The sequence below is a fragment of the Calonectris borealis genome, chromosome 7, assembly GCF_964195595.1.
Source record: "Calonectris borealis chromosome 7, bCalBor7.hap1.2, whole genome shotgun sequence".
NCBI lineage: Eukaryota > Metazoa > Chordata > Aves > Procellariiformes > Procellariidae > Calonectris > Calonectris borealis.
In genome coordinates, this window is record NC_134318.1 from 24531024 (window position 1) to 24602806 (window position 71783).

At 45.7% G+C, this 71783-nt stretch overlaps 2 protein-coding genes across 2 annotated transcripts in view; both read left to right on the forward strand.

Annotated features, from left to right (window-relative positions):
- Window positions 1-38646: 38646 nt before the first annotated feature.
- Window positions 38647-44786, forward strand: TMEM72 (transmembrane protein 72). Its single transcript, XM_075155448.1, has 5 exons — window positions 38647-38716; window positions 42703-42769; window positions 43197-43268; window positions 43996-44135; window positions 44326-44786. Exons 1-5 carry the CDS (start codon window positions 38647-38649, stop codon window positions 44784-44786), a joined length of 810 nt encoding a protein of 269 aa, XP_075011549.1.
- An 18617-nt stretch (window positions 44787-63403) lies between these two features.
- Window positions 63404-71783, forward strand: part of LOC142084602 (lipase member M-like) — a 10272-nt gene continuing 1892 nt past the window's right edge. Inside the window, exons 1-8 of the mRNA XM_075155449.1 lie at window positions 63404-63420; window positions 64847-64958; window positions 66076-66193; window positions 66881-67079; window positions 67807-67916; window positions 68631-68767; window positions 69327-69473; window positions 70544-70615. Of these exons, the coding sequence (XP_075011550.1) occupies window positions 63404-63420; window positions 64847-64958; window positions 66076-66193; window positions 66881-67079; window positions 67807-67916; window positions 68631-68767; window positions 69327-69473; window positions 70544-70615 (912 nt within the window). The remainder of the gene's footprint in view (window positions 63421-64846; window positions 64959-66075; window positions 66194-66880; window positions 67080-67806; window positions 67917-68630; window positions 68768-69326; window positions 69474-70543; window positions 70616-71783) is intronic.

A 71783-nucleotide genomic window follows, 5' to 3' on the forward strand; every position in this document is an offset into this window, starting at 1 on the left:
GTCCAGTGGGACAGATCCTGGACCCCAATGCAGGAAAAGGTGTGGTGGAAAACCTCTGAAGTTACTAAACACAGATTTAGGCTCCTGGTTTTTGGTCATGAAAGTACTTAACCTGGTAGCAGTATTGGTGTATGACCGTAAGATAGTGTTTGCCAGGAATGCAAGAGTTTAAGGTATGAAGAACTCAAGATGATCTTTCAAGAGAAGCTGGGGAAAATACACCACTTACTGCCACAGCCCAGCTGCTATACTTCCTTGTCAGCAAGCAATGCTGCTTTTTCGGGATTGAAAGAGGAACACTCACTTGTACTCCTGGAATATCTGACGGTTTGTGCAGGACAGATTTGTTGGCAAGAAGGGAACCACTCCCCCCCACCCCTTTTTTAAATATTTACATCTCTCACTTTTTTCTTCTCCTTTTCTAAACTTACTATTGAAATTGCAGGGATTACGTGGAATTTTGGACATGAAAACAACGTTGTTCAAAGCCAAGTCCAAAACATTCACATCACTGTTCCTTTCACATATGCCTGTCTTTTAGAGTCCAAAGCAAGCAGCAGACTCCAAAGGGAGTTCATCCCACAAGTGGTGGGATCAATTCACAAAACGTTGCCTCCAGATCCAGCATCCTTCAATGTAAAGCCAAGTCTGATATTTCTAGGAGCACAGTCAGACCACAGCGACATTTCCAGCCAAGCAGAGATGAAGTAACAGACTTGTTCTGGTCCTGTTTGGCTTCAGTAACTACCAATAAAAAACAGGAACGCAGAATGGTCACAGGCCTGCTGATAATTTGGGATGTTTCAATTTGTGAAACAAGCTCCACATTTCTCTCATGACTAGCCGTGGAATAACAAACAGACTGATCTAGTTTCAGTGCTGCTTGGATTGTCAGTTTGATTTGTTCTCAGATGTTATAGGTTACATACTGCTTTACAGAGCCATTCAGCAAAGCAGAAACCCAGAGAGCTCCAAACGACACAGTTTCCTAAGGATTTCAGTCTCATGGTAGTTGCAAGCTTTTCCTGAAGTTGCAGCATGGTGTGTTTCCCCTGGGCCCTCTCTCTCCTCTTTTTTTTGGTGGGGGGTAAGTTTGTGATGCCTAATGAGTTCAGCTCCCTGAAGTTTTGCCCCTTGCTCAAAATGTTAAGAAGGTCTTGTCCCTCTCTTCAGGCACTTATTTCTACAAAACATATTGGAACGCAATTACTTTTAAGAACTGTGCCTTTCTGGTAAATTTGGATGAAATTAGTTGCTACAGTAAAAACCCTGGATGGGAGAGATCAAAAGAAACTCATACATGTACAAATGGATTAATTTCATAACCTTTCTTTCCTTAGGAAGCTGAAGTAAAAAAAAAAAAAAAAAAATCACAGAAAAGAGTAAAAGTTACTGAAAATAAGGACGAGACTAGAAACAAATCACAGCCAACAGGAGCTGGCCAACACATCATCCAGTGAATAAAGGTAATGAATGCATTTTCTATGGCTCAGCTGAATCTGGTGCGATGTTCTACTCTTTGCAGATTTAGCTTTAATTCATTGCTTGACATTATTTTTACTGTTTACCTGGATGGCCCTGGAAATAAAAGGGTTTAAATTACAAAAAAATGGTTCACAGACTCAGCTAGCTTTGTGAACCCATAAAGCAGTTTGCAAGGTTCATAAAACCTCAAAAGCCAGAAAATCCTCCACCCCCGATTTCCTCCTTACTTCAGCTCCAGTCTCACTTCACTCATTGTAGGATGTTATGAGCTCCCTCCTCTAACAGACTGTAACTTTTACACTCAGAGCCTTCACTCTTTCTTTACATCTCCGTGCTGGATTGGAGCCTGAGCAGAATCTCCATGTAATGAACCTGACCCTCCTGCTTGCCGATTGTGAATGAGCACTGGTGGGGTTACTTGGCTTTGCTCTGATGCCAAGCAATTGTTTGCACAACAGAGTATAAGTCCCTAATGCATCATTCTCTATTTTTCTTTTCCATTCTGCTGAATGAAGAGAAATCCTGTTCAGCTCCTGGGCAAGGGGAGTGCATCCTTTCTGCAGCATGCCCAGCTGGGTACCAAGTGATTTGGGGGGGAATAGGAAAGCTTTGTATTTTAAACCAAGTGGCAAGCCTGAAGCAGCCTCCACCTCCTAAGGGCCATATTTTCCGGCCTAGTAAAGCCCTGAAAAAAGAATATTTTCAGAGGCAAATAATTTACACTGAAATACAGCCTGTGAGAGTACTCCCAGAGCCCTGAATTCCTGGTAGATCCTGTGACCCAGGTCCATATGTCTCATAGCCTGTGTAGCCAGTAGTTGTCAGTTCAGGCTGCTGCCAAACGCCAAGCAGGGTCTTTCAAGCCTCTTATAGGAAACATGGTGGAGCTACTGCAGTGAAAATGCCCTGGTCACTTTTACTGCCTGCCATCACTGCAAAGGCAGGTGAGATCTGGAGGCTGTACAGAGCAGAGGGTCTGGACACACAGTAAATACATGAAGCCTCCATCACATTTTCAGGGGCCCATACTCACAACCCACTCAATCCACTTCTAAAAGGTCTTTACTGAAGGCTGTCTAACGTTTGCTTTACCCTTCATATAAACCTGCATGGTGCTAGTGTAGAAAGATACCAGATGGAGTCCATGGAGAGGACCCACCTGCAACATGGTGCTTTGCATCAGCTTAGCAGCAAGCAAAGGCATCAGCAGTTAATCTGGTGCCTCTTGGGTCATCCTGACAAGGACTACTGACTCAGCAGGTCCAGAGCAGCTCTCCCATGGTGTTTTGTAGTGGAAAAAAAGGCAGGATTTATTTCCATCCTTATTTCTTGCAAGAGCATTGCTAGGCATAGACTGCCAAATTTGTCTATGGGAAAGGCTGAAAACACTCTCAAGGGCCTTGTCCACACCATCAGTGCTTGTTGCAGCTGAGGACTGGGGCGCTGGTCACCTTCGAGCAATGTTCATGCACGGGGCATGGGAGTTGCAGATACATTAAACAGAGCCCCTGAGTCCAGCTCTCCTCGTGAGGGCAATTGGGACTGACAGGGGAATTCAAGCACTCCTGCCTCAGCCCTCCAACACTGTTTGACAGCCCTGCCAGACTCCAGGAGCTGCAAAGGAAGCTTGTAAGGTAATGCTATGGGGAGACAGAGAGAAAAGAGGCTGACTTACGAATGAGAAAGTTCAGCCCAGACTCAGAAATCAAAGGAAAAACAATGAAAAAGGAGAATAAAACACCTCCCAGCTAATGCCAGTAAAAATGAACCAGTGACCTGCCGCCCTTGAACACAGGCAGAACTGCAAACTTCCTCTAATTATCTAAAAAAATAAAATCAAATCCATATTATTTTTATTAAATTAAGAAAAATGTACACATTGGTCTGAAGCAGGCATCAGCAAAAAAGCCCTCAGCTCAAACAGCAAAAGGTTGGCAAAGATACCAGCAACTGAAAAACGGCTCTTACAGCAGAAGCTGTGCAGTCTACAGGCAGTGCAGCTGGGTCTGCAACCCGTCGCATGGCGCAGCATCTCGCCAGCCTGCCCGGCGGCAACCACTGCTTGCCTGGGGCAGCAACTGGGGGAGCCCACCCTGTGACTACCATGCACAGAATGGGTGCTCTCTGGGGGCAGCAGAAGGCAAGGGCATAGCGCCTTAGCTTTTCTACACAGCAAAAGGCCACTGAGACTCTTGAAACAAATCTTTACGTACGTGCTACACAGCTATTGTTTAGAACATGACGGAAGTACTAAATCAAATACTTTGCAGTAAATACTTGCTAGTCAGTCTTGATGAACAGAAGCACAGTTTTAATTGGAATTTAATTGCTGTATTAGTCATTTACTGAACATAAGGCTTGCATTAATGGTGGCGTTTCCTTTTCCCACAAAGCACATTTGGTATTTCTCAAAAGACAAACAAACGGTTCTGAAGTCTCCTGAAGAAGATCCAGAATCTTTCATGCACAGCAGCTCCCATCGTGCCTGCAAGAAACCCTGAGCTGTTTGAAACATGGTACTAATCACAATCACTGCCAGCAGTCAAACCTTTGTCCAAATAGGGAGTTTTAACTCACCAAAACAAATGAGTTACTTATGGAAAAGGAACCCCCCATTTTGCAACCACCACATCCAAATAGGCAGACAGACTTTTTCTGTAAACCAATATGGATAAGTGGCTGCAATTTTCCTAAGTTGCCTTTAAAACACGGGCTTTGTTTTCAATTCAGCCAGAAATGACCTTGTGTGACTTCGGTTCTAGTCTCTCCTCTTCAGTCTGCAAATTATTATTCTGCAATAGCAGAAGGTCCTCACTCATATTACGAGTGTGCTGTAGCTGATGTGCTATTTCTTGGAAAGGACAAGACTGCCACAGTCCAGGGCTAGAGTCTGAGAGTGAGTTACATTCATTACATAGCAAGAACAACTGAGAAAAAATAAACACTTCTCAAGTCTATGACTAACTGAAGCTGTAAATTTCAAACCCTTATTACAGAGTCATAGCTTAGTAAAACAACACGGGATGTGTTACATATCAGAGGGTAACCTTTAAAGAAGGACTTATGCTCTGGGGAAAATTTTAAAACAGAACAGGATGAAGTTTATGTGCCGTTTTTCATGTGGTTCTTATAATTAACCAGACTGTCACAGAAAATCATCCTAGAGGTCTGGATTCGATCCAGCCTTCTCTAACACACATGTCCAATCATCCTCTCCACTACTGAAGTATCCATACCATGTTAGTTAAATAACTAGAACTGGCGAACAATTTTTCAATGTTTTTCCATCCTCTGTTTACAAATTTCCTCTAGGCAGATTGTGGGGATTTATCCCTCTTTTCATTTAATAGAGCCCAACATAACTTTTCCCAGGGGACCAGAGCACCAAGTGATTCCCAAACTGCTCTTAACACAGTGTAAGTAATTTACTGCTTAGGCTTTCTGCCTGGTCATTTGGGGCACATGGCATGAGTTTTGATCATTGACTGCATGACCTTACTTGACTTTAATACATTACCTTTGTTTCAAAGTTAAACAGCAAAACAAAATCTATTTCTTGGCTAAATGTGTTGGCCACAGGCTCAAAAATCGCTCTCCATCAACAATGTAAATCTTCCCATGTGCAAGAACTTGAAAACAGCAAAAAGGGAAAGCTGCACAAAGGGACCAGATGGTAACTTAGCTTCCGAGTCAAGAAACTGTTTGCGAACAGGTTTCAGCTTTACAACCACCTCTATGATCATAAAAGGCAGCCACGAGGGGCCCTGGCATTATATTTTTGTCCAAAATATTTGGGTGTTCAGACCTGGATCTTGGCTTGTTCCACTATGGAGATCCAAATAAAGGGAACTTGCACATTGGAGGGAGGCTGAGGACAATCCTTAGTCGAGAAAGTTTAGCTCGGCATGTTGGGGATGGGCCATTGTTCACTGAAGGTCATAGTTCATTGTGTCCAAAATGCTCTCAGACATCATCTCTATTACAAGAGCAGCTGGGATGAAAACATACATCAAGAGAAATATGTTGCGCACGTTTTCTTCTCCATTTTCTTCCTATCTCTCTATTGGTTTTCTCAGACTCAATCAGTAAGAAAATCTATCTGGCTGAGGAAATATGTAAACAAATGTGTTTAGCCATGCAAATATCTGGAAGATGCCTGCTCTGTATAAGAAGAAAGAGTTAATGATGGAAAGACACAGCCAGTGACTGCATCCTTACAGCAAGAGAACAATCTAAATTGATGGTTCTTCACTGTCTTGTTATACATCACCTTAAAAGAAAAGAGATCTACTGGAACAGCAAGAGATTTATATCAACCTGAGTTGTATGAATAATTTCTTAAAAAAACAGACTGAGGTTGGGTTAGAAAATAGCCACTGCTCAGCATGCTCAGTTTGGTGCGAAAGACAACTGTGCCTCCAGCTCTAGTTGTAGTGTGTAGTTGTGGAACCACAAGGCTGGGAAGGTTCACCTTGTTCATGACTCAGGTTGTTGCCTTTCTATACACTGACAGGGCTATTTATTTTGATTATACAGAGCAGTTTGAAAGAGCAGCTAACATCCATGCTTTCATTCTTAGTTTTGTTTTTTTTTTTATTCATGTTGGCAGTTGTAGATGCACAGTCTGTTCTCCAGGTATTCACATGGAAGTGACTAAGACATGCCAAATTTACCAGCAGCTTCTCATTAATGGCCCTTCCTTGATTATGACATCTGGTGAGGTTGATGACAATAACAGAAGAAAAATGTGAAGTTCAGTCATTTGGAAATTACTTAAGTGGAGGCCATTTTGCACAGTATGATGTTGAAATGTTAGGAATGATTGAGGCCAGATTTATAGCTCAAGCAGTCTTGCATCTGTATTTCATTTGTGAGCAACAAATACAAAAAACACCTTTAAAAAAATCTTAATCATTTCCCAACTGACCAAGAGCTCTGAATATTCTGTCAGCAGTATAATCTAGACCACAAAATGTTGTTCTTGTTGAAAGGAATTTTCAGAGTATTGTTATATGGCTAGTCCAATAAACCTGTACCAGTCAAGGCTGTCAGTATCCCACTTTTGGTTCTTACAGAACTATCTTCAACTGCTGGTCAGTAGGAGAGATTCCTGTAATACTCCTGGAGTGGACAAGGAGACCATTCACTAACTTTTAGCTATGAGAAAGGACACAACATTTGGAAGCAGCTCATGTCTGCCCTTCTTCAATAACTAATGGTCATTCTGCAGACTGGCCTGCTGAAGTAGTTTCTCCCCCAATACTATCCACAGCTCAGCATGACAGAGAAGCATGCAGACATAGCAGAAGAGCTGAGAAATTAGTGGCTAGGCTGTTACCAAATTAACCACCTTTCAGAGTCATGCAAAACTCCTTTCATTTGCAGTGATGTTTTCTGAGTGTTGGATAGTTGATGAACGTGTCCGATCAGTTTATAGCACACAGTGACCACTTACTGCTACCCAAATGTTCTCCTTACATAGCACAGAGCAGAAAGCTCAGTCAAAACTTAATTCAAAACTTAATTGCGTTCTATATAGTACACTTTATTAACACTGCCACGTACAATCAACAATGGTCCAAGGACCTCAGGTTGATAAAATAAGTGAAACCATCTTATCACGACAGCCAGCGTACAACACACATGCACATATTGGTTTTCAATGAAAGTTAAGTTCCTAATTAAGTGCCTAATCACTTTCTTGAGTGCTCAGCCACAAGACAAAGATGCACTTAAATTTCTCCCATGTCCTTAGAAGGGCAAAAATAATAGTTGTTTCCTGAGGATGCAGCTCTCCTGCTTGCACACCATGTAAGGTGATAAGACAAAAATCTTACCCAAGATACAGTAGATAAGTACATGGAGTAGAGACATTTCTAAGGCAGTTGAGGAATCACTGCCAGCAACAAAGGGAGGTTTTTATGATTTTGCATGCATGTGAAGTCCATCGGGTCATAAACCAAGATGCTCTGATTAACTTCAAAATTCCTATTTGCTAGTATTATGACCTTTCAGCTAGGAATCATCTTTGTTACCTGTCTGCCAGACCCTCCTACAGGCTGGTGGGGAAACTTGATGAGTTTTGGTGGAAAACTTCTGACAGGATTTTCTGATGGGTTGCTGTACTCCCAGAACTATCCTCCTCCCCACTGACGAGGTCCAACACTGCATTTGCAAGAAGCAATTGGAAAAGAGGAGAGATTCCAGCAATCTCCCCTTCTCACTGTCTTTTTCCTTTCCTATAGGCAGGAAGGTGGAGTACATTGACTGCAGTGATGGAAATTCCACAGACCAGGGAAGGGGAGGTCTTTGAACAGATGCCTATTGCTTTTAAAGTAAATGGGTTGCTCTCTAGCAAAGTATGAAGTGCATATAGTAATGGAGGAAGGTCTTTCTGTAGTTACTTCTAAACCGCAGTTCCCCTCTGCTCCAAAGGATTTACCACCTCCTTTTGGCACCATGGTCACACAGGATTCACTTTCCCTGTGCATTGGCTGATGGGAGCTCTGGCTGGGGACAGCACAGTTTGCTCTGGAAACCCCTGAGCACAAGCGAGCCTGTCCTGGCTTACCAGCCACCTCTTCCACCATACAGAGCACTGGCCCTGCAGCTGTTTTCTGCAGGGAAAGTGGCAGGGAGAGAGACATGCCTTACATCAGTGCTCCGAGTGCCCTGTCATCCACAGGCCATTAATGAGGTCCTAAGCTGATAATGTGTCCGTAAGCAACCCAGAAGCTCATCGCCAGTTCCTGCTCACTGACCAAAAGCCATTCCTGTTGGGAGGTTGTCTCTATTTGTTGCTTGAGCACATCATGGTTTGTCTGCACCCTCCTTTGCTGAGGTTACCACTATATGCCAGGGCACCTCTGGGCACCAGAAGGGGAGAATGAGAGCTACACAGCACACCCAAAACAAGATTTAAAGATGTAACACTCCATACTTTGATGTGAAAAGGAATATTACCTCACACAATATGAGGGATGTTAAATTCATATCTTAAAATGCACTTTAAAATGTGGACCCATGACTTAGCAGCGACGAGACCTCTGAATTTTCCACATTGTCTTGGTAAGTTTTATCCAAATAAAGGAAGTAGAAAACAATAATCAATTACAAATAACACAAAATGGCATCCTCTTCATTGCAACAATGTAAAAGGGATCTCCCCTGTCCTGAAGCATGCAAAGAGAAACAAATTCACGGTCTGTAAAAATAAGCTTCCTATACCTCAAAGATCTTGTGAGCTAGTGATGTTTGTAAGGCACTTTGAAGGTAAGTGGCACTCTTATAACACACAAATGCTTGTTTGAATCACAAGTTGTGGCTGCACATGTTGAATGCCACAGGGCTGAACAGTGAACAGAATAGCTAACCAGGAGCCTGATCTGGCATTACCAGACTGACTCTGTTCACTGAGATTAATGCCTCCCTGTTGTCCTCATGAATCTTTCTGGGACTGGCTCCAAGTCTCAAGAGAAGTTCTCACATCCATGCCTGTGACAGACTGCCCGACCAGCAGACGCTCGTACACAGAGCTGATCCTGCAGGGAGCTGAACGCCTGGTCTCAGACCGCTACAGACACCAGTAGTGCTGAGCTGCAGCCCCAAAGACCTAACTGGACTGATTCACGCTTTTTTTGATCTCCAAATGATACATTAATTATTCAGGACTGCTAGTGTTGGAGATCACTTCCCAATTAGGCCATAATCCAGTAAACCATGCAGACCTACTCAAAATTAAACGCTAAAACAGACCTCTGGAGTCAATAGCTGGTCTCGTATGCTCAAAACTAGAATATAAGTGCTTTGCTTGAATCAATGATGATTAGAGAGAAAGCAACAGCCTGCAGTAAAGGTAAAGGCCCCAGAAAGACACTAATAGTTGGCAAACAACAGCAACTATTAGCAAACATGAAAAACAATAATGTCAAGATACACAAAGTAATTATCTATACACAAAACTGCAATATGAACCCTGCATAGCTATGAATAAGGCTTTGTTTGTAAAACTGGCCATTTCTCAACGCTTAGATGCATGTGAACAAGTTGAAACATAAATCAAAGATATAAGCCAGGAGTCCTCAACACTGGTGCTAATAGTCTTTGAGAGTCTGGACTGGACAACACCTTTCAAATAAAAGATATTTCCATAGCAGATGCTGTTTATTTTGTTCTACTTCCCCATTGGCAAAGACACCAACTCACCAATTTATTTTTCACCGGTTTCAAATTTTCTGGCTGCCCCTTCTGATTGTAAACATCAGTGGAAAAACATTTATTTGTTTAGAAGTACTCTCTTGGGAAGACTGATGAAAGCTATTCTTCAAAAACCTGAAGCATAGGCCAAATTTGGGAAGAAGTTACCTTGGTGTTGCCAAGTCTTGTGATTTTCATCCTACCTCTTCAACATGCAGGACTGTTCGTCCAGAGTAACCGTTAAGAGAAGGAAATGGGAATCTTGGATTTTGTTTTTAGCCTCACTATTTACCAAAAGAAAACATATGAGAGCACCTAAGCAGCTCCTACCCCACCTCCTTGCCTGCTGCCTCCCCCCCAGGCAGCAGCATGGGGGCAGCCGAGCAGAAAGGACACTCCAGACAGGAAAGATGAGATGGGTTTGCATCAGTGCAAACTGGGACCATGGTGCTGCTGTGGACATGGCCGCAGGCACTAACACCAGCCTGGGTGCTGGTCACATTACAGAGAACCACTTTTTGTTCCATGTTTCCAGCCATTTTGATGAATAAGAAAAGCTAGAAAATTTGTCCCAGACAAATTTGCTCAAAATTCAGAAGGGGAATAAAGAGAAGGCAACAACTGTGGTGTTTTTGTTTTGTTTTTTGAAAATAATGATTTTGAAGAGAAAACTGAGCTCCAGATAGCTGACTCATTAGCAAAGATGCAGGGCTAACAATGTTCATTTCTCTTTGAAAATGCACATATTAGGAGCAAACGGGATTTATTCCTCATCTTCCTGATGAATTTATAGTCTGCAATAGACACTAGCTTTGCAACTAAGTAGGTTTCTTTTCATTGAACAAGAGCTGGATTGAGTCAGTCTGTCAGTGAAACACTTGCAATGCTTCTGACAAAGGAAAAAATGCCTGGCCCCATACCCAAACTAGTGATTAAGTTATTTTAACATGGGATGTTTTCCTGTTCCTATGGTCTTCAACACCACCTGAGTGTCCTTGAAGGAAACCAGTCTGTGGGTGATGTCAATTTAGAGGAGAGGGATTTCTGTGTGGCTGTTGCCCTAAACCTTGGTCAGCCTTTGGCACCTCTGCCCAGTGCAGTGAACAAGGCAGAGGGGATTATTCCTTCCTGTCAGCTATGTTACAGAGTGGTTGCACTGGAAGAGCAGTTGCTATCCTGTTACAATTTTAACTCTTTTTCCCACCCGAAGTCCTGTTTTGAGACCCCTCCCTCCAAGTGGATGATTTCTGCCTGAAGTTTATCCTGTGTGGTCTCCTGCTAAATTCTTTTATAGCGGAAGTTTGTGGCTAATCAGACAAGGCATTCAAATCACTCACATTTGGAAAAGTCATCCTTGCTTTCCTTGGGAAATCACAACTTCCAAGTATCTTTCTTAGAAAGTTCACATTTTTTATTTGCTTGCCCTCACAGGGAACTCCTGGGCAAAGTGGTGTGTAAGTTTGCGAGTGATTCTGCAGTTGTTTGCTACAGGTTTTTCCTAACTACTGAAAACTCTGAACTCCCTTCTCTTCTCTGTAGAGACAAGAAAATTCAAGAAAAGTTAGTCCTCTAGATTGGAATCCTGGACCTTTCAAACTGCATGCAGGTGAGTTCAGTACCAGCCTGCTGTGGGAGAAGAGTGCTGCATTCCCCAAGCTCCTTGGACAATCCCAAGCATAAATAGTCCCCAGCTGGGAAGGGGGGGAAGAACCAACCCCTGCTCGCTTCACTCGATGGGTGTACACAGACCGCTCTTCATAGACAGGAGGGTGGATAGGATGCTGCTGGGATCTGGAGTGCCCCACACAGTAATCTTGCCCTCAGCTGTAAGCATGCTGTATTTCACACTACAAGCCCAGACAGCAGCAGCACTGGCTGCCTGATACTCCGATTAGCAAATCAGGAGCCCTAAGCCTTCCTGCTGAGCTGAGGAGCCAGTTGTTAATAGCCAGGCTTTGGCCATTTCCAGATGGCATAACATGAGCTGGAGGAAGCTGATTACCAAGTAAATGCAAGTAGTTTATCAGGGAAACTATTTCCATCAACAGACAAAATAGCAGTTTGCCACCAGGCTCCACAAGTTCACTGGACAGAGATAACATCCATCATTCTGGGTTTGCCATTTCTTAGGAAGTGATTTACTCTTGATCACTTTGTTCTATGTTCACCCAGCTAGCTTGAGTCATTGCAGCCCAGGTGAAGAGGAAAGATGCCTGGAAGAGTCAGCATGCAGAGAGCATCAGCTGTGTCTCCCATCTCCCCAGCATCCTCCTCATATGCTTCATCACACAGAATTTATACATCCATCCCCATCTGAGCTATAATGAACAAGAAAAGCCAAAACCACCATTATAACAGCAGAAAAAAACTTCCAGTGTAGCCAGTGTTAAAATACAGGTTTATGGACCATTGCTCCACAGACATCAGCACGCAGGAAGGGCAGGACTTCTTTAACAGCTTCTCACTATTTTCTTCCACCTCCATTACTCAGCCTGGCTCCTAAGCCCTGCTGCCTGCACAATGCTATTCTTTTCACTTCCCTTAAATTACCCTGCCCAGTGCTGCTCAATCTCAGTGCCCCACAAATACTAAATTTAACAAGCTTCTGCGAGGGTAGGCAGCATTACCCCCAATTTACAGATAAAACAGCAAGGCACACAGCTAAAGGCCAAAAGTAGCCATCCTGAGAAATCAAGTCCCTGGTTCTTCTGCCTGGTTTTAGACACCCACTTGAAGTGGAGTCATCATAGCTCCTTCACAGTCCCCCCAAATTACACCAATGGCAGACATCTACCTGTGTCTTCCAGTCCTATACCATCTTGAATGCATGCACATATTTTGGGACATGATTTGCACAAAGTCTTTACACCATATTCCTAGGGTTTAACCATTAGCCATTTAGCCATGCTGATCTTGTAACAGCATCTTCCCAACTGCTCTGCAACACTGAACATCCCCAAGCCTCCACACAAGACACAAGTCGATGACAGTGATTAACCAGCCTCATATGCAACCAATTACCCAACTTTTCAGGCAAGTCCCCAAGACTCCACACTTCACTTTGTCTCCATAAGGCATTTTTATCATGATGGATAAGCCATCTTCAGCACTGGGAAATTCCTCCTGGGACAGGTAACTTCCCTAGGGTACAGACTTTGTGCAGCTCTCAGACATGTATAAAGCAAAGAGGAGGAATCTGTGAGAGAAAAAAGGGCCAGAGCAGGTACCATTGCATGAATCTGACCAAAAGAAAGTGAACAGAGTCTGATAGGAAGAAACGGTGCCTAGACCAAGGAGGAGTCCAGGAAAGTGACAGATTTCCCATTACTTAAGACCATTAAAAGTAGTTTGGACAGAGTTCAGGAAGGGATAATTTGCCCTTAGTTTTCACATGCATCACATGCCAAATAATTATTTCAGCAGAACTGGTTTGCTGCTATAGCATTTGTTTTCTGTATCATTGTTTTGCAGATATCACTTCAACTGCACAGAAAAGCTATTTTTCACTCATCTTAGTCCTGTTAGGTGGTAGAAAGCAGTATCCTCCTCACACCTGACCTTCAAAATCAGCCAGGCCCCTTCCACTGCCTGCTGACAGGGTCTGCAGCCAGTGTTACAAAACTCTTCTGCATCCCTCTTCCTAGGAGGAGGATTAAGGTACAGAGTGCAAATGCAAGTAAGCCTCCATATAAATATCACTATATTCCTTGGCACAAAGTTCACTGAGCCTTTTGGTGTAAATTGCATTTTCTTTCAATCAGGAAAGCATCAGAACTACAAGAAAAAGTAAACATGTTAAACCAAGCAGCACATTTATGTTCTCCTGCTCCTGGTATTCTAATCGCCCAGATCAGGAACTTAGCCAAACATGTAACAGCCTCCTTCTGTCCTTCAGAATGACTTTGCAAAGGAGAGGGCGGTGGAGCTGATGGGATCTGGTGCTTTTCCTAACACAAGGTTGAAACACAGCCAGGACACAGATTCCAGCCCTGAAGCCAGTGTGAGGGTGTACTGGCACAACCCATGCACACTGCTCTACAGACCTGTGCTAATGTCACAGCAGTCTTGAAGGAGCACGCGATTTCCATAGATGTAACTTCCTCTTGCTGTGAGATCTCAAGGAAGTTTTTTTCCAATGACCTTAGGGTTTTGCTTCTACTTCATGGGAATGTTTTGGATGGTCAGCTAAAAAGAGGAGCCAACTCCCTTGAAACCAGCCACGACTCTCTAAAACCCAGGTGGACATTTCCTCTGATAGCAGCTCTAGCCATGCAGTCCTGGAGGAGCCGCCACCACCAGAGATGAGAGGCAGTTGTTCTTCAGAGCCTGCTCTGTATCACTTGAGAACGGATTGTTCCAATATGTCGTGTTGGTTTTATGAGACAGACGAGTGTCCATTGGGACATAAGGTGTAATTATAGTGCAATTTCAATTAAGAGTCAAACTGTGGTCCAATAAGGTAAAAAGGTCAGTGCTATATCTAGCAATGCAGCTGGATGGTGGTTTTGCACTTGGCTACAAAACGAAGGGAAATCCTAACTGAGGCCAAAAATATCCTTGTCTTCAGCCATGATTTGCTGCCAAGCATCAATCCCAGAGCAAATTCTGAGAGGATGTTTGCCTGGATTTACAGTTTAAACAGTGCATTATACACTCCTTTGTTTTCGCAGGTTCAGGCTGCAACTTCCACTCTTTCCAGAAAGCTTTCTTTTTTTCTCCTTCCCCAGTTTTGATTACAAAATAACTAGCTGAAGAGATTCTCCTTCATAGTGAGAGTCTCTCAGCTGTCGAGTTTTAGATTATAGCAAAAAAGAAAACTAGCACACCATCCTGATGTAGTTTAAACAAAGATTTAAGGAGCAAACACAGAAAACAGTTTATCTTGATAAACTTGCCAGTTTATCATCAACAGTGGGAAATTATCTCAGAGCACCTCCTAGGGGACAAAGTCTGAGAAAACATCTGGAAGGGAATTTGATGAAGCACTAACTAGGACAACAAATAGTTAGCATAGCATTCAAAGGGAATATCAAGGCAGCATAACTTGTTTGAGCTCTAGAATTCCCTAGAAAATTCAGTACGCTCAAAGGTGTTGAATAGTGCTTAACGTCAAAAGACAAAAGCTGGGCCAAAGTGACATGAAAGCATATACAAAGCCAGAGGCTGAATAGGAAATATGAAAAGGAAAGCAGAGATCAGGCAAATTCACATGGTGGCTTGGACTGAGACTAAGTGAGTCAGCCCCAGCACTGCAACTGTTTATGGGGGCTTATACAAGTGGCTTAGGCCATTTACAGAGCACTCCATCTTTACCAGAATTCAAAGTAGTATTAGACAACAGGAAAATTCTTTTTCTTCAAATAGATCTTACCCTGGAAGTAAATTCTTCCAAGAATTTGGAATACCTGCAAATCCCATGTGGCTGCTTTTGCCCAGTCATAGCTCTGCAGACAAATGACAACGGATTACAGATTAATGAAATCCTCAGCCTGGCTTTTTGCATGGGGTCTGCAAATGTCCACGAATGCTGCTAATCACAAGGACTGGAGACAACAATCTCTCCATCCCAGCCCCTGTCAAAAATGCCTCTGCCATCAGCTGGAATACTATCTATCCTGTTAAGTTTTTGGCAGCTACAAATGGGAATCTGGTTTTAAAACTGGGCCACCTACAAGGTCAGATACATGCTCATGTCAGCCAACTGTGACATGTCATCCAATTTTAAGTGCAAATAGCCTTTTAGCTTTATAACTATGTAAGAGGGCGTCTAGGGGAGCAGCATCTCCATGTAGCTTACTCCAGAAATAGAGGATGCAGCCTGTGGAAGGAAAGACTGAGCCAGTCATGAGAGCAACAAATTTTACATCAGACTGGAATAGCAGGGCCTTTCCAAATAAGGTAGACCTCACAGAAATAACTGGTGTTCTTCTGATGTCCACTAAAAAAAGATTCCCTTGGGCCAGGTGAAAAAAAAAAACAACTGGGCACAGAGAACTATGCCAATGAGATCTGGGCAGAGATAAAATGGGTCTGGAAGATAACATGAAAAGCAGAATGCAAGGCTCTGAATTTATCACCCCTAGATATCATGGAAAAGGAACGAACCCTGAAAAATGAAACAAGAGAAGTAGGATGTTGTTACCTAAGTGACAATACATGAGAAATTGAAATGGGCATAGGGTCACGTAACTGTCCGTGTCCCCATTGGGCCTGACAGCAAATTATGGGTAGAATCAAACTAATCTGCTCCTTCTGGCATAGGCAACGTTTTCACCCTCTTCAACAACGCTGGCCAAAAATTGAATAGTTCAGAGGTGCCTCTTGTCCAGAGCTAACTTGCTTCCAAGAAACCTTTGACAAAGTAGACAGTGCCTTTGTAGCAGATTTTAGGTTTCTTATTTATCTAGGCTTTCCAGAAAGTTGCCAAAGAAGTTTTAATCTCTGAGCAGAAATTAACCCATTGCACTAGTTGTCTGAATTGCCATTGACTTCATCAGGACAGACTTGTACCATGGAAAAAGGTACTGCCTCCTGGTTTTCAACGCACTAACAGTCTGTCTCCCAAATATGCTCATATGCAATTGATACTACAAATGCAACAGCAGATCCATCATTTTGTTGATAAAGGTTTTAGAAGACATTAAATCCATAGGCAATTGCATCATAGTAGAGAAAGGCATCTTACAAACTGCTCGTGAGTTCACTTTTGTGGGAAACACCTTTTATTAGCACTGGAAATAGACCCACAGTATGTTTTGTGAGGCAAAGGCAAGTGCTGATTTCTGGAGTCTCACGCCATCATGGAACTGTAACCTTATTACAGTGTCAGCACCGAGACAGAAATCTCTAGCAGCAATGCAGGAACAATACTCTATCCAGCTTTCAGTTATGGTGCCTGAGCCAGAAACATGGACAGAATAAAGCACGAAAAAATTTGGGAGTGTGCATGACTGCCCACAGCTGCACAAAATGTGGAGGAGAAAGCCGCCTTGTTTCAAAGTCGCTGTACAAAAAGGCTCGTCACTTGACCTCTACTTTAGTGCTCCCCAAGCCAAAAGGAAGAGAAGCTGATCCTTAGGGGCCCAGAGCAAAAATGATGGAGACAGCAACTTTACACACCAGCAACTTGAAGAAATTAAAGGAGCAGCCCAGGAAAGTATTGGCTGGCAATTCTCAGCCTTCTGCACCTGACAGTGCAAGCCGCCAATTGGTTTGGATATCTTGCCATTTCCAGTTTGATGTGACATGGGAAACAAAACTTCTCCTTGTCCTGACTGCTATTTGAACCCAGCATTTAAATCCCAAAGGAAGAGGCTTCGTTAAAGATGCTGGTTTCCTAACCCTACAAGACACATACCAAACAACACCCAGAGCTCTAGCTAATTAACCTTTTATCTCTTAAGCTCTGTGCCCTTTTGCTGGAATCACACCATGAAAACACCGCTCTTGCTCCTGCACCTGGTTTTCCATCCTTCCCTGTGATCCCAGTGCCTTTGGCTGAGAGTCTGAATTCCCATCTCCTCCCAGCCAGCCCCTTGCATTCGGTTTCCCTGCAGCCTGACAGCCAGATGTGGAGCTCGGCCTCAGGGCCACTTCACTTTCCTTTTCACTCAGACTAAAGAGCTGCATCAGCAACTGACAGCTCTTTGGTTGTATCTTTTTTAATCATTTGACTTGCATACATGTGATCAACTGAAAAATGCTCACAGCTGCTGGAAAAGGCAGACAACAGAGAGCCTCCAGCTTGCCCTGCGGATGCAACAGAGGAGCCAGGACTCAATTTCTCAACAGGAATGCCTCCAGATCACACTGGACACAAGAATCAGTCCAGGAAGCCAAGCTGCTATACACAAACCATAAACTATCTGTCAACACCCAGAACTGATCCTGCCCAACTTTCTAAATAACCCAGACCCACAATGTCATTCTGCTGAATCTCTAGAGCTCTGCCAACATTTCTTGGACCACCCATTTCCAGCTGTCAATGTATTGAGACCCATATTCTCCATACATTTGTATTTCAAAGGCAGAAGCTGGGAATGAAAGTGTCACCCACTTCTAAAGCCTTCCCTGCACAGAGGTACCCACAAGGTGTCGGAACAAGCAGCAGCTCACCACCATTCCCGTTACACAGGAAACAAACCCGTTGAGCAGGAGGAGAGTTTGTTGCTTCCAACAACTTCCTAAAGTGCCCAGTGCAGACATGGCAGCATGGCACACCAGGCACGCTGGTACCTGTGGGACACCAGCAACCTGAGAATACAAGGCAGGATATAATCTAACACCTGAAGCAAGGAATACAAGGGGATGAATACATTTTATGCAATTTAAATCAAAGGGTCCTTATAATTCCTGCCTGAAACACTTAGGAAAACTAGAAAAGTATAGCAACCATGGGAATATTTTCTTGCTTCTGGGCAGGGAGAGGTTAGTTAAGTACAGCCCTGGGCACATAAGTACATGCAGTTACACAGGCTCAGCTCAGAATCTGTTTACATAGAACTAGGAGTGCATGTCATCGATCTGGGTTGTAGCTTTTATTTGTACAGCCCTCGTCTGGGCTTCAGAGCTCTTCAATATTAATCATAACATTAAAATAAATTAGATAAAAGATAGAGCAGAAGCAGAAAAAAGACAATATACCCAGTGCTTCCAGTCTGGTTACAAACTGTGGTGGATAACAGTTTCCAAATTCTTTTGAAATAGCAGAGTGCTGCAGGGATAACATCATGGATTTAGATTCAAGACACTGAAGAACTATCCGAGAAAACAAATCCTTTGATTTACACTCAAGTAGATCTTCCTCTGGATTAATCTGCTCAGCTCTGAGATAACATGTAGATTTTTTTTTTTTTTACACAGCCTAACATAAACAAATCCTCCATGTGCAGTGAATGGCGGGGCAGTGAAAAGAAAAGCAGTTTGGGAGCATGTACTTTCCAAGGGACGGAAAAACACTTTGTCATTCACTCTGGGTTTGGCTTTCAGAAGTGCTGCCAGGGCACAGTGTTTGATATAATCAGTCTGCTACCAAGAACTTCATTTAAGCACAGAGAGCTGCCTGCATCGCTGGGTGATTCCCAAAACAACAGGGGTCTGGGTTACATCACCTCACCCACTTCTGCTCTCCCTCAGCCAAACGTGACAGAGCAATTGTGCCGAGGGCTCCAGCCTGATGAAGCTAGTGGGGACCCGTGCAACTGCATAAACTAGCATTACTGGTCCCCAGGGGATACACGGCTATGGAGGCAGACTGGCAATTTTTCAGCAGTAAATGAAATAAACCTTCACAACTGGGCATCATGTACTTTTTTTTTCATCTTCTGCTATCAGCAGCAGTTTGATGTTTCACTGCTTGTTGCAAGGACAGGACACAGTGCTGCAACATGGACCAAGATGGGATGGGTTCTTGTTTAACCTGCACAGACCTTAGAGAAAAAAAACATGTCTTGATTTCTGTTTCCTAATTTTATGAACTGTAAGCCTAACCTCAGCAGTAACAGACTCCCTGCCAGTCCTGGCTGGACTCAGCTTTTTGCCCTTGCACTCCAGCCTCTGCCTCCAGGCTGCCGGGGGGCTGACTGTCCACCCAGCCCCTCTCTCCCCAGCAGGCTTTGTCCAAGGAAGGAGGCAGCTCCCTCGGGCTGGTTTTGAGCACAGGCTCTGCCACAGAGCCCATTGCCTGCAGGCTGTGAGCACACAGGTGCTGAGTTCTGCTGGGGGAAAAGATCTCAGCTCCACAATTGTCTGCTTCAAAATCCCTGCTGTGTCTGTTAGTTTGGTTTTTTTCTCAAGCAATGTTTTAGGAACAGCTGAGCACTCGGATTCCCCTTTCCCTGGGACTGAAAACCAAGCAAACCCAGCTAGCACACACAGCTGCTCCTTCATTTAGAAAGAACAGTATTTTGCATCTGGCTAGGCCACTCCTCAAAAGCATAGTGAGAAAGAACACTTGGATAACAGACAATTAACACCACAAAAGACAATTGGAAATGGAACCAGTGTACTTTGCATGCATGCTAAACGCTATCCCTGCAGCCAGGGTCTTCTGGATTTCTACCCCATACATTTTCTGCATGCAAGGAAAACTTACCTATTCTCTTAGATCTTCTTGGCACATATCAGGCAACGCACCACTTCCTAAAGACACAGACCGGTTTTGGGGATAGTCAGATAAAGCCTGAATGAGCAATATAGGTTCTTCAAGCAGTTTCTGCTCAGTGGTGCATCCAGCAGATTCCTAACACCAACAAGCTCTTGCCAAGTGACTGTGTGTGTATTGCACTGTAACAACAGTTATGGAGATCACAGTCGATGAGTGACAGTATAACAGTCTTTGGCACTTAGTCTGATGCACTCCAACATCTTTTCTCATGTGGCTACACTGAATCACCTTACGGCAGTTTGGAGCAATAGTTCTTATACCCCTTTGTGGAAACCGAGGCACAGACCTGCACTGACCATCCCAGAGCCACCCCACCGGCTCACAAAGGCAGGATTGAAAAGGCAACCCAGATCTGCCAACTCTCAAGACTCTGGCTTCACCAACAAAGCACCCGATCACAAGCAAGATCACCAGGATAGCAAGAGACCCAAGTCTTGCAGCTCTGAAGTCCATTCAAATTGAGGCAGCTCTCAGCTGAAGATGAGGTGCAGCACTGCTAGAAAGGAGCAGAGACGGACACAGACTTCTGTTCAGGGCAGCTTCCTGCACCTGAAGCAGGGCCTGAAGGGCTCCATTTTACACCCCTGTCCAGCAAGAGCAGAAGAAACAGCCAGGCGGTTACAGACATCAGCACATTATGTGGAAAGCTAAAGGAATCAAGTGAAATAACTCATGCCAGTTACTTTACAACGCCTCTGGCCCTCACCTACCACACTGGGAACAGACTGGTGGGGAGGGACTGGAAGAAGCAGACACCACATCCAGCTCAACAGCTCCCATTACAACCAGCTGACTGACTGCTCAATAGGGAGATCCTGGATTTGGGGAGTTCTCAGACAAGTACGGCATTAGGTTAACATGCCTAAATTTACATCTGTCCCAGAGGGCCACATTTCCTGTACTACAAGCCCCACAAGAAGGGGAAATTAGTTTTTTCCTTCATCAATGTCTGGCTCTGTTCCAGAGGCCTTGGCTTTTTGTCCCTGCAGGAGCTTCCCCAGGGAAGCTATTTCCTTGAGGTCTACTTTCTCCTCGTGCACGGCCTTGCCTGAGCAAGGGTTACAGAGGGGCCCCAGCTCCATCTCCAGGAGGTCTCCAAGCCTGAGGCTGGCCACGATTCCCTCAGAGACCAGCCTTGCTCTACATCGGGCAGCATCTTGCTGGCAGACACCCTTAAAGAAAAGGCAATTGCACCGCAGCTGATCTGCAGTTGCCCACCCTGCTCCCTCTGCAGAGAGGGACACCAGGACAGGAGCTGGCCCCAGTGCATCCTCATGAGGCAGTGAGCCCTGGAGGTGCCAGCCTGGACTCAGAGTTCCTGTGGGGCTGAGAATCCTCATTCACACACCGCACCCCAAAGCTGCAGCATAAGCTCCCCACAAGCTTGCAGATGTAGGAAGTCCCACTCCTTCCCTCCCAGACAGTGTGGCTGACACCTCCACCCCAAAACCTGAAATTTAGCCAAAAGGCTCATGGAGGAGGAGCTGGAGTCATCTCTCATCCTACCCTCCTCCATATACTTCATTTCAGGCTGAAAACTGTTGTGAGCAGCAAAATAAGCCCCTGAGAAAAATCTAGTGACTCTGTGTGACCTTACCCCTGCAGCACATTGTCAACACATTAATTCACTTCAAGATAAAGTTTTAATAGATTCTGACCTCCAGCATCAGAAAGACCTCCCTCAGCCACATGGCCTAGTACCCTGCTCCTTTGTTCACACAATGCTCGCGTGAACTTCGCAATAGAGTCAATGACAAGAGCACACATCAGTTTCTTAAAATTGTTAATTCTGTCTGTAGACACTTCTGATACCCTTAACCTTCCAGCTACTTGCCATCCATGGAGAAAACATTTGGGAATACAGCCATGACCACCCTTTATTGGGAGAAACATACTTAAAACAAGCCTGTGAAGATCAACCTTCAGCTTGAAAGCTAGTATCATTGCAGGTGTCACAGTCAAGGCTATATTGGCTACTGGCTGAGTTTCTTGACTATCACACAGGTGGGCCCAGTCACTAGAAAAGGTTTGTTCTGCCACCCACTTAAGCACACAGCACAGCATGTACACTCAACAGCAAGAAGATGATGGGAGCACTGTTCTGCAAAGGGTTCAGAACACAGACATGTGAAATTCAGGCTGCAGAAAAGCCACAACTATTTATCCCTGTGTGACCTTGGGCAACACACTTCACTTCTACATATATTTTAACTTGACTGACTTCAATAAAATGTATATATAACAGACAACTGGTAAGTAGAACAGTAGATAATGCCTTCGAGGGCTCTCATACACAGTAAAGCCTAATATGTTTTGAGACTATTTTGTACTCTTCAATACCAATGTAGCAAAAATTTGCCATTGATTTCAACTGAAGCAGGTTCATTTAAATTGTACTGAAGCTTTGTGGAGGTCAGCACAATTCTGGAATGACACCATGGACAACAGCAAAAGCAGAGATGCTCTGCCAGGCATGGAGGAGTGGGAAACACCTTCAGTCACACAGTAGCAGTGTTCTTCCTTTCATGATTTGCATGACATTTTTAACAAAATGTAATGCAATTCATAAATAAAAGTTTTGCTAAAGTTAAGTTTGAGGTATGACATGCAGGATTTGGCAGGGCTGTGGAGGCAATACATGGTGGAGGCCCAACTCACTGCATGGAAGAGCTGGGATGGTGGCAGAGTCCTCCAAGAAAGGCACAAACAGTGTCTCTGTACATGCCAAGAGGAGGCACAAGAGAACCAAGAGGTGCCAGAAAATGATAAGGAGGAGAAAATTTCAGAGTGTGAAGAAGGAAAGATTGCACATGCAAGTCAGACAAGTCTTTTCCCCAGGAACTCCAAATGGCATGAAAGCTTTGTGATCCTGTGTTGGCCTAAGCAGCAGCAACCGGTATCACCCCACTCCAGATGTCACAACTCTCATCCCAAGCAGCCCAGTCTGAGGATATAAGCAGGCAGCAGCTCAGACCCAGGGCGGATCAGGTAGCAAAGGTATAGAAAGAGCCACATTCCCCCAGGCCTTCCACAGGGGCTTAGGAAAGGGTAAGGAATGAGTCCAGGAGACAAGCTCAGCACAGGGAGAAGACATGCCCTGGCTGCTTGCTGGGCTGGCAATGCCAGCAGGACTCAGTCATCAGCTGCAAGCAGAGCCTGAGACAGAGCAGCCAGAGGGAGAGGACTCAGTGGGCTGGAGCTGTGTAGGAGAAGGACGGCCTGTAGGAGACATTGCAGTTCCTCTGTACAGAAAGGCTGAACTATGCGCTGCTCCTGGGATGCAAGGGACAAAGCTAAACGCTACTCGTCTGACAACAGTGAGACTTCAGCAAGAAGCAGCACAGGGCTTTAGGAGAGATGGGTCACATATATGGAATAAACTTCTTAACTGGTACAACCACTATTGAGAAAGCAACTGAGCAGAACAGCATTTCTGCAAACCTAATTCAACTTCACTGAATTTAGAGGATCACCACACAATATAGCTGATGAATAAACAGCAAACAATGTCTTTTATCAAATGAAATATTTACACCTCTTAAAGACATTCCTGAAGTACAGGTTTGCTTTCAAGCAGTAACAGGGGAAAAGGACCCCCTTTCCTGAGCCATCCATCTGCACTCACCCTCTACCCCAACAGCTGTAGAGTTTCAGTTCTGCCTAATGCCTCTCCAGATTTATTGGATGCCCAGCTAGAAAGCTCTGATTGTTCTCTGTTGCAGTATTTTGCCATGGGTGAGGAATGTGGGAGGGATCCATAATATTTTTATGACTATTATATGACCTTCTGTTAACTTGATGGGATGAGTCACAGGGCCCTCCCTGAGAAGAGGGCAAGCAGCCCTTGAAATGGATGCTCATGGAAAGGCAGAGGGGTCAAACCAACAGTGGAGCCTGAACGCTGGTAGGAGTTTTAATTATGAATTATGAATCTAGCTACTATAGGCTGCTATTTTGGGAGCTGCTAAATTAACAGGCAAGTAAGAAACAGGAGGATCTTCTCAAAAGATAGGGCACTTCTGCCTCCCACCCATTAAGGGATGTGAAAGTCCTGGATCTGAGGCAGCAGTGATTTGTGGTGCCTGATTTATCAAGGTCACAGAGCACCAAAGCAAAATCTTGCCTCCACTTCTGTCTCTCCTCATGCCAAGGGGAAAGCTAGTCCCCCAAATCCCTCTCACCAGCACAGACTGCTTAAAAAATGGTATCATCTTCCCTCAGTTCACTTTACATGGTCTGGAGAGTAAAACCGTGTGGCTTCTGACTAGAGATGGATAATGCAATGTTCTCTCATAAGAAAATATTGCCTTGTTAAAGTCAAGACTTTTGCAAGCAGACATAAATCTAAAGCAAGAATAACTTCAATTAAAAGTGGAAATATCAGATTAAGAGAGGTTGGATTCATTAAGAGAGAATTTCACCTCCTCCTAAGACCTCCCTTTTCTGCCTGACTTTCTGAAAAAGGTTAAAATATTCTTTGAATTTTGTGCCAGAGTTGAAACAAATTTTACCATAGACTACAGGAGATTCATAATCCTGCAGTCCCCATCATAGGAAATATCATACCTGTTAACTGAAAATGCTGCCACAGCTATCCCATAAAGTGTTAAGCCACTGAACCAGTGACAGTAAGTGAAATTTGTATCTGCTGACATCCCCGAGAGGCAAGCTAAGCCCCAGCTCCTCTCAGGGCTCAGCATGGAAGGGAAAACCCCATTCCCAGAAGAGCAGAGCAACTGTGGGTGCCGGCGGCTTGCAGCAGGCACGCCTGCAGAGAGGGAGGGTTTCAGCACCTTTTCTCACCAGAGCACTGCAGTATCACAGCCTGGACACTCGGCAATTACCTCCCTGGAAACACTGCTGCTCACACCAACCAGATGCAGAGCCTGGCCGAACCTCAAAACCCTGCTCATTTCCCCCACTTTTTACCAGCAAAGCACAAAACAGGCCAGGGGGTCTTGCACTGTCAACAAGTTGTGGGGAAAAAAAGAAAGTACTTTTTCATTCTCTTCACCATTAAAGCTCTTCCCATCAGAGGGCACGAGGGCAATTTAGCTCCTCAAGGGGAGGGGGTTGCTGGTGTTCAGCTAATGGAAACAGGCTGCTGGCTAACGGGTGGTCCGCAAGCCCTGTTTGTTTGTGGAGGGAGCAATCCCAGCCATTGCAGGTAAGCAGCACGCTGCCCTTGCTGCTCCGAGTAACTACGCTCACAAACTGCCTCAGTCAGCAGCTACACAAAGCCTACCGAGGATGAGACTGCTGAGCAGGAATTTAGCACCGTTTACACCACCAGCTTGGGTGAGCAGCACCATCTCCCCCAAGGACCCCAACACCACCAGCAGAGCCCTCGTTGCTGCAGGATGGCCAGGGAAACAGGCTCTGGGACTTGAAGGAGAGTTACATACTTCAGACTCATAAAAGTTTCATTTATTCTGCTGTGAGTACTAAAGGAAGGAACGAGTTGCACTGAGTGCAGCACTTCTACCAAATATGTTTATGGTAGGAAAAAAGTCTTTCAGCTGGGACCAAAGCTATTTGTGGACACAGACCAGCTCCAGCAGGCCTTTCAGGAGCTGCAGCAGGCTGTGTGCCACCGGAGATGCTGGCAGGATCAGATCCACGTGTCTGGGAACAAAAGATTTTATGAATTTGTTTTCGTTCCACTTTAGAAGCAGAACCAAACTTGAAGCTGTAGCAAAATGGGACTAGCCACCCCTGCCCAGCTAACCAGCAGCTGTGACACAAGGCTAGTGAGCACAAAAACCCATGACTCCCCATACATTGCCTAGCTGATTAATTAACATCAGCTGATAACATTTTATTTTCTCCCCTATCTTTGCACCAGACCTCACTCCCAGCAGTAACTCAGCTGAAGTCCATACGCCCAAGGCCTCTGTTTTGTTTTAATCAAGGCTTACACCTGAGCAGACCCACTGGCAAGCACTGAAACACTCATGTCTCACCCAAAGCACCTCACTAACACGTGGGAAAAGTCACCAAGCAGGGCTCCATGCCCAGAGTGCACACGCTGTAGCAGCAAGGTTCCGTTTGCTACAGATGAGGGTGTCACTTGGCCCCAGACCCCACCAGCATCACTTGCTCATTGCAGCCTGCCCAGCTACCAAGCCCCCCAGTTTCCAGCAGAGCCAGGCACAGCCCAAGCTCCTGCCTGCTCTGCCAGGCGCTCAGCGGTGCAGCTGTGACCCACATGGTAGTGCACTTCTCTGGATGAGACACTCACCTTCAGAGCCAGCCTTTCACCCAGGTGTCTCCAGCTCCTACTGCCAGGCAGGTCCTACTTGCAAGCTGCTATTTTGGTGGGGAATTTAAAAAAAGGGAAAAAAAAAGAAAAAGAGAAAAAAAGGAAAAAAAAAGGGGACCCATGAGGTGGTCAGTTTGGTTGGAACCTCCAAGACCAAAAAAGAGGCAACCCAGGAGGCAGCACAGTTGCTCTAGGCACACACCCATGCCTCCAAACTCAGACATCAAGTTACAGCAGCCACAGAGGGGCAGGGCTTATCCCCCGATACCGCAAAGCCCAATTCCCAAAGCACAGTGGCTGTGCCCAGCTTAGAACTGTTTTCTCCCCAGGAACAAACATCTCCTATCAAAACCTACTCAGCCCCTGCCTTTGATATTTAAGTGTCCTGCTGTACTCCCATAGGCCACCACAACCAGCGGAGCCCACCCTTCACCTGAGAGGTGACCTCCTCCCTGGCTCTCCCAGGTGAAGCTCATCGTGGCTCCTAAAACCCCAACCACAATTCCCCCAGGTGCAGCCTGGGAAGCAGGAAAAAGGCTGGAGATGAAACAAACACCTGGATGCCAGCCAGTAGATGAGTGACAATACCTATTGCTAGCCCCAGATCACAGCTTTAAGCATTGGGATAATCCCGTAACAACATGCTGAGAACATTTCTGGAGGGCACGCTGGCACGCTGTGCTTGGGCAAGCTGTGCTTGGGCAAGCTGCGGCAATGCACGGTATAAAGCGAAGCTCACGACCAGACACAAATATGTTGTGCTCAGGCACATGGTCTGTTTGCATAACAATGTGCCTGAAACATTGCTTTCCTGTTAGCAGGAACAGTTTGTCAAAGGGTTTGTACCTCAAAGCGAGTTATAACTTTGTGCTTTAAATTACTAAGAATGCTTCTGCTTTCTAAAGAGTTGCCATCCAGAAACAAGGCAATGCTAGCCGGTTTGTGACATCCCCCAAATAGTCACCAGCAGAGAGGAGACAGTCCAAGCAAAGGGCTTGTTAACAATGCACAGGTTGAAAGTCATTAATCGGATTTTTTTTTTTTGGAAAAGGCTGTATATAATTAGAAAAGCATGAGGTAGAGTTGGAGAAAGAGGTAAGAAAATTTTGTGCATCTTTAGAGGGTTTATTCTGGTTTCTGTTGCAATTTTGACTTGAAAATATACTGTGAGCTGCAGCACAAGACCAACAGGACCACGTTCACAGGAGAAGATCCTCTGCTGCAGCCTGTCCACCTCCCACCTGATCTTAACTGAGAATTTCTGGATAATGAATGCTATTTTCGATGTTTGTTTTGACCAACTTTACACAAACATTTACTGTGAAGAAAACAAAGGTAAATCTGAGACAACTTACTTCCTATTTGGCACCAAAACCTGGTCTGAAGCCATTCCTCAAACCCAACCCTGTTGCCCACAAGCAGACCAGATATTTGTCCTGCTGCCCTCAGCAGGCATCTCGGTGCTGGCGAGGGGAGAGGGTAACCCAGCAGCTGCACCATGCCCACAACAATTGAGCAACGGTCCTGTCTAATGTTTCATTTTTAATAAGTATTCCCAATTGAAAAGCTAATGCTGCCCCACAGCATGTTTCTAGTAAACAAAAGAAGACAAATGCATACCAGACACAAGGCGTGTGGGAGGAAGAGGAATGCATAATCAGCTCCCAACTGTCATCGCATGGTTTCTCCTTCGAGGGGGGTTTGCACTGAGGGAACAGCGGCAAATCTCCTGGGGGCTCAGATGAGGAGAGACCTGACGTAAAGCACTGCATCTAGAAACCTCAGGCCTGACTCTGGTCAGACTTACATCATAACCAAAAATTATAAAATCAGTATAAGACTGTCTCTATACGGACATATATATACACATCTTATAGTCTATAAGACTGGGTGGATGAGATTGAGTTGTTTTTGCAGTTTCTGGGCAGGGCAAAGTCATATTCAAGTGCAGCTTCCCCTGAGACAATGTTTAAAGAAGGTCCTCAACCTGACCTGAGTTCACATCCAAAGGTGACCTCAACTTCTGGCCCGTTTGCTCGCAGCAGGAGGCACTAGCATTCATGGCCACACAGCCAAGCAAGCCCTGGAGTTATCTCCAGCCTCCTCAGTTTTCATTCATATCCCCCCTCCCTAACCTTCATACATCTTCTTCCAGGCTCTTTTTTAGCTTATTAAGTCTGTGGTGGCCTCTCAAACGTACTAAATATAAACGTGTGGACCCAGCTATGTAAATAAAATGGCCCATGTGGTGAGCACACATGAGGGCATGGGGTCTTTCCCATGGATGGGAAGGCAGATTCCTAAGCAAATCCCAAGCCCTGCACTTCTGCACAGAGAAGGGGAGCCTGAGGTGTAGGAGCAGTCACAACTTTGCTTAAAACAATTGATCATTTTCTCTACCTGGAGCGGGAAATGCCAGTTACTGGCAGTGCTAAGGTCTGCCTCTAGCACCAGGAGATGGAGACCTGGAGAAAAGAGGGTCAGGGGACAGGAGGATGTGTAGGGAGGAATTTTTATGGATGAGTGTTATGCAACCAGAAGGGGAAGGATTTCCCCAGTCTTACTGTCGCTGGTATATGTGTACATCAGTGTTGACCAGGGTGCACACTGTGTGGGGGCAGCTCTGCACACGTTGAGAATGATTTGTTTGAGCGACTCCCTTGTTCTTCCTTCCTGAAAGAGAAGAAGCTCAGACTGGAAAAATAGGTCAGGGGGGCAGTTCAGGAGAAGACTGCCAGACAGCTGCCTCTCCGTCTCCTGTGCAATGTCCCATGGCGGTGGGGGATCTAACCCCCTGTCAGGCGAGTGAATGTGCTGGGAGCTGTGTGTAGTGTGGTAGGACTGGGTGTGCGAACTGCGAGCTCCCGCTGGTGCACAGCCTCTGCTAAGTTAGAGGGTGACTTCGCTACCCACCTCACGGTGAGTCTCTTCTTCTGACTGAAGAGGTCATTATCAAGCTGCTGGCTCTGATACAGTCTTCTGTGCCTCCCCACAGGTGCAAAGGGGCAGGAGGAAGGTGGTCCAGGGCACACGGCCACCTAAGAGGGTGAGCTCGCGGGTGGGACAGCAGTGAGAGGACACCCAAGCTCTGGCCCGCTGTCACAGTAACACAGCGCTGAGCCTGCTCCTACTTTTCAGCAGGCAGAGAAGAGCCCATGCCAGGTTCAGGGATTGGACCTCAGTGCAGAGTGAGGTACAACACAGCCAGTGATACCCAGAATCGCAGGGGATGCCCAAGCCAAAAAATATAATACATGGTCAAAAACTCCTGCCCAGACCCACAGACTCACACCTGGAGATCTGATGTGGTGGACAAACTCAAGTTTACACCCCAACTTTCCAGCTGAGGCCAGGATAGCCTCCTCCTCTCCCTCCAAATCATCCTAGCTATGGCAGGGTCACAGAGTCTGCAGAAGAAGCCTCCTCTTTTCTGATCCAGTGCCCGGTGCCTAGGGTGGGGGTCAGAGAGTTGGCATTTGGGGTCCCTCCAGGCACTTGTCTAACCTTATCCGAAGCCTGTCTCCAGGCACTGTCTCCTTTGCTGCTGCTTCTCCTTGCTCTCAGCCTCTTCCGATTCCCAACCCCAGCTAGGGGTGATGTGACAAATCTCCTGGTTTTAAACCTATACACTTAAAATCCTTTTAGACAACATAGTAAAAGAGGTGATGGATCCTGCTGTGCTTGTTTGCTTTGCGGCCTTTTGGAGGCAACGCCAAGTAAAATGAAGTCCCAGAATAAATCCTACTGAACAGGAACATTTTCATAAATAACTTCAGCTACACAGCTTGCAAGTACTTGAGCATTTCTACATCTCTGCAGCCAAAACATGTGTTTTGTGTTGCTTCACATAAATCTCTCTGGTTATTTATCTGCATAAACCCTTCTATAAATTGCTCACTGGGCCTTGAAATGCAGCAAGCAGGCTCTTTGATGTATGTCTCAATCACCAGGTGAATCAATCACTGCTGTGCACACCTTGTTTGCTCCCACGTAGGGAGAAGTTACCAGTCTCCTTTGCCAGAAAAGAGGGCAAAAAGTCAAATGGTTTTGATGGATGGATAAATGTCTGTGAGCTGAACCTCATGCACAGAGCTTGTTTATACTGAGAGTTACTAGCACTCCCTCCTCCCACTAGCTGATAAAATACTCCTCCTCATCCATCCTTACAAAATATACTCCAGACCAAGAGCCTGCACATGAATATTTGATCTCTTTGTGAGCTCCTTTTACACTACTGCATTTCCTCCTGTGGTGGCAATTCCTCTATGTACAGAAATAAATAAAACATCAGCTTTATCCTGATGGTGTTAAGGTGGCATATCAGTCTTGTTATACACCCGCTCCGCACAGAGGTGGATCTCACTCTTCATCATCACAGCACAACCTTTAGTGTTTATTCTAAGTCCTGTGAATGAATCGTGTTCATTTGGGTTATAGTTTAGCTGAGTAGCTTTTTTGATTGAGAGCTACCATCAGATTTCACAAGGGATGTGCAGACTCATTGATAGGCAGGCATGATTCATCATCCTCGAGTGAGCTGTGCTGCTGACATGCTGTGTGATACTGTCTGGATCAAGGCATCACCCTGCCTCAGTTTCCCCATTCAAAATGAAAATAAGCCAGTGCCACAGAAAAACTGATAGCATTTACTTTATGTTGACACAGCGCTCCTGTTGGCCATGTTGTCGGATCTCCATGATGAGAGTCAGCCTGCATATACAGTACACTATAACATGTCACGCTTCTCCAGGGAAAGCCACTCCTTGTGAACGCCCTCTCACCCCTGCACGTGGCTCCTGCACTGCTGCTACAAGATGCTGTCTCCCAGGGTGACAGCTCATATTAGCGATGTTTTCGTAGGTGGGGGCTGAAGGGATAGAGAAGTCGGAAGAGGGGAGACGGAGCCTTAGACAGCTTGGCCAGCAGTTCAGACACCTCCTAGTGTGACAGCCCAGAGCTCGTATCCGCTGGCAGCTACTGAGGAAGGAATTGGCTGGCCTTGGGAGCAGGCTACAATCTTTATTTGGAGGTCCCAACAGCAGCTAAACTGCTGATTCAGAGAGAATATGTGATTGATTTCATCCCTTCTTCAGCTGCATACAAATAGGCTGAGGCTGCTCTGGAGTATCTCATGAGTAATTTTTCTGCCTCTGCACTGTTCCTGTGCACCTTTGGTACCCCCTGGGCTCTGTGCTTTCCTTTGACCTGTGGTGTGGGGCTGGACCTCTTTTACTACAGCCCACTGTTAGAAACAAAATGCTATTATGAAAGGTGGAGATGGGACTTTCAAGCCCCTTATTCACCTCCCTGTTTGATCACTCCAGTCCCATGGGACTTCTTGTGGGGTGAGGAATTTTTCAGTGCCAGTGGGAAAAGTGGATGTGTGGTCACATGAATCACATCCTCCCATGGGGCTGAAATCCATGGCCTTACATCCAGATCACAAGTTACATCTATATTGCAGTAAGTGATCCTAAGCATAGACTTTTCCATCTGTTCTGCCTGCCTGGGTCTGCCTTACCAATCAGTTCTAGCTGCCTCTTAAATCTGCTAGGAAGGCTTTGTCACATCAAACTCAATATACTCTGGGAGTATTTTAGACTTCAGCCCAGACATGCAGACTCTGTGGAAAAAGGAGATAGAGCTATTTTTAGTGTGGCCGTCCATGCAGAGTCAATGATGCCAGCTTCAGCATGACAAGTCTCTCCAAGTCCTGCAGCAGGCTGACTGCTTCATGGTGGTGGGTTCCTGCATGTGTAGGCAACATGGATGGTCTATGTGACATGTCAGCTCATCTTTGAACACATCTGGAGTCCTTGCAGCTATTGTATGGGAGTAGCTCACAGCAAAGGAGTCTGACCAAGCCCACACTCCTGCAAGAAAGGATGGGAACTGAGGGGCAGCAGGAGTAGAGAGGACATGCAGGGACTTGCGCAGGGCGTAGCTGTGCCTCAAGATCACACGTGCAGCTCCCTTCATGTCTCCCTTCCCTCTTTACATGCCAAGTCGAGATCTCCTGTCATCCACCTGAGAGCCAAGACCAGGCGTCCAAAGACCAGAGATTCCCAAAGAAGAGGGACGAGGCCCTGGAGCCCAGCACTGAGCTCTGCTGCCTCTGCCCTGGGCATGCCACAAGTAACCCCGTCACACTGAGGCTTCCCCTTCACCTCACTCCCTCTCAGCGGAGGTGAGGACTGAGCAGACCCTGGCAACAAGCTCCTTTGCTCTGTTGCCCCTCAGCACAGTGGAGACAGTCCCACTGGAGAGGGCTCATGCCTGCGGCATGGAGCAGCCCACCGCTTGGTGCACCGGGCACATCTCTGATGGCAGGAGCAGCCAGCTCCCTGGCAGCTCCCTGGACAGGAGGCTCCTGCATCCCGCTGGCTGACATCCCCTCCCCCTCATTAATTTGGGGGAGCACCCCTGTCCCTGTGGGCTTTGCCACCTCCACAGTGCTTTGCAGCTCCCAGCCCCGCTCCTGTCTCAGCCCTCCTAACCACTCACACTCTGCTGTCAGCAAAGAAACTTCACAGGCAGCTGAGAAGCAGTGAGATAGGAGGCATTCATTTCCTTGGGGCTTAGCCTTGAACTTGGTGCCTTGAACTTAGTCTCAGCTCTCCTGATGTCTCCTCTCCCTCATTCCACTGCGGCATTCCTGGTTTAGCTTTGCTGTTGTCCCCAAAAAATCATGAGTTTAAATCATGCAATTAGAAGTAATACTACTAATAATAGCAAATAAAGATTTTTTTCACTTGGGAATTTTCTTTTCTCTGGGTTTTGAGTCTCTTTTTGCAGCTTTTCTCTGCAATTTTGCGAGCTAGACATGTGTTTTCATGGAGAGTCTTGCATAATCACATGGTTCTGGGAGCTGGGCACCAACCTCTAGGAGCCCTGCTGTTGAACTGGAGATCAGATGCATAGTAAATAAATCTACTTTTGAGAGTTCTTGTTATTACAGCTTCGTTTAAGACACACACATGGGTTTTCAGTGCATACATACATACACACACACGTACACATACATCCCAATCACACACCTCTCTCCCAAGTACTACGTAAAATACCGCAAGTTCAGCACACAGTGCCCAGCCCACCCAGTCTTGGTGAGCAGGGTGGCACTGGGATGGGGATTGATCCCAGCTGTACGGAGCTGAGCAGAGCCCTGGGGGATGGCCAGCCAGGAGCGTCTCACACACGCTGCCGCAGGGGGCCGGTGTTAGTCCACTTTTTGGAAAGCCTCTAAGGTTGGTGTCAAACAGGTGACCAAATAAGAGAAGGGAAGTTTATGCTGACGTGCTGGGAGGTCCTCTTCTGAGCGAGGGGAGTTAGCCTTGGGTCGGGGGGAGAAGGCTTGCAGGTTTCACAGGGAAAGCAGGAGTCACCAGCAAGTCAGAGGCAGTCTACTTGGACCCTTGGCCCTCGTTCACCGGAGGGTGATATAGGTGCTGTAGAGGTCTGTGAGATCCCCACAAGTACATCAGATATGTTCCTACTTCCAGTTTCTCTTTAAGATTGCCTTTGCCACAGAGGCCATCAACCTCTGTCCCCTTCCCCTGGCAGCACCCCCACGCTGTCCCGCACCGCAGTGTGATGAGATTTATTAACGCTGGACGCCCGGATGAGAACTCACCCCCTGGCCATGGCCAGGCACAAGGCACAGCCTGTGCAAATGCCAGGCCTGGCCCCAGGAGAAATACAGTGCCTCTCCATCCATGCCAGCAGTGAGAATGTCCCCAGGAAAGGCTGAGAGCACAAAGGCTCTTCACCAGCCCCTCCAGCTCACCCTCTCTGCTGGCTCAGCCTGCGGCGCTAGGGCTGTGCGCCAAAGGCCTCTGGGGCTGGCTGTCCTGATGGGGGACAATCGGGGCAGTATACTGCTGAGCCTTGACCCCTTCCCTGGCGGGGTGGGAAATTCCCAGAGGAGCGGGCGAGTGTTCGGCAGCATGTCGGACACCCTTTGATCACAGAGCATAAAGCAAAACAGGCCAGTTATTGATTCGTGTTCGCTGCAGCTCTAGGCTCTCCCCAGCCCCCTTCAGATCCATGTGGTGTCTATCATGCTTTTCTTGTTCAGACAGTAAAACTTTACGGTGCCCTTTCATCAGCCTTGCAGAGGGCTGGCTATGGGCTGGCAGGGAGCAGCTGGGCTGGCGGTGCAGCGGTGGGATTCTGCTGTCCCCTGCCGGGCATCCCCAGCACGGCTTGCAGCACTGCCCCAGGTTTGAAGACTCCAGAGGGCATGATTTAGTGGTTACAGCAAAGGAAGAGGGGCACACTTAAGATTTTCTCTCCAGCTCTGCTGTTTATGTGGCTTCAGGCACCCTAGTGCCATATTTTTTCCCTGCCCCAGGAGAGGAGGGAGGTCTGCCAAGCTCACCTCAGGATGCTCTCAGTTCATCCAGACTGGTTTGGAAAGCTGTGGACCACTGGTGATACAAGGCAGAGCGAAACTCCCACTGACTGCAAGGAGGTGTTTGTATCCAGTGAACCCACAGCTGCAATTCATTGGTGCTTCCAGTCAACTGGGTCCATCTACCATCAGCCGGCTGTCGTGAAAATCTGTTTCCTCTCCATGACAGGTGACCTGGTGGAAGGAGGGCACAGGGAGGCAGCACATGGCAGCACTGCAAAGGCTCTGGGCAGCTGCCTGCTGGCTGCCTGTCCTTCGGCGGCCAAGGGAGACCGTTGGTGTCAGTCTGTCTCAGATGGGCACGTTGGTGGAAGGAGATTCCACCTCTGTTGCTACTGCTTAGAGAGGGGACCAAGGCTGCCAAGCAAGGCTGCTTGACGTGGTGGTTATAGCTGAGGGCTTAGAGAAAGGAGAGGGGGAAATAACAGAAACAAATTTCTAGAGCATTGTGCAAGGCTCAGTTTGGGAACAGTTTGGGAACTGTTTTTATACGACGGGCAGGGAGTGAGAATAGATGAGTAAGTCAAGCATGTTCCACAGGTTTCTGCCAGAGCACGGCTTGTGGTGCCCTATACCCCATGATGGGAATCTCCGCTCACCGCAGCACTCTTGCAGCATCACCATTTCGCAGAGCCAAGGCACGAGGTGCGTGCTGCTCCCCCGCAGCCTTTCAAGGGTGGCTGCTTGGCACAGTCGCTGCACTGTGGCCTTGGTCACAGAACAATGGCCACGGTGGCCGTGCCACAGCAAAATGACTTGAGTAAAGTGTGAGGAGGGAGAGCTGAAGATGAGGATTAACATCACCATGAAACCCTAACGCTGAAATAAAATCCTCTCAAATCAACCCATATATCACTGGAAGCAGCCTTTAAATGTGAATCCTGGCTGGCAGCCAAAGTGCAAATGGCAAGCCTCTGTGCAAGAGAAGTGGCTAATGTGCGGTGGGGACCACTGCTATTACGTGTCCCAGAACAGGCTGTGCTGATGCATAGGTTTTGCAGTGTTGGTTACAGGCTATTAAACCCCTCTAAGGTCATAAGTTTTCAGTTCTCTTCTGATTGCATAAATTCATTCCTAAAAACCTCACCAAAACACACTCAACACACAGTTTCGTTGAGGGTATCATCTCCCCACTTGAACAGAGGCAGAACAAGAAGGGACCCCTCTACCAAGAAAAATCAGGTTCATTTGAGGTTGCTTTGTAGGAGCACTAGCCAAAAAATTCCTGGATGGAAGGAAAGAGCTGCTAAAGGAGTGCTGGTACAAAGCAAGTCTGAGGATACCTGTCCTGCTCACTCCAAGCTCCCCTCCTGAGCACTGGAGTGAGAGAAGCACTAGTGCACCGCTGAACCGCGAGTGGAGAAGACCGTACGTTACGTCACGCTAAGGGTCTCCCCAGGCGGGGGACACAGACCCGCAGGAAGGCTGATGTAGGCCCACTCAGAGGATGGAGGTTAGGCAGTAGTTAAGGGAACATGGGAGGGAGACAGGAGGTTTAAATTGTTAACATATTAATCTGCCTTTCCCAAGTAGATTCTGTTCCTCCATCACCACCACCATCAGCACCCATAAATTTACGTTTATTTTAAACCCTGGGGCTTGTTGCTCTCTAGAAAGGAAACACTGCTGTCAAGGGCACTTGGACAAAGTCATTTAGTTTCTGGGTGAGAGCTCAGTGCAGTTTAGGAAGAGCTCCAGAGTAACAGCCCAGCACACTGCTCTGCCCATGTTGGCAATGGGGACCCCCACCACGGGAGGAGGCAGAGGCTTGCTGCATTGAGAGGGGCTGGGTGCTGTTGAAGGGTGGGTGCTGACAGCGCTCAGGATTGCATTGTGGTGTTTGCTGCTTTTCTTCAAACCCAAGCTCGTGGCTCTAAGTGATTCTGAAAGAGTCTTACGTCTTTCTTTTGTCTATTTGCTTTTTAAGTAGTTTTCTAGCTTTCACGTTTGTAAAGAAACACCTGAAATTCAATACATCGATGTTAAAAAAAACAAGACAGCAAGGAAAAAAAACATTCAGACTGTTTGTACAACCTCAGGGCTCTTAAGCCGGTTGGTGATTTCTGGAAACAGAGGATGCTCCTGGATCCTGCAGCGATGGGCCGTGAGAGGGCACGGGGATCACCCAGGCAGTGCCTAGCCACAGCGGGCAGGGCAGCGGGGTGCCACAGCCGGGCTGCTCCCTGGCCTTCGTGTGACCTTCCCCGCTGGCATGCGGGGGGGAAGGTTTCCCTCTTTGTGTTTCTCTTGAAAGGAAGTTTTGACACACCACTGAGTCATCAGTTGTGGAAAACCCATAGTTCCTTCAAACACCCACGGTGGTGCGGGAGGACAAGAGGAAATGGGAACACCCAAAGGCAGTGCCAGTGCTGCAAGGCAAAGACACATTTTGGATCTGCACCATTCAGTGCTGCCCCTTGGGATGTTCTGGAAGCCCTTCTCCAGTGGGCTTTTCCATTTTTCACATAGAAAATGTGCTGTGCCCCCAAACCTTGTCAGCATTGCCTGCTGCAAAATTCCTGGCACCTACCACCTTGTAAGTGTTCAGAAAAACACTATCTGCAGATATTTACAGAAAATAGGAACTCATTTGATGAGCTCAGGCATTTGGCTGTCCTGGGAAAATCCCAGTCTGAAATACAGACCAAGATCCTGTGGAAGAAAAGCTGTCGCTGTGCCCTTGGACCAAGTCGTCTCTACCCCCGGGACATGTCAGTACACACATACTGGCCAGGTTCAGCTTCGTGGTCTCAGCCAGGTGAGAGGGGATCACGGGAGACAGGCTCGGCCGGTTGCCGCCTCCCCGCAGGGCTGCCTGTGCGTGAGCTGAGCGTGATTCACCCAGCCCTTTGCCCGCACCGCTGCTGGCTTCACAGCAAGCGCAGTGAGGGGCAGGGGCTGCAGTGACTCGCCCAACGCCGGCTGCAGCACAAGGTGAGCTCACTGACCTGCAAACCCGCGGCCCCGCAGGCGCCAGGCTGCCCGCCGCGGCTGTGCTGTTGCTCACACGCCCTCCTGCTGGGACTGCAATGACCAGATGCTGCTGCAGACATCGCCTCTTCCCCAGACAGCAGCAGGTGGAGATCGAATCGGTGACCCCCCGTGAGATGCACCATGTTCAAGCACAGAGGAATGTGGGGCTGGGGTCCAGAGCAGGCCAGCGCTGTCCCGTCCTGGCCTTCAGACATGCGTAGGGCTGCCCCTCTCCAGAGGCAGTGTGTCCTGCAGAGACAAGCCAAGGACCCCCAAGCTGCCTACCAAATCCACTACAAAGAGGTCAGAGTACCTATGCGCCCCACTCCATGTGTCAGGACACTTGTGCGACCCTGGTGCTGTCCAAATGGCTCTGGTGACTACAACACAGAAATACATTTCACTGAGGTTCCAAGAAGAGAAATACACATCTCCCCTGCTATGGTCGGCCTGGGTCTTAGGACCCTTGAGAAAAGATCTGATCTCCTTGTTCCTGAGGTTGCACATCAGCCCGGACACTGCCTGAGCCATACTAGTCAGAGCCTGGCAAAACCTGCATGGTGAGCAGCAGCTGTGGCGGGGGGCTCAGCTGCAGGAGGCAGCAGGGCTGGGGTGCCCTGGGAGCCTTGCGACTTGCCAGAAACGTGCCGCTCTCTTACCAAGAGCAAACATCACCATCCTCACAAATGGTTAACCTGCCGGGAGCTGCACAGCACTAATGACTTCACATGCATTTAATCAGCTTGGGCTTCCAGAGCCTCCTCCTCGGGAGCAGGAAAGGCCATGCACCCCGGGTGCAAATGCTCCCAAAGCCGCACCCCCCCCTTACCAATCATTAATCACCGCCGGGCCGGCAACGCGAGCAAGCAGCAAGCAAGCAGGAAAAGGCCAAGTCTCCGCAGCCCCCGCGGGAGCAGCGGGAAGCAGTGCTGACCGGTTCCCTGTGGTGGCAGCTCGCTCTCCGACCACCATCCCCTGGGAGGCCCCGGTGGAGGTGGCCAGTCCTGCACGCACTGCCTTTTCCTTCAGGAAGGTCACTTGGTCCTGGGCGCGGGAGGCTCTGCCTGTGGCTGGGAGCTGCTGGGCTACACGTGAGGCCGGAGCTCTGAAGAGGAGCTTCTGCCTGGTCGGCACCGCAGTCTTCATCTCTTCACCATGCGGCACAAGGTGTTTTGGAGTGCTCTGGAGTACACCTGCCGATTGCTGGGCATCTCCACTGCAGCAGGTAAGAGTGAGCTCTCTTTTTATTTGACACTAAAAGGCACTGAGTGGATGCCGGCCCCCCTGAGCTGTCTCCCTGCCTTTGGCCAGGTGCAGCCACTGCCCCATCCTACAAGGGGGAGAGGGAAACTTGCTCACTTTTGCTTTCGGACCCAGGGAGGGAGAGTGCTGGGTGCCTGGCCAGGCTCTTTCCAAATGCTGGGAGGCACAGTGGGACATCAGAAAGGAAGAGCCAGCACTCGGTATGGCAGAGGACAAGCTAAAGCACAAATGGAAAAGAAAAATAAATTATACTCTTGTAAAACAGCCATGGGCACAGGCAAGATGTGAATGAGACTGAAAAGCAAAATACTCATGGCTGCACAAAACTGCCAGGCTGCTCTGTGAGATGTGAAAATGAAGGAGCTCCTTCTGCTGTGCACGGTGAGCTGTCCTGTGCCAGGCAGGATGGAGAGGTCCCAGCCATCACGGCACAGTTACTGCCAAAGCGCGGCTCTGCCTCTCCAGCAACCCGTCAGGGAGCAGGCTCAGGAGCAGTTCAGGTTATACCTGCTGTACAAACGTCATAAATTCACCCTCCTGGCTAGCTGCATCCTCTCACCTGCTGCCAGGGGCTGCTTGGGACCAGCGTCCTCTGGGTTTGGTGACACATCTGAGCGCTTGGTTTCAGGTGAAATGCAGGTGTTTTGAGCCGGATGTCTCAGGCACAGCGTCTCACCCAGAAGGACTGAACTGTGGTGAATAACCGTCTCACATGGGGCCTCTCCGGATGGGACGTGGGGAAACAGCTAACGCAGAGGGCTGAGGGGTTCACTCTGGCACTGCTGCTGACTCGCTGTTACGGGACAGGACAGACAGCGCTCTCTGCCTCAGTTTCCCCATCAGTAAAGCAGAGATCAAAGTGGCTGGTTTCCCTAAAGGCTGGGGGTGTGAACCAGAGGTTCTTGGTGAGAGGTGACTTGAGGTGGTGCCTGTGGTTCCTGTGTCAGAGCCCTGGGAATTTCAGATTCAGACACTGCAGAGTAGGTCACAGCAGGCCCTTCTACCTTCGCATTTCCTTTATCAACTGCAGACAGCCATGAGAGACACTTTGCTCAAGTCAGGGGCAAAGTAGAAAGTACAGAGGTCAGCTGAAGAGAGCACAGGTCCCCAAGGACACCCAAAGCCCAGATGGGACGCCGGAGGCTGTGCTTTGGAATGTACTTTAAACGACTGATAACAGGCAAAGATTTGAGTATCTGAGTTTCTACAGACTCCCAGCAGATAAGTGCACATCATGATGAGACTGCAGCAGATAGGAGCTGGGACATAGTTTTAACCAGCAAATGCAAATCTCTTCCTTTCTCCATCCCTATCCCCCTCGGGCCCACATGAGCCCCATGCTGGTCATATTATCTCTTAAAGCTCCAAGGAAACTCATAGAGACCTTCCTGGGAGAAAACATGAGCTTGTTGCCATGGGAAACTAAAGCTAGAACAGCAAAATTGAGAGTAGCTTACAATTTGGAAGTGTCTTAGTGGAATATAATCTCTCTCCTGCTTGTTTTCTTTTCATCATTTTGCATCATCTGCACTTCTTTCTGTAGTTCTTCTTGAAATGAGCAGTGCAGTTGTCTCTCTGCTGAACATCACAGAGCGTAGACAGCTGCACTACCGATCTGTGTGCTTTTCCATAGCTCTGATGCATTCCCAGTATCACCTGACTTTCCCAAAAGGCCAGTGAAGAATGGGAGGTGCCTGTGTTTTATTCTTCTATGTGTCTCAATGGAGTAAGAAAACAGCTTGATGCAGTGTTTAGTGCCTGATGAGGTGTGTGAGGTTTTTGCATGAAATGGAAACCATGCAGAAGAGAATCCCACGGGGTTTGTTTGAAAAAAAAATATGAAAGGGAGAGGAGAGTGCATCAGCCTCACTAATTGATTCTGAGAAGGCCTGGCCAGCTCCATAAGCTGCTTGCAAACACAGAAGGTTGCCCACATAATATAAACCTCCCCTTCCTCCAGGATCTTGGAGCGTAATGGCTGTCTGCAATGGTGGGGCTACAGGGTTTCTTGTGTGTGAGAAATCAGACAGCCCTGCTGTCAGCAGAGCCTCATGGTGAGTTGGCAAAGAGTGATCAAACAGCCCCGTGATTCGCTGCAGTGTTTGGGGCATCTCTGTAGTTCAGAGATTTTAGGCCTTGTGATTTCTGCATCTAGGAGAGAGTCCTTACTTATTTCTTAATTCTCATGCTTTCAACCATTTAATGCCTAATCATGTGCCTTCAGCCACATGGTTTGGATAAGATCCAAATCAAGGCAGCAGCTAGTCCAAACAAACACCTTGGAAACAGCCCTTTGCTTCTTGCAGATTCTTCATCCAAATGGCTTTGTGGATAAAGCAGAAACTGTGCAAAATGAGGAAGCCTCCCCATCCAGAGCAGAGACTCGAGCGTAACAGCTGAGCTGTTGAATTCTGCATTCATCCACAGGGAATGAATGAATGAATGAACGAACTCCGCATTTGTAGGGAAGACTATAAAGAAGGGTTCTCAGTCATGAGACAGCAAAGGACAGTACTTTGCGTGTAGGATTACACAGCTCACACAGCTTCACAGCCCTCTGATGAGACTGATTTCCCCATGCCTCTGCTCGGGGCTGGAGAGGCAGCCTTCACGGAGGAGGGTGGCGCGTGGGCCCCATGCGTTCCCCTGGCTGACAGGGCCAGCAGCTGCAGGTGACACAGGGGGAACCAAAGCAAGACTGCAGCACCCCAGCAGGGCTTTGCTCAGCCAGGATGGGAGAGCTGTGTGCTCAGGCATAGACCCTCGGCATTGACCCACATCGCAGGCTTGATGGACACTGGTCTGCATCCCTGTTTGGGAGCCTGGTACCCTTCTCCAGCTGGGGCAAACCACAGCTCAGATAAATGAAGCCAACCGGCACCTCAAGCATTGGCCAGCGTGCATTGAGCAGGACCAGCAGTGAACTTCCTGAGCACCAGTGGATGGGCAGGGACTGCTCGGTGAGATATGGAGACAAGAAGTGCCGACACAAGTCCAGTGACTGCCTGGAGTGATGCCCTGGCCATGAGACCTGGGCTTTGCTTAGCTCCATGCAGCTGGCACTTGTGCATTGCGACCGGCTGGTTGCGTACCGACCAACTTGCTGCAGCTGGTGCTAGTCATTCGTTTCTGCTCCATTTGGGAAATAGTCTTGTGGGGAATTGAAGGATGTTGAAGGAAATTTTCCATCCCCTGAAGCTATTGGCCCCCAACGGCCAGTCCAGGGAAGATTTTAGCCTTGCTAATACTCTTAATCCCCCTTCAACTGACTCCCCAGTGTGCTGTGCTGGCCAGGGCACTGAGGGGACGTTCATTCCCTCTTTTTAATCTGCCTGCCCCCATTATATGTTTTTCTGTTTGGCTAGCAAAGGATCTTGATGCCATGGCTACAGCCCTTTGTGAAGGCAGCTGGCACGGTTCCCCTGTCCTGCTGCTGCCCTGCAGCCGCGTGTTGGGTGCAGCAGGTTTGGGCAAGCAGGGAGGGCAGGGGAGTGAGGCTGGGCAGAGAGGTCCCCACACTGGGAGGGGGCAGAGGTGGATGGGGCAGTGGGAGGGAAGTCCCTGTGGCAGCTGTGATGGAGCGGTGTGGCAGGGGGTGGAAGGGACACAGGACACTGCTGCTCACCTCCCCCCGGCTGTCCAAGGCCAGCTGGTATCCCCAGAGCACCTCTCCCCAGCCCACGCAGTGGCAAGGCTGCTGTGGTGGGGGTGCAGCTGGGATGGGTTTCTGGGCTGTATGTCAAGGCCAGCATTCAGCTCTGACCTCCCCTGGATTGGTGTGTCAGCACGAATCACTGGTGCTGGCAGTCCTGACATGCTGCACAGCACGGGAGGAGCGGCCTCGCCAGCCCCTGGGGAAACCGAGGCATTGATCCTGGGAGCTGGTAGGGCACCAGATTGTTGGGAACCAACCCTGCAGTCAGCACCTTTCCTACCTTCTCTTTCTAGTGCTGATCGGTGTGGGCGTAGAAACTCTGCAGCGAGGACGGTTCAAAAGTCTGGCTTTCTATCTGCTGTGAGTATTTTTGCCCTTGAAGTCAGAGCTGGCGGGGGTGACATGTTCGACCCCTCCACCACATGTAGCACCAGACTAGACTGCAACAGCAGCAGGGAGCAGTGCCCGAGGCTTTGGGGAATTCAGACCTCAATGTTTAGGTTTCAGAAAAGTAAGCTACTTCTGTTAGAGAAAGTGATGCTACTGCATCACCCATGCTACTGCAGACTCAGGCAAGCCAGAAGTGACACTGGCTGCAAGTTGAGTCCCCGGGGACAGAAGGGCTTTGAGCTCTCCTCCACGAACCAGCCGAGCAGAGGGTATTCAGACCCCACCACACAGACTCTGCTGTGAACTGAATAGTAAATCCTGGCCCTCTATGCCCCTTCTGCCACCTGGAGAGCATACTCAAACCCAGCCCTGCCTCCCTGACAGCTCCACCTTTCAGTTTTTCAGGGGTTGCAGTTACTGTCTGTGAAGGCTGCTTCTTTATCAGTTTGTTCCTGGAGATGTGCTTCACGTGAGTAGACCCTGTCCAGTCTTCTCCAGCCTCGGTGGGACCTCCCTAAGGCAACTTGCCCCTTAGGGACAACACCAGACCAAGCTGAGCTGCAAGTGCCAGACCAAAGGTCCTGCCCCTAATGCCATGGCAAGTGCACTCAAGCAGGGGGGAGGTAAGTGGGGCCATGTCCACAGCCAGTCAAACCTGTTTTAACCCAAGCTTGTGCCATAATTTGCTGAGCATCAGCAGGATAAGCCCTGATCTTCAGCACCTCCTAACACACAGTATGAAGCACTACAAAGGACCAGGGTTGAGGGAAGAACCAGATCCCCGGGTGAGCTGCAGCTCCCTCCCAGAGACAGCGCAGAAGTTTTAGTTAAAATGTAAAAAATCCTTATGTACTTCTCAAAGGCTGAGCACTTTTGCTGTCTTTTAGCATAAACCTAAAAGCCCGAATAGCTTAGAGGCCACACCTTGCTCCAGCTAATAGGCACTTGATTAGTGGCCAACTGGGCAAACACACCAAGGAGAGATGTCCTGAGATGCTGACCTCTGGCAGCTGTAGCCCCTGGCCTCTTTTCCCCATGGGAGAGGCTCAGACTTTGCTTACCTTCCCTGACCAAAACACTGATTCCTGAAAACCAGAGTGAGGATCTGCACATCTAGATGGGTGAGAGTTAAGTCCAAATCTTTTTGCCATGTGCTTGGTGCCCCATCCCACAAGGACCTCTGTTTCTCTCCCCAGATACGAGCCTGACTCCCTGGCACAGGCCTGCTGGAAGCGAGCTAGACGCCCAGGGAGCTTCCAGAAATTCCTGGGGTACACGTTGCTGTCAGTGGCTTGCTTCCTGCATCCCGTCCTTGTCTGGCATGTCACCATCCCTGGTGAGGAACTGGTGCTGGGGTGGGAAGTAGCACAGATGGAAGAGGAGCATGGTCTGTTGAGGGCCAGAGAGGGTGGGGATGTGCAGGGTGCTGGACTGGTTGCGGATGGCGCTGAGCTAATTAGACCAAACACTGCTTGGTAAGGTGTTCGCCTTGCCCCAGCCCTCAGCCAACCTGGCCTTCTCCCTAGGGTCCATGCTGGTGCTCACCGCCCTGGCCTACTTCCTGCTGAGCAAGAGGAGGAAGAGCCCAGGGCACAAAGAGACGCATCCACAGGCGGGCCAGTACGTGGACCCTTCAGCCACCATGGCAGCCCCAACCATCGCTGGTGACACTGAGCAGACCTACACCTTCCACAGCACCCAGAGGGAGCAGCACCGCTCGCTGCTGGGCCACATGAAGAGCATCCTGAAGGGCAGCAGGGACAGGAGCCTGGCCCCAGTAGCTCCTGCCCAACCAGCAGCCCCGCCAGCCCCACGGAAGCAAGTGCACTTCCAGGAGAAGGTGGTGCAGATCATCCCCTCTGTCAGCGAGAGCTTGGAGGACATGGAGAGCGAGGCTGAAGAGACCACATCAGACACAACACCCATCCTCACCCCACCCGATGCCCCCGTCATCCTCACTCCCCTCAGCTCCACGGGCCTCTTTTGAGCCCTCAGCAGGAACGAGGACAGGACAGACCTGCTACCCCTGGCACTGGCATCTCTCCCTGCCGCTCCAGCAGCCAAAGAGCCCTGAGAGGTGGCCCTCCTTGCCCTCCCTGCCTCCAGGGTGACAACTGTGTCACCCCCTCTTCAAGGGGCTGCCCGCACTACACGGTCCCACACCTTGTGACAGGGCCAGTGGCAGTCCCCAGCCCCTGCAGCGCCATGCCCAGGGGACAGGCGGTGGTTCAGCCAGGGTAGTGCCAGGGTAGTAAGGTTTCTGCTCCCGTGACCTCACGCGTGGGTCACCCCTCTGTTACAGCACTACTCATCACAACGGCTGCTCCTGCCTAACATCACAGCCGTAGCGTGTGCCTCCCATGAGGCAGCAGCAGGCAGGAGGCGGGGAGACCGCCATGTCCCCAGAGCAGCCTCTGCTGGGGGCACTTGTCTCCCACCTGCCCTCGCTGCATGTTGAAGAGCTCAGGGCTGGGACACATTCAGCACAGGGCACCACAGCCTGCAGCCTCGCAGCACCTGCACCAGCTGCAGCAGGCCCAGGGCATCCAAAACATCATTTCAGAGGTGGGCTGAGACCAAGCACGCCCCTGGGGCTAACACTCCCCTGAGACACACTCTGAGCCCAGCAGGGAAATCACCTCTGGCCTTGGGGACACCAACGCAGGAGCAGGGAGGACCCTGGCGCTTGCCAGTGTCCCCTGCCTGGACAGCCCTCTTGAGTTAGAAGAGCTTTGGGTGATGTGGCAGCTCAGGTCATGAGATTCAGCACCGCGCTGGTGCTGAATACAGCATACATACAGCAGACTGTATGTAACTCCCGATGTGTGTTAATTATGGGCTCCAGAGGGCAAAGGCAATAATAAAGTTACAACACTGTCCCACCAGTCCCTTCCATGCCAGCTCTTCCCTGAATCCTTCACCTCTGGCTTAATCCTACCATATTTTCTGCCCTTTGAGGACCCTTCACCTATAATCAGGCATTTCTCTCCTGTTCAACTCATCCCCTTAGCTCTCTCCCACCTGAGGACTAAGACTTTCTGCTTCCAGGTGGCAAATGCCATCTGTGCCTGCAGACACCATCACCAAGATCCTCTCTCATCAGCATCAGGCAACTCTTTTGGCTACACATGGGAAAGAACTCACGTGGCTGGGTTTTCTTGGACATGGGACATGAGGCCACACTGTCACCACTGCTGAGATGAAGAGTTGTAACTGCTCTAAGCTCAGACACGCAGCATAGGGGTGAGGTGGTGGTAAGGAGAGAAGATCCCTGAGACTTGCTAGACTAATTATTAGGTAGAAGCCAGTGGGGCTGTCTGTTTTTCTTGGAAATACATTATTTCTTCTTTTTAAAATCTCAGCGCTCTGAGTCACAATCACCATGTTCATTTAGGAAAGCAGTGTAGTTTGAAGTGAAGTGCAAAAATGTAAAGTGTAAGCATTCAAAAATCAGAAGGCAATTGAGATAAGAACCCAGTGCTACTTTTTAATAAACTCTTTTTAAGTGAATCCTAATTTGAGAGATGGATGGGGAGGAAGGTGGACGATACTGACTCACAGTATTTGACTGCCTGTGTTTGATAATGAAACTCTGTCCACAAGAGCAGCTTATGAATGGTTGCACACACTTGTCATTCCTATAATCAGACATAAACAAAAAGCTTTTTGTTGCATCACCAACATTTGAAATGATAGCTGGTATCAATCTGTTCTAAACACGATACATGAATTAGAGACCTCCTCCTTCTGGCTGCACAAATTAACCCTCCACCCCATAATTGCATGCTGGGGAAGAGTCACGTACACTTCTGCCTTTATGGAGGTTTTGCACCTGCAAAAATGTCTTCAGAAAATTGTGCCCGTTTACAGCCTAACTCTGCACAACTGATAGCAGCAAGCCCAGGATCCAACCACAGCTCCGCCCTCAAGCTAGTGTATTTATCACATTGAGAAATAAAAATAAAGCTATTTTCCTCTAAAGTTGGTGACCAAACAGCATACCTGCACCAATAAAGGTCCCGACCCAGCCATGCTAACAGGGTATCCACCCTTGCCAACTCTGCCCCAAAAGGCTGTGCTTGGAGCTGGCTCCCCAGCTCGGTCACACATCTGCTCTGCAATTAGACCTACTCTCGTTAGCAAACTCAGCTTTCTGCATGTTCTTTGAACATTGCATAAATAATTACATACACAGAGATAAGGTTTGTTGAAAAGGCACTGCTCCCAATAGATCAAGCAATCTGCTGACCACATTTCTGCAGCCTCCTCTCTAGCCCTGAGCAAAGCTCCAGGGCAGCCTGGGTGAGGACAGCTGCTCTGCGACAAAGTTCATCCTTCAGCCCTTGCTCAATCAGCCTCACGCTTCCTACCGGTGGGGCAGCAGGGCCAGCTGGCAAGGGGAGAAGCAATGTGGTGAGAGCACCTGTGGCACCCTGAAGTGTGTGGGGTGCAAATTTCATTGCTCTGTGAAATGCAGAAAATGAGTTTGTAATCATTAGAGTCTGCAGAATTAGGTATTTCAGGTTTTAGGCTCATCTTTTGGAAGTCTGTTGTAGGTTTCCCTTCGGAAGCAAGACTAGGGGAAGCTACAGGTGAGGTAGTTGTTCAGCCTTCCTGGAGACAGCACTGGACCTGGTTGCTTTTCTTGCCTGCTCCTTTGTGTTGGCCTGGCTCTTCTCCAGCCCCACAGCTAGCTGGCTCAGGAGAATAAGGCTGGAAAAAAAGCTGCTGTTCTTTTCTGTGGTATTAAATTACCTGTTCAGTTAAGGTCCATGGCTGGCTCACTCTGGAGTCTGCCAAGAGCCTGCACCAGTGCCAGGGAAGTAGATGCTCCAACAGAGGCAGCCGAGCTGTGTCCCAAACAGCACCCGACGGGTGTGATCCCACCTCAGGGGCTGAGCTGCTCCCTGGGTTACCCCTGCCAAGGAGTCCATTTGTACATCCCCTACTCTGCTCCTCACCACCCATCCCACCCCTGGTGCTATCTTCCAGCTCCATCAGCATACACAGCTTGTTAGCCCAGAGGAAAAACAATTAGAAAAAAAGAAAGCAGGTAGCTATCTTCTTGGGTAATGAGCCAAATAAATTCATGGAAGGAAGGGCCAGCCACAAAATGAAGGGGATGGGGCATAAAAGCACCCCTTTCAGAGGCAGCTGGATTTCCTGATGAAGATCTTGCCAAACTACCATCACCTGAAGAAGACCGCAAAGGCCATGTCCACTCCTGTCAAGAGCTGAGCTGGTGGCTGACGGGGGGTTTCGTCTGGTCCTGTGAAGCACGGCATGGCCCTGGAAAGCAGATGGTCTCTGCATCCCTCATTCCATCTTTCAAAAAAAAACAACCTCTTGCTGTTAGAGCAGCTCGACTGCTTAAAGAAATGCAGCCTCAGGCTTTCTTTAAAATACCAGTGCAGAGGAAATGTTCAGCGGGTGTCAGATGACTTTGCAGAGGGCTCAGAGATTATTCGCTCAAGTGTGTACTTCTCTGCTGGCCCCTCTCCCTACATCTAGCTGTGAGGGGCATCCCAGGGGCTACTGAAAGCACCAGAGATGCTGTAGAGAGCTGTTGGGGAGTCTGTATATGAAAAACTCTCATATATGCAGGGTAATTGCAGGAAAAGAAAAAGAGGAAGAACTTGACACTATTAACTGTGCAGTGCAGTGATATCTGAATTTGAGCTGCCTGAACTGTAAGTCTACACAGCACTACATGAACACCACTATATAATTTTTGCTGCATTACAGTTAATTCATGATACAGCTAATCCATGGAGATTAATCCACTGAGTTAGAGTGCATAAAGCTATAAACTCCTATGGATTCACATTCTGAAAGGAAACAAGATGAATCATCCAGAAGAAATACATGTGTAAGGTAAAACTCTATGAGGTAATCCTGGCAGAAATTGTTTCCTTCAAAATTTCCTCCAAAGATTTCCCTGCATGAGGAAAAATTTGCCTGCTTTGCATGTGCATGTGCAGTGGAAACACTCTACAATGTTACTTGACAGCCCCATCACAACTTAGTGAACTAGTATGTTGCAAACAATTACTCCATTTTAAGTTTTATATGAAGGCAAAAATAGATTTCAGTGCAGGCTTCAATTACAATTCCTCTCTGCCCCCAGTGCACACCTGTACGAGTAGTTGTTGCACAGCCCCAAAGGCAGGTATGCTACCTGCCCCGCCGCAGTACTCCACCTCACGCCAGGTCCTTAGACGGTCGCCCTCCAACCTATCAAGCCCCCACCAGGGACTCTGGGCCCCAGTTTCTCTGAGCACTGCTCCTTGTTTGAAACATGAATATGAATGTTTTACCCGTACAACAGCAGTGTTAGGAAAATAAGGTACATTTGGAGAGAAAAGTGTTCGGTTTCTGCAGTGTCAGTACTCTAAATCAGAAATGCCCTGCTCGTATCTGCATGTGCAACACTTGCAGCAGCAAACACTGGCATTGGCAATAATGGCATGGGTGGCTCCTAATTCAATAGTGAGTCATATCCAGGTGCAGGACAGGACCTGTCTCCTCTCGATTCCAAATGCTGCATGCGGACACCTGCAACCCTACCACTCCTCAGCCCTGCACCTTCTCCCATGCCGTTCAGGAGATTCTCCCATGTGCTGGGCCAGAAATGCAGGTTCTGTTTTGGCTGGACTCCTGCATTTTGTGCTGTGCAGGAAGTTACAGGAACTAGAAACCAGGTCCCAAACCTGCCTGGGATTCCTCGGAGCTGTCAGCTCCCTTATCTGTTTGGCATGGTGTAGGCAAAAGCAGGAATCTGGCTTCCAGCTGCCATATGTCAGCCATTTCACTGGTGAAATGACTGCACTTAGGTTATATCCTAGTGAATGATTAAGGTACCTTTAGGAAACTAATTCTAGGCAGCCATTTACTCGGCATGTGACTTTATTGAATCTTGTATTGAGGCTCTGTGCAAAACACCGGGAACCTGATTTTCCAACCCAGGTCTTTGGATCACAGACTAAAGAGGGAGTCCATATTTAAGACAGGGGGGGAAAAAAAAAAAACCAACAAAAAACAAGAGAGAGAGAAAAAAACCTTGAAGAGTAATGTTTTCTGGCAGCTCCTCCTCATCCCAGCCTGTACCTAAAGGGGGCTTCATACAGCACAGGAGGAAGTTAAGAACAGCATCTTAACACTAATCGTGATTCCACTCTCATGACTTCCTTCTGCCCAGCCTCTCCTTCACCCCAACCTTTTCCACCCCTCATTCAGAAGAGCTATTTAAAAAGATGAATCCATGCTAAACAGAATTATACATACTGTGACATGATTGCACAGTTCCTCCCTGCCCTTACTCTCCTTCCACTGCCTCCCTCTCCAAAACTCCCCTGTAAGAGGGGCTGGGTTTGGTACTCACCCAGATGCCCAACCTTGCTTATCAGCCACCAGCTCCCTGCTGGCACTCTGCTCCCTGGCCAGTGCATCGTCCGCTGCATCTGCACTTACTCTCTGGAGAGCCACTCTTGCAGCTGCCGTTTTGGGTGAGGCTTTCAACATTGCAGAGGGAGGTAGTTAACACCTACCAAATTGTGCCTAGAAAGAAGGAAGGCAGCAGCCACAGGGGACATGCCCAGTGAAAGGAGGCTGTACGGCAGCCGTAACTGACTTGTTAAGTTCTTCTGTTGTTTTTGGGCAAACCTCTCCTTTCAGCTCTTGATTCCTGATGATGTGCTATGAATTTTGCACCATAAAAAAGAAAGTTTGTTTTTTCAGTAACATTTTGTGATTGACTATATTACTTCCTTCAATAACATGAGAAAACAGAAGTACACAAAAAGAGGTTTACTGTGCACAAAACCGAGCTGCAAGAAGCTCTTCTACATTGGCTATCCTCTCAGCCACACTCAAGAGGAATTCTCTGGGGGAATTTGGTATAGTGACAGTACTTTTGAATTTGATATAGTAGCACTACATTTCTCCCTTTCGAGGTGGAAAGGCTTTGTCTGGGTTCTTTATTACCTCTTTCACTCTTGTGCCTATTGAGAAGACAATCCCCAGCATGGGAGCAAGCCTGCCTCCCAGCCCGATCAGATGGAGGGACCATATCCCATTTTATGTCACACTGCAGAGCTATGTCCCCATATCATGTGCTCAGGAAGACTGAGGCTGCCAATGAAGGTGCAGGTGTATTACAACACTTGGATCCTCTCCATGCTCCCAGATCTGGTGGGCGAAGTCGGATGGGCCAGGCAACCTGAAGCTCTTCCCGGGGCATTTGTAGCAGCATGGCAGGGAAGCTTGATCTGGGAGATTCTTGAGGGGAAGGGCTTGGGAAGGGAATTATACCTTTTAGCTGCACCTTCCCCTCAAAAACCCAGGCCCAGGCATGAAAGTGAACTCCGTCTTATTCCTCTCAAATTAATTATTATTCCCTCTCAGCATCTGTTTCTCATGCAAGCATCAGCAACCTCAGAAGAAAACATCAGCTGCATAAATGGAAATCAAAGTGTCTTCTCCAGCAATAGACATGTTATGTGTTTCACATTGGGACTGCATGTGGTCACAGTGTAAAAATATGACAGTCTTACTGTCAACAACTCTCATGTGGAAGTGCCATAAGAAGGAAATTGCAAACAAATGCCTGCTGACTGATTTGGAAATGGAGAAGGCTCTGTTGATGTTATTACTTCTCCTGGCTCTTATCCAGTACTAAACTATCATGTTTATGCTATAATTATTTTATCAATCTCATGCCAACGTGTTTTATGATTTCTTCACTTCCAAGTGAAGGCACAAACATTCCTTCATTCAAGCTGATTCCTTCTAAATCAAAATTCCAAACAAAAGCGCAACATAGTCCCTCTGCTAATGTATTTATCAGATAGTTATAAATACAAATTATCTTTAGTTTTCGTATCCTGATATTATTCATAAGGTTACTGTTACCATATATCTTCATTTTCCACTTACATAGCACTTTCAACCATGGAAAAGCTGGCACAAAATGGCAAAATATTTTTTTTGCAGCTACAGTTAAGAATGCCCCAAACCCATTAATTACAACATGGCTCTTTCCTGAAACAGCACCACATGTATGAATTACTCCATCAATAGTGAACACTGCATTTTTAGAAAAGGTACCGTGACAGATCATGCAATACAAACTACCAGACAAGGCAAAGGAAAACATAGCATACAGAATTTATGTTGCCATGGAAAAGTTATTGCAGCCACTGTGCTGGTTCTGCCCTGAAACAACGTCCTGTGTGCCATTCTGGACAGACTCTCTCCTTTCTTGTTACTTGCTTAGAGCTGTAAATGACAGCAGAGAAATACCCAGAGTTCAGCTCCAGCTGCCTGCCCACCCTAGCATTTTCTGTGGTTTCCACTCTTGTGTGGCTGACACCTGTGAAACGCTCGTACAGCCACCCAGGACTGCATGGAGCTGCCATGCAAAAGCTTAGTTTTGTTACTCAATAGTTTTATTGAAAAAAGTAGTTGTTTGAGTTATTGCCCCACAAGCAGCTAAGTCAGTAAAACTATAAAAAATGTGTAAGAAAAAATCATCTTAGGCAATGTCTTAAACCTTTTTTATAAGACTGTAACTCCCATGTTACTGGCATTCAGATGAGGCATTCAGATGAGGCATTCAGACAGGGTTTTTTTCCTGCTAAAAAAGATTGTACGTCTCAGGCAAGCACAGTGAAAATTACAAGTTGAATGGGATGCAATCAAAGCTAGTCTCAAGTAGAAAATCATTAACGATAATTTGTAATCAAGTTTTGCAGAGCTTTCATGTAACAGTAATTAGAAATTACAAGATAAATCATATTTCTGAAAACATTCATTTCGTTTGGCAGTCTCAATGTTTTTTAATGCTGTAGTTACTAAGATGAAAGATATTTTTATTAATAGCATTTTGCCTTTATTCCATCCTTTTAGGAAAAAGTCTGACATCTCTGAAAAGTTTTCTTATGAAGATGAGTAGGGGTGTATATGGCTCAATACCTGCACAGGATAGCTGCTAAGAAGAAGTTGCACTAAAGCCAAGTAGAATTTCTGTTTTACTGTACTGTGGTTTATATTTCATTTGATTTATCTAATCATGTTTAAAATCTGATTTATTCAAAATAGTAATGAGAAACTTTAACAGTTCACAAGTCTATAAATTTACTCTGCCTTGAATGAATCACTCACAAATGGATGTGTATGAAAAGCAGTCAGGGAATAGTTTTATGGGCAACATCTCAGAAATCACATCTACTATACGTGCCTGATATTCAGAAAAAAACATGAGACAACAGGTTGCACTATAGTCTCATGTATAAGAAAGAATATATTGAGTTTCAGGAGGATACATGGGTCAGGGAAATAGAGTAGACAGAACGGACTAGACTAGACTAGACTTAAATGGAAAGGAAAGGAATAGCTTAGGCTAATACAAATGTAATTCCAATGTAGGTGTAATTTCAAGTTGCCACTACTAGAAGAGTAGAATTGCTGAGAGCTGTTCCTTGGTGGACCAGGGCTGAAGTCCAAAGGTAAGTTAGTGATTCTGTTTTAAAATTATAACAATTTCTCAAATGTACGTTTTTCCCACATCTGCTTGTCCTCTCTGTAAACTAAAAAAGGCTGTGCCAACTGCTGTATAGTCTGGAGAAAGAGACCAGTGGTACGACATTGAAATGTTACTTGTTCAGATCTGTAATCTGATTTAGTAGAAGAAATTCCATGACTAGAAGCACTGGGATTTGACTTGGGGTATTGATATGCCTGAGCACTTGATGGGATGTAAAGGCATATGGTGGACAGAAGAGAAACAGCTGTGAGGCAAGAAAATACGTATGAGGATCATGAAGGCAGAATAGAAAAGGGTGCGTGGGAAAGCTGAGAAACAGGAGGAATTTATGAAAGGCTGAAGAGCTGGAAAAGGGCAGGTAGGTAAGAAAACATGACAAGACACTGAAATGAAAAGCAAACAAGAAGGACAGGAGGTGCTGAGGGACATGCAAGAAAACAGTGGGAGCAGAGGACATTGACAGGACTGCAAAGAAGACTGAAGTACAGAAGAGTAGACAAGGGACAGGACACTGGCTAGGTTAGGAGCTGGCCTCACCTCAGGAGCAAGGAGAGGGTAAATGAAAATTTGTTTCATTCATCCTGAGCAGAAGTATGGCAACATATAGTTGATTTTGGAACTGAAATTGTCACATATATTACGAGTGGTTCCTTCCCCTTCAAAGACCAGAAGGCAGATGAAAAAAACAAACATATAGCAAACATAAACAAACGTGGATACATGATAATTAATTATCCTGTATAACTTTTCCATCAGATTTTTAATTCTGAGATGGTTTGAACACGTTGTGCAATACTCTGCTTCTTGCAGCATAGCTGTGTGGTTTCGTGGGAGGAACAGCGGGACAATGTGCACCACCTCACAGTGCAGATGAAGATGACGGGACGGGACTCAGAGACATAGCGCGCCAGGGTGTGTATGGGAATAGCACATTCTTATAGCACCATGATTGCAGCTAACCAGCTTTTCCTCAGCTCATATGGAAGATACCACACCTCTTCATGCTATGATTTTATTTAGCAAACCAGGTTCATTCTAAATGACCTCCCCTGTCTGTTACTAATAAAGAAGACAAATGTGCATTGCATAGTAAGAGCCTGCTATTTCATTTTGTGTCACTCCAGTAAATCCACATTGCTTTGATGGGAAATATCAGGATGATTGTCCCCAATTAGGTGCTATTTCTGACTGTGATTTCCCGGACAGAAATGCATGTGTGCATGCTGGGTAGCTGACGCATTTGATGTTTCAAAGGCAGCAAACCCTCTGGGATTAGCACACTAACAGAGCTAACCTCTGCAGTACGTGCTTTTCAGTTACACACACACACACTCAGTACGTGTTGTACAGATCTCTGCCAGCACAATGGCCTGTTGCACGAAAGGAAACATACCATGACTAGAAAAGTCTGGGCATAAAGTAGCCTTACCACCAGAGTTAATACCAAAATCAAATATATCAGTAATGGGGGGAAAAAAAAAACCAAACCCAAAAAAACCTCTAACCTGCACAACATCAAAGAACTGGATAAAAAACTATGAAATTACCTATCAAGTATTCAGAAGCCCAAGGATAATATCAAACCCCATATGCTCATACTAATACTTGCCATGCTTGCGGTAGCTATGAAAAAACATAATTTAAATTATAATAGTGTTATAAATTAATAAATTCACTAAGATTTTATTGAAAGATTGCTTGGCATTTCCATTAAAATTGCTGCTCCTGGAGTCATGTGAGGATGTCAGACTCTCCGCTCCTCAGAGATGCCTCAGTCATAGAGAAAAGTCTTGAAAACTGGGAGCTTTTGGTGATCCTGGAGACCTCGTGCATGGCTTTGAATGCAGAGAACTGGCTAGTCTGCATCACCTGTGAAAGGGAAAACTGTTTAGAATTCCTCTTGTAAATAACCTCCCACTTTTCATTCATCCTTTTTTTTTTCTATAATATTGAGCTACCAATAGTGAACATTCTGCAGACAACAGATGTTCACAAGTTTAACCAACTTGTGCCCATCAGTCATCACAGATGGAAAGCTGCTTCTACATCTGAAAATCTGGCTGCTGCTTTGCATAAACCAAGTGAAGGATAGCTGCAAATCCAGTCTTCATTATTTACTAATATTTTTGTAAATAAAGCGATCCTTAACAGATAAGGATAAAACACTTCACGCCCTCCAGACATGATCCAGCAAGAAACTGGTTCAGCCAAAATGAATACACACAAGGACAAATCCCAGAGGCAGGCAGGATGCCCAAGGATATCTCAAATGGCACTAAACCCATGTTTGGTTACTTCTTGTTGATGGATCCAGGGACTGATTACTGGCGCCTTGAGTAGCCCCTTATCTCTCTACACTCCTTTTCTTTGTCCAATGTCCCATAGGTAGCAGTGGCCAAAGATTAAAAAAAAAACAAAACAGAGAGATTAGTGGCTGAAATTCTGTGATTCTGCCAAAAAAATTTCCCTAAAATTCCCTCTGAGGAGAGTTGTCATCTGAGGGAAAAAGTAGCCAATGTGAGTAGAGCGTTGCGTGTGCACACCCTATGTGCGTATCCACCCTGTACTTAGGATTTCACCCACTAGTAGTTGACAGCTGGTGTACCACGTAGAGAAGTTGGTTTGCCGTAAGCAGTTATCTAGCTCTGGCTTTGATTTTAATTTCTAATAAATAAACTCCAAGGCTGTAATTCTCTGCAGTCGCAGATGAAAATTACAGACTAGTGGTCACAGAAGCCATCTCAGAGCTGACCTGCCCCTGATGCTGCTCTCCCTCCCTGGCGCCGGTGGCAGCAAACAGCGTGGGGAAGGAATCGCACATGGGAAAGTCATCCTGCATGGGGAAAGCATCATGTGGGAGACCTGCTGAGCTAGGCAATCCTGCAGTGGAGAAAGGAAGCCTGGCTCCTTCCACAGATGATCCCAATGGTCCTCCTCAATGTCCCTTGCTAGGACATAAGGTGTGATAAGGACATGACATGGTGACATGGTTCACGTCTGTACAATCTGGAACAACCTCCAAGGTGTTGAACATGCCAGATAAGAATTCACACTATGCAAAATGCTAATGTATCTTTCCGTGTATGTGACAAAATCCTTGGATACTGGGACCTCCTGTCCATTTTTAGGTGAGCCTTAGGAGGTTTTCTCCGAACAGGTCTTTCAGCACCTCTCTCATGAAATTGAACCATGCACAGCCATACAGAAAGCAATGGCACTAACTTCAGGGTGCTTCCTAAGCTGGTGCCTTCTGTGGAAAACTAATGCTTTCTTATGAAATTAAAAAGGTGGGTACCCAGTATATGCACCACATACAAGTTTTACGCTGCATGTTGCCCGTAAGGCTAAGGATGAGTCTGTAACATCAGAGGGTCTGCAATATCAGAAGAATATTACACAAAATAATATTCTGTGAAATATTTGTATTTGTCTTTAAAATTTGAAAATTATACTAGAATAAAAAATAATTTTGGGGGGGCACAATCCCTTTTCAAAACATGAAGACAAGAGCAATCCAGCAGCAGCACAGAACCATACAGTGATTTTTTTCAAAGGCTTAAGGGAAGGATGGTTAAGCTGCCTTCCTAAGGAAACAACGATCAGGAGATTATGCTATCTGTGTGTCTGTCTGTATGTTCCCTGGTAAATTTTGAGCCCTGTGTCCAGTTTTCATTGATAGCAGCATAGTCCTCTGCAAAATAATTAAGGCTTTGTGTGTTTCATGGAAAAAAGATGACCAAGTAGAAGAGAAAGACTGCAAGTGTCCTGACCAGTGAAGACTGCAGCATGATTAGGAGATTAGAAGAGGAATAATAAGAGCAAGAGAGATACCTCAATCATTGGAAATATTTTACTGGAGCTTGCAATCAACTGTACAAACTGATAGGAAACCAGTGCTGTTACATCTAGTGCTCAGGGAACGATTTTTTAAACACGGAAGAATTCTGATAGGATCAAATGAAAATTTTGAAAGCATTGCTAGCTCCAGGAATCTACCTGACTGTTAAAAATCTCTTTAAATCTTTTTTTCAGATATTCCTTTCTTTTTTTCAAAGCAAAAACTCATCAGTGAACTTCTTTATCTCCAGTAGTCCATTCCCTTAAGTCTCTGTCAATACAACTTGTAATAAGGACATGTCTGTCTTTATGGCTTATATGAATAAAATCTGACATCCCTTAGGGCACAAAAGTAAGGATTTCAGCCATGATTTTCATTTACTTATCTAAATATTCATTCAGATTAACAGGAATGCAGCTTGAACTGAAATATCGCTTAGACATTGTTCGGACAAGTATTAGGGACAGTCCATGCACAAAATCCTCATAGCTGGAGCTGCCAGCTGGACAACAAGAAGGAAACAAAAGCCCTGGAGGTCAAAATGACTTGAGCAACACCGCACAACAGTGACAACTGGTTCAATGTCCTACTTGTTAGACCTGGACACCAGTTATTTCAAGATGACGGGGTGACCTGAGAGAAACTGTGGAGACAAGAAGTGCAGAGCGATTTGGCTGAGCCGTGCCGCAGTGGTGCCGGGGAATGTAGCAGGGAGATGCCAGCCCGGCTTTGCCAGTTGAAGGGCAGGGTGAAGTGCAGGGGGTATGGACCCTAAAAATGGTGCTGTCAGAGCCAGGTCTGAGCAGGTACCTCTATACGCCACTCTGTAGGGATGCCGCCAGCTCAGATCAGAATCAGCCTGAGGATCACTGCACCACAACTTGTTGGGCAGTGAAGACGTGACCAATTTTCCTGTTGGCTTTCAAAAGGAAAATACAAATTACCAGCTTTTCAGACCTGTTTCTCCTCTAACATTGGAGCTTTTCTGCTGCAGATTGACAGTCTCACTAGCAGAGAGCATGGAGGCATCCCTGCTGAGGGACACGTCGTACTCCTACACAGACCTTGGGAATTCACCACTTTTCAGATGGCCACTGCTACCTGCTCCAGGGGAGGGAAACAGCCGGGACACCATGCTGCAAAGGGATCTTCCTGCCTCAAGGCACTTCACAAAATGCTTCCAAAGCAAAGAGGTCATCCTGACCATAAAAAGACATGGATTTCCTTTGTGACGGTAAGAATTATGCCCTTGTCTGATATTACTTGGCTTAATGGAAGAATATTCCCTTGTTTCATGGAAACTTTGAATGTCTAGTGCAACATCAAATGGAGCAGAGCTTGAAAGTGGTCCATAAGCTTCATTTGTCCTATTTCTGTGCAGTGTTGTGAAACTATGTGTTGGCACTAACATTTTAGAAGTAAACTTACTTCTCATAGCAAGAGAATGAAATGTTGTTGACATAAGTAAAATAGAATGTGTAGACTCTTCATTTGGTTATTGAAAAGTATCACTTTAGGATCAGCAGACAAATTTTGTCTTTATAAGGGAAAGCTTTTATTGAAAACAGACTATATTTGATAAGCAGTTTTGCTATTTAAAGTGCATTTGTATAGCTAAGGTTAAAAGACTTTTGTCGTGTTCCATTTTCCTTATAAAAGATCAAAACAATATTCTAAGTCCTAAGTGCAAAGTAATCATCTTAATTTTGTAATTATTTTTTATTTCATTTTTTATTATTTTATGGTGGACTATTTAATGTGGGAGAATTAATGTTGATGCCCAAAGCAGACCAGCAATTTGTATTGGTAACTGTATCTTCGCTTTTTAAAGAAAAAGGACCAGATCTATGAGTTAGCTATATCTTCGCTGTTTCAAAAGAAATTCCTTACTGTGTATAAAGGTAAAAGTAAAAAAACAAGTGCTTTACAATTTGGAAAGACAGAGCTATGATTATCCAAGCTGTTGACCTAGCAAAAGTTAGTGGGAAATTGTTTTTTATGCATGAAAAAATTCAACAAGCCAAGGCTGAGATAAATAGTAATGGAATTCATATTTGAAGAGAATTTTTCCGTAGAAAGCAAGCAAGGAGAAAGATGTTCACGGGAAGAGAGCCAGCAGTCCCAGCTGCCAGCCACCTCGGGGCCCAGCCCTGACCTCAGCTCACTGCCCACTCTGGGCTACAGCCAACTCAGTCCCAGCCCAACCCAGTTAAGGGTATGCAAAAATCCCAGTTTGAACAGAGGACGGAGGTTTTGCGATGCCATCTCTAACTCCCCAGGAGCCTCTTTCTGTCTCAGAGCAAACCCGTTACTTTAATTCTTAGCTCTAAGAAAAACACAAGCCACTCTGCTTGCAGACCCTCTGACCCATCCTTAAAAATAGCTGGGTAGCTCCTGCTGATGCCAACACAAAACTGACCTGAGCAAATTGCCTGACCCCACCCCAGACTCATTCATTAGTCCTTGCTTATGACTGCTTAATGGCACACGTTCACCAGGACAGACCAGTGGACATTGACTAGTGCTGACTGGTGCACACAGAGTATAACTCCTGCTTAGTGCTCATACTGGTTCCAGTTCTTCTGCCAGAAGATTTGAGTTCACACTCCCAAGACTTTCATTTAGCAACAAGTGCAAAATAAATAAACGGTACTTAATTCAGCTTTCCATGCATGTGTATGCAGATGTGTAAATTCCTTTTTTTTCTAATTACAGTTGATTCATATGGGGGTGAGGAGATATTGCTGTATACATTACTACAAAATTAGCAGAAGTATAAAAAGAATTACCGGTGGATTGTGGGGCAAAACAATTTGAACAGTCATGCAAAGCTCATGAATTGCAACAGAGACTTCATCTTCACCCACCCTCAGAGGTGAAGAAATCCTGGTTTGCATACATGTCACAAACTTCAGCATCAACCAAGAAGCACTGTGGAAATTATTTCTGTTTTCAGAAGTTGTGTTTCCTTTGGATAAGTCAACAGAGGGGCTGGTGCTGAGCTTTTTGTTTGCAAGCTGCCCCTTCTATGGATGATTGAGACTTGGGCAGGAGGGCAGCGCTGCCTGAGACATTCCCAGACAAGGTGTCAGCAATGTGAGCAGAAGAGACAGGCATGCACCCCTCTCTGTCCCTCCTGAGCCCTTCCTTTTGACATCTCTGACTTTACCTTTGTGACACGAAAGATTCATAATTATGTAAGTGCCAGCTCAGAGCTACTTCACTCATTGCTTAAGAATACTGTGCCGCTTAGCCTAGTTGCTGGAAATCCTTCAGGCAAGCCCATGCCGTTTACCTTGATGATGAGCACCAGGAATATTTCTGCAGGCCTGGCGGAGCTGAGGAGAATCTCTCACCCAAGCAGCGCCAGTTCTCACTAGTGCTTTATGCTTTTGCACTTGTGGCTCTTTGTGTGTGGACTCCGCTGGAAGGACTCCCTTTGTTTGGAGGTATAGGGGCCATTGCTGGACAGGGGGGCTCTGCCCTCACCCCCCTAGACATGCCTGTGCTGGGAGCCAAGGCAATAGCGTGGGGCAGGATGGCTGAGGACAGGCGTTGCACCCACACTGCCAGAAACCAGTATTGCCCCAGGGACGGCATGGAGAATGCACTGTCCTTAGATCTCAGTATTCTGCACACTCTCAAGAAAGAACTGCTTATACCATTACGGTATGAAATATTTTTAAAGCCGTATGAGTGCATGGAGGGGTTCCTTCTGTTTTTGCTGCTGTGTGTTCCCTTGGAGACTACTGGCTGGCAACTCGCACGAAAACAAGTCTGTCTCTCAATAAAGCATACCTTCCTCTAAAGGCCCTCCTTAACATACTCAAAATAGCCAAATGTTTCTGATAACTACATACACTAGCTGGATGAAGAAGCCAAAAGGACATATTTGATCCATGAAGAACTGCTATATTCAGCTGCTTGCAAATATCTTCTGTTCTTAAGTCCCTTGCAGGCAGAGCCAGGTCTAATTCCTGAAGCAGGAGGGAATGGGGAGAGCAAAGATCTTGCAGAAAACACCAAAATGCTAGAGATTATCTCCTGTGCATTGCTGGGGTTTTTTATCCAGAAAGAGCACTGGAAGGAGCTGAGGTTTTATAAACCAAGCACGTAGTCACAATTTATACAAAGGCACTTATTTATATAAGAGCGCCTAGACTGACCAGTTTAAAGTTCATTTGCGTATGACGACATTTGTGAAGCTGCAGCCACACCTCTGACAACAACATTTAAGTATTTCCACTGAATTCTACACCTGTTTATATTGTGAGTAACTTCCCCTGAAACCTGTCAACTTACAACAGAATGTGCATGTCTGTGTTTAAAAAAATTCAGCCTAGCACTCACCTTGTTAATCTTCTTTCCCCAACTCAAACACTCACTTGAAACACGTGCTGCCAATAACCCATTGCAATGGTAACTTTATCCACTAGTTTACTATTTATGGTATTATGCCATTTATACATTGTCCTTTTACTCAATATTGTTTTATTGAGTTCTTTTTGTCAACGAAGCATTGCATTACACTAAAGAATAAAACTGGCTTTGTTCAAGTTAATAGCACATCTTAATGAGTTAGAATAGCATGAGGTACTCAAGAGCAAGTACATATTTAAACAGTTCACTCGTGGAATTCGTGTTGAGCTTCGAAAGACACTGGGACTTTAAAAAGGAGAAAACATGGTTTTCATAGAGGGAAGATGAAAGATGTTGAAGTATATGAAAGGAAATAAAGAGAAGATTCCAAAAAAAAACCCCCATGTGTAGAGTCAATATTTGGAAACACTCAATGTTCTAAACCAGATCTTTGAAAATCTTTTCCTCTCCTAATTCTGTGCCAGAACCTGAACTCAGACCTTTATGTTTCTCTTTGAAGGCCTGCTAGCAAATCTTGTAGGGACAGGTCTTCTCCTGAGATTTTCTTTCATATTTCTGGTCTGTAAATATTGAAGAAAATAACTTCTGAGGATATATTAAATAATTCTGGTTCTAACCAGAGCCAGTGTTGCAGGGAGAAAGTATGCAAGCTATAATATAAATAGAAATATCAAAGCCTGTTCAAAACTTTGGTAGATGTTCATCTCGGTGTATAAGCTGATCTGTTTGTGTGCATGAACGGTATCTGTGAGGCAGAATGAATGTTTGGAGGAACAAGTGTGGGGAACTGAACAAGAAAGAATAATTAGTTTCAAGGTTAAAAAATACCAAGCTGGAAAAGGCAGAATGCAAAGTCCACCAGGTTTATACCAGAATATGCAAGTGAAAAAAAAAAAAAAGCCTCAATCATACTTCTACAAAATTGGTATTATGGTAATAGCTAGGATACCAGTTATGGAACATGGCTGCATTATGCTTGTACTCCACAAAAAGAAAAGCCTCACAAAGGTCACTATCCTGAAGACCTAATGGTCTACTCAAACCTACCTAATTTCTTCTGCTGGGCAATATTGGACAATTCCCGGTATGCTTGAGACCACTGAGACAATTGGCCTTCATGGTAATGTTTCCTGAGTCCATACAGATTATGACAAAACATTCTAGCTTGATAACTATTCGTTTAGGGAATATCCATTTTGTTCTATGGCCATTTTAGAGGTGAAATATGAATAAAGGAAAATCTCCTGAAACTACTCCTGCAACAATGTAGAATTATGGAACAGCAACATGAGCATTAAAAGAATAAAAGAAAAATATGTGCAATAACATCTATAGAAGTATCAAAGAGCCAGAGTTCCTTCCATCCTTTCCACATAACGTGAAAAGCTGGAATTGGCAGGTTGTTAGTAAAAGAGAAAATTGTTGCAGGTTTATTGACAATTTCATTAAGTGTGATAAGGTATATCTATGAACATATTTGTTTTCAAAATTCCTGATCCTGCTCTGCCACTCCACAGAGGCTGGTATTCTCCTTAAAAATCCAGCGATCTGTGATAGTAAAAAGAGCCTTGTTATAGCTGTGGTGGTGAAGGAGATGAAAAGCACGAGGTCTGAGAATAAAAGGAGTCAGTTCTCTCTGGCGCTACCCTAGGGAAAAGCTGAAGTGACAGCAGAAGGAATGAGAAGTGGGAAAGAAATAGATGCTTACTGTCAAGGTGCTGCGTGATTGGGGGAAAAAAGCTGCATGACCATCGTTTCACTGCTGTCTTTACCCAGCGCTGCTTCCAAACACCCGGGAACTGAGTTTCCATTCTTCTGTCATCTCAGTTGTGCAGTCGAACACATGATTTCTGGCACAAGGTCAGTAACGTTTTAACTTCTTTCTGGCCCAAAACTGATGAAGACTTTGTGGAAGCTGCAAAAGAAGGTATCAAACCTAGGCTTGAGGAGTCGCTTTATTATTTGAGAACAAATATATTTTGTTATTTTGTTTTGTTTGTAACTCACATAGGTGAAAGGATGGCTATTTCTTGAAAGATTCCTTTTGGCTAAAGAGGAGTAGCATGACTCACCTAGCCCGAATTTAGGTAACTCTGGGATAACTGGAGAGGCATGGGAAAATGCCAAGTGTGGGAATAAGATAGCAGTGTCTTTCAACCAAAAGAAAGGAGGCTGAAGCTGAGTAAAAAGAAGTTTTTAGTATGTCTGTTCCTTTTACTGCAAAAGGAGCCAAGTATTTTCAAGATTCGGATTATATCAGAATGTAATGTTAGAAAGTTAAAATATAAATTGTTCTGTGCTAAGAAAAAAATAAGCTATTCATATTATTTGGGGGAAAAGTTACAAAGTCGTGTTGATTGGGAAAACCATAAATGCAGTAGATTTGTTGTCTAATTCAGTCCAGCTTAGAGCCCTATCACTGGGACAACAGGGATTTAGACATGGTCTCCAGGTGTTTCTATGGCATAGAGAGAATACGAATTCAAGCACTCTGCATTTTCTTCGAGCTAGGAGTATGTAGGTGTTCACAGACTGTGGAGCTGCTATGTGTGCAGCTAAGCAGGCTAGTTTCCTCTCAGGTTTTTTTTTGTTCCTCATTTCTTGAACAAAACTGGCGTCCCTGCACTCAGTCTCTGTCTATCATTACATTTAGCAAAACTTTCTTCTCCTTTCTCCATCCTCATCCTATGGAGTGGATAAATTTTGCCATTGAGCAGCTTTGTATAAATTATGCTAGGCAACTATAAATAAGTGCTTTATTTAGGCTCCTAAATTCTTAATTAAATTATAAATATTTTAATTTGTTTATTTTCAGTTGTCTTTGTTTTTTCAGTTAACTATCCAACAACTTGGTTGTCTCCACTTTGAAAACTTCATTGTGACAATGATTGATTTAGTTACGAGTTGCCCAATAACCCCAGAGTTAGTCAGAAATGTTTCCTAATTAATGTGTGAATACGGTAATGCAAGTGACTTGCTTCTCAGAAAAACGAGTGAAATCCATTTCTCCGAAAGCTTTGTTCCTTTCCTTGGATTCACTGATACTTTTGGCCTGATTGAGAGCAACGTCCTAGTCCAAACCTTAGCAGAGAATCCAGATTGCTGCCAAACTCCTTCAGATAGGTGTTTAAAGTCAGCTTTGTTCCATTTAATTAACAAGTAAGGAGTACCAGACTAGCTCCATTCAGTGTTAGGCAGCACTTACCACATCAGAAAAGCACAGAACCTGTCTGGATTACAAGTGCAGAGCAGGACTACTGACAGATGAAAATACTGTTTTTTCCAGAGAGAAGATATGGCTGTTTGTGGCTGTGACATACTTGTTTCAGGGAATCACTTATTCAGAAGAACTCAGGAGAATGAAGAGAGCTGTGGATCCCGAAGCATTTATGAATATTGTGAGTTACTCGATAGAGAGACCTGGGATGGAAGGAATGCATGTCTCACAGCTGAGGGGTTTCTAGGTGTTGGAAATAACAAGGATGGGTTTATTTAACCCATCCTCTCTAATCACTCTATATACTACTGCTTTCTCTTCTATTCTCTTCTTTCTGCATGTGTAACAGCACATCTTATGTTTGATAGAAATTAAGGCAAACACCTTTCCTTAGTGAATCTCCAGAGTTAATTTCCTTTTAAATATCAGTTACCAGTTTGCTATTGTTGGCACTATCCCCCTATCTGAAAGAATGACCATCTGGAATGTCAGCATTTCGTCATCAAAGACGACGCTAGTGGTTTATGTTTTCTCCTTTTTTGAATGATCAGCAGAGATCAGAAATGGCCAGCTTTTCAGAAGAGCATCTCTTGCCAAGAAGGCTTGTTTAGATCTTTAGTTACTTGTTAAAATCTTGGGTTTTTTGTCCTGCGTGACAAATTATGTTGAGTAATTCTCTGAGTAAAAGTTATAAAAAACAATCCTCTTTTGTAACAAAACAGGTTGAATGTTACAGGTCAAAAGTAATATTTATTTCAGAGCTTAAGATTGGCTGTGCTAGTGATTTCCCTTGTGACTCTGCAAGTGGCTGATCCTGTTTTTTCCATAATATAGCCAATTTTTCAGTGGTACTCATTGCATATGTGCCATTCACAAAAGCGCAGTTGTGAAGCTCTCTGGTTTTCTCTGAAGGTAGTTTAAATAAGCTGGTTTCACTTTGCCTTGCAGCAGATCAGGAGCATGCACTCAGGCAGCTCCTCATCTCAGCTATGGGAATCATAAGCCCCTGCTATGAGGTTATAGTGATTCTTATATCACCAGAATGCAAGGGCTTGTGATTGTATGGCAGTAGTATAACACAGGTTTTTTTATAACAGATTTTAACTGAATAGTCAAATCCTGGATATAACACGAAGAATGAAGGAAATCCGTTGTAGTTGCTTTATTCAGATGCTTAATATATGTAGACTAAATCCCCAGTTGTATCTGCTCTAACATTTCTTCATTGCAAATATCTTAAGCATATAATATATGAAATGGACTTCTGCGAGTAAATGCATTTGTACTTTCTCTTCTAGAATGAGCTCATTACTTACAAAGGGTACCCCAGTGAGGAGTATGAAGTGACGACAGAAGATGGTTATATCATTACCATTAACAGAATCCCTTATGGTACACAGAATCAGGGAAACCCAGGTACAGTTCTTTAATATGAGACAAAACCAGCCTAGATAGAGCACATTCTGGAAAGAGATACCTTATATTTGTAAAATGTCCATCAAAGCTTGTATACAGAAGTGAAATTTTAGTAGAGAATTCTGGCTGCCCTAAACAGCCTGCAAGATCAACATGATTTATGTCAAGCACACCTATTTATACTAAAAATTCACTATAATATGAAGCATATATCCTCATAATAAGAGTTAATGAGTAAAAGTTAAAAAAAAAAATAGGGTAAAGGCTGTAATCTGCCCAATCAGCCTGTTTTGAGAAAGCTGTTCCAGCTTCTAATTTTGCTTTGCTTTTGCTTACACCTGGTTAATAAGGGTGACTGATTCATATTTTGGGTAAAGGAAACCTCTGCAAACAATCCCACACCTTCATTCTATATATCAGTGTTGACAATCTCAAGCTAATGTGGTAGAACTATACAAACAATGACCAGAGGGTGCCAAGCTAGTTTTTGTTGGTGTCAGGCAGATCTTTCCATAAATCCTTGCAGAAGCTCAGAAGAAGATATCTCTTTTCAGAAAGGGATGTTTTGTTCTTATGATTAGTTTTCTCCCTTTAAATTGGTGCAGGAACAAATCCCAGTATTGGATGTGGGACAGTAAAATTAAGAAATTTTATAAATTGTTGTTTTGTTTCTGATTTGCTTTTCAGCTTTGAAACCTGCTGTATTTCTCCAACATGGATTACTGGGAGATGCTAGTAACTGGGTCACAAACCTGCCCAACAACAGCTTGGGCTTCATACTAGCTGATGCTGGCTTTGACGTTTGGATGGGAAATAGCAGAGGGAATCGCTGGTCCAGAAAACATAAAAATTATTCCATTGATCAAGATGGATTCTGGGCTTTCAGGTAGACTGAACCATTGAAGAGCACCTCCATTGCCGACCCCTACATATTTATTTAAGCTGGCTAAATCAGAGATTTACATATGCTACCTTTTAAAAAGCATTCTTTACATTCACTTTTGCTGAGGTGCCCCTATACACGCACATGAACTTTAACAGTGGTGGAGACTACTTTCCTCTAATTACTGCTAGAAAATGTTCTTCAAACTAGAGGTATAGCAGCAGAGCAACTCAGAGGAACCTGCACAGGCCATATCCAAGCCACTCCTCAGTTCTGGAGGCTGTTTTGGAGGCTGTTTGGAAACACTAGTCTGTATATTACAATAACACTAAAATCACAGAAAGAGAAAATGCAAATCATTTTTGCACTTATTTTAATGAACATTTAAAAATAGACCTTTTCCTTAGTGCCGAGCTGTATAAAATGTGTGATTCCATGGGTGGAGCTCTGTTACTATAACACCACCCGTTCCTTCTGTATAGACCGTTACAATTTAACCCGATACTTCTTGAAGTTATAGTCCTGCTGTTGATGTCAAGGGAGAAAATACCCCAGAAAACCTTGAGTAGTATCTTCCATATCCAGTGCCAGAAAAACACAGAACCTAAAATAGCTGAATGATTCACTAAATGGTTTATGTTGTGTCTTTGCTGACAAGCCTGTAATGAAAATGTGAATTCAAATAGAATTTTAATTTATGCATGCCTCTCTTTCAATCTCCTGCTTGCAGTTTTGATGAGATGGCAAGGTTTGATCTTCCAGCAGCAATAAATTTCATTCTGGAGAAAACAGGACAGGAAAAGTTGTACTATATTGGCTACTCACAAGGTACTACCATCGGTAAGTTACACACAACAGACCAATGTTTCAGGAAAATAGGAGTAAAATGTCATTTGAGATATTGAATGTACCTGGGGTTTTCATTAACTCTTTGCAGGTGTGAAAAAACCACAGGATAAGCTGTTTTCAGCACGTAGGCATTTTTAGTTTATTATAAAGACAATAAAACATAATGGGCCAAATGCACTGCTGCTATAAGTCTGTCAACTTAGAATTATACTAAAATACTGGGCCATGCAAATTGTTTCTTTCCAAGTTGCACAGGTGTGCCCAACAGCAGATAGTTAGTTGACCAAAATAAACAAAATAGGAAGATGAGAGTATGGAAAGAGATGTTGGCCAGTTCGGACAGGACATACACACAAAAGAGAAAATATGAAATTGGATTGACTGGAAGAAAAAAACCTGCTCCTCCCAATAGTATATAAAATGCATGAATGTACATCAGAAGTGTGCATTTATGTTTAAATGGGTTTGGAAGAAAGCTGCAAAGGCAAAATATGGAATAAATTTCTCTCTGAAGAGGGAAATAAAATTACAAGCTGGTAACACATGGAGAAGAGAGATCTCACACAAATCTAGGCTGAACCGTAGTCTGAACAACTAACAAGGTTGCTTGTAGGTTTGAAATTGCAGAATAGCATTTATAAATACTGAAGACAGTCTAATGTACAAATGATGATTTTCTTAACTCCTCTTTTTTTGTTTTCTCAGCTTTCATTGCATTTTCAAAAATGCCACAGCTGGCTCAAAAAATCAAACTCTATTTTGCGTTGGCACCTGTCACTACTATTAAGTATGCTAGAAGCCCAGCAACAAAACTCCTCTACCTTCCTGAAAAATTGCTCAGGGTATGTGATATCTTGGTTTCAACTGTTTAACCATATACTTGTTTGTTCAGCTCTTAAAATGGATAAACAGAAAGTATAGGGCTTTATGAAGTCTACTCATTTGCATGTGGGTAGGTTTACCTTATGACTGAAGCCTTTGAAGTTCAGACTGGACATTAAGAAAAACGTTTTATCTAGGGCAATAGCGCAACACTGGGACAGGTCACCCAGAGAGGTACAGATATGCAGATCCTCACAGGTTTCCAAGATTCCTGTAGACAAAACCACAACCAATGTGCAAGCTTAGAGCTAAAATATGAATTGGAGTTAACATGTAACATATCTCTTCATTGAAAGTGATGTAACACAAATTGAGTAATGCCTGAGCAGGCTGATGCAATGGAAAAACACTTAATTTCTTTCTTTTTTTGTGGGAACATCATCTGGCAAATGAAGAAAAAGCAAGTGAGAACCACTGAAAGTGCTGGAGAAGAGGAACAGGACAAAAACACCTTTTAAAAACAACAGCACAATGTACAAGTGTACATTCTTAAATGAATGTTACCTTTGTATTTCACAGGGTTTGCTTGGCAAAAGAGAATTCCTTCCCCAGACTGAATGTCTAAGAAGACTAATAGTCCCTATCTGCAGCCACCGAGCTTTTGCCAGGCTTTGTAGAAGTGTCTTCTTCAGTCTGGGTTGTTGTAACCTGAAAAACATTGACATGGTATGTATAACTCTTACCAGCTCTACTGAGAGTTTAAGTTCCCAAAACTTGCCCTCTACCCTGTGGTGTGAATCCTGAATTTCTGTTAGTCAGCATCACTTGTAGGGAACAGTCCCCACTACCAGACAGCAATATCTGCTGATTGCCCCATCACTGGTAGGAGACCACTGCCTCACTCCTCAGAAGAGCACTTGGCACCACCCCTACAATCAACAGCTGCTTAAAGCCCCCCAAAACTCTGCAGTCTGACTTCTGCCAGTCCTCACCTAGCGCACGGTCTCCTGGTTCATACTGTGACTACTGGTCTTGGAGATCTGTCTGGTATGCTGGCACACCACAGAAGAAGAAATAAAACCCCTATCTGCTTCATGTTTCCAGGAGCTCTTTGCAATGGACAAAGGAACACACGTATTCCCCCTTGTCCTCCTCCTGCAAGCCCTGGACCATCAGGCATGTGCTCAGAGGCACAGGATACCTAGGGGGTACCTGAGAGAGAGTTGGCAGACACTGGGTGTTAAGACATACTTGGGCGCCTCATGCTATGTACAGCGGTAGGTCAGACCGCCTGGGCATGAAAATTTTGCTCCAGCATTTTCCAAAAAATGCCTTAGAGCATGTTCTCTGAGGAACGATCACACAGCAACTTGTTAAGAAACCCCTGCAGGACTAGGGTGTGTTTTATTTCAAAGTCGTGCATTCCTCAGGCAGTTGCAGTTCCTTTTGCTGTTCTGTCCAACAGCGATCCTCTCTCACACAGGATCTGTTACAGACTCCTAAAAAACCCCACCTAGTCTGGGGTCTAAGTTGCTGACTTTCTGTTCTATCCTTTCCATCTGTAGATTCTTTTAGATCCCCAGTCATTCTGGAAAATTTTCTGGTTGGGGGTTGTTCTTTCGGTGCTACTCCAAACCTGACACATCGCCACAGCTGGAGTAACTCTGAGGAGTCTCCGATCATGCCACTCCGATTTCTGCTGGTTTTATTGATACATGACACTGCTGTGGCAGAGGTTTTGATGTACATCTGAAGAAAAGGGAGGAAGAGAATACTCACTGAATATTTTCTTTCAGAACCGAATCGATGTGTATATTGCACAAACCCCCGCTGGAACTTCTGTGCAGAACATAGTCCACTGGAGTCAGGTACTAGCAAACTCCTGGAAGACAAAATAGGTATTCACCTCTGGCTGAATGGTATAGAGTGGGTATAGCTGATATCCTGCTGTGAAGCCATTGCTAATTTCTTGGAAACACATGCAACTTGTGGTTTACAATTGAAATCTCAACTCAAACCACTATTTTTCATTGATCCTTCTTTCGCCAGCAGGATAGAAATACCCTATGTGATACAGGTACATTTGAAGCCAACAATGAAATGCTGTATTTGCATAAAAACATGTATGCTGGAAGCTGTGTATGTAGATGTATATATCACTCTTCTTATTACGTATCCCGTACCTTTTATAAATGATGTCCACAGTTCTGTACAGTGCTTACCTTAAGACATTAGTATTTTTTCCAAGGTGGCGTCAAGAAATGAGCAAGACGTAGGCTGTTTTGTAAAGTATCAAATTTTACTAGTAAAAGCCCTTGTATTTTCACCCCTTGCTTTCAAAGTTGTCAGTGTCTGGACAGCAATAGAACTATAAATGATAAACTCTTTATTTAGTAGACTTGTTATATCCCTTACTTACAAGGTACTGTCACAGTACATCCTCAGCAGCAGTGCTGATGGAAGCTGCCTTTCTGTCTTTGGGCTCACACTTCCAGGATTCATAAAGTCTGGGCTCGGTCCCAGAAGCTGCTGCAGGCAAGGCAGGTTTCCTGGCAGCACTGCAGGCTCTGGAGCAGAGCAGGAAGCAGCTGCGAGCACAGTGAGCTTGCAAGAGTGTTAATGCCCTTTTCAACCCAGCAAACACATGGATATGTTGGAGTGACATCTACACAGGCATTTACTCAAAATCAAACAATACTTTTGGATGTGAATTTACATAAAATATTAGATTTTATTAAGTTGCCTTTGTAACCATGGCCTCGACCTGTAAACAAAAAGGGTTACAAAGGCACAGTGGGGGGAGCTCTGCAAATTGACTCAGGTTTAATTCAGCATCTAGCCACAGACTGGCAAGTACAAACATGCAGGAGTAATACTCCTAAGCCTTCGTTGTCATTGCTGTTACTACTACTAAAGGAGTTAACAGACACCTTACCTTCAATATTAAGATCCCATTAACGGTGTCTCTCACAGTAGTAACAACCCATGCCGTAGGCAAAGCTGAGGAGCACAAGGGAAGAACTAGAAATGGTGACT

Bases quoted from the DNA above. Each gene is read 5' to 3' on its own strand.
- TMEM72 (XM_075155448.1), top strand. From the start codon at position 38,647: ATGCGGCACAAGGTGTTTTGGAGTGCTCTGGAGTACACCTGCCGATTG. The intron at 38,717-42,702 runs GTAAGAGTGAGC...TTCTCTTTCTAG, and splicing joins GGGCATCTCCACTGCAGCAG to TGCTGATCGGTGTGGGCGTA. The intron at 43,269-43,995 runs GTGAGTAGACCC...TTCTCTCCCCAG, and splicing joins TTCCTGGAGATGTGCTTCAC to ATACGAGCCTGACTCCCTGG.